Consider the following 59,427-nt stretch of genomic DNA (forward strand, 5'->3'; position numbering starts at 1 on the left):
TGAGAACAAATTATGTCTTGTTCAAAAAATAAAGTCCTCTGTGAGATATGGTGAACAAGAGCAAAGAAGCTGAAAGAAATGAGGCTTGTTTAGCCTGGAGAAGAGAAAGCAAATCGCTGACTTCCTAAAACTTAGGGGCTGGCTTTTCGGTGGCTCAGATGGTAAAGAATCTGCCTGCAGTGTGTGAGACCCAGGTTCAATCCCTGGGTGGGGAGTATCCCCTGGAGAAGGAAATGGCTATCCACTCCAGTATTCTTGCCTAAAGAATTCCATGGACAGAGGAGCCTGGAGAGCTACAGTCCATAGGATCACAAAGAGTTGGACACGACTGAGAGGCTAACATACATACTCCCAGTTTTTAGGTGACAGAAGCAAAGAGGAGGGAAGACAGGCTGAAATGGGGGCTTAGGGGGCAGTCCACCCATCAGCACGTGGCCAATGGAGAAACGTCATCTCCGGGTGAAGTAATGAACTGCCTGTCATTGAAGGCATTCAGCTCATGGCAGGGGACAAACCTACTGGGGAATATGGATGGGATTTATTCTTCAGATGAGAGCTTTTAAAGTTGTTTCTTCTCTGTGCTGTGTTGTGCTTAGTCGCTTAGTTGTGTCCCACTCTTTGTGACCCCGTGGACTACAGCCCGCCACGCTCCGCTGTCCGTGGAGATTCTCCAGGGAAGAATACTGGAGTGGGTAGCCTATCCCTTCTCCAGGGGATCTTCCCGGCCCAGGAAATGAACAGGGGTCTCCTGCATTGCAGGAGGATTCTTTACCAGCTGAGCCACCAGGGAAGCCCCGTTTTTTCTCTAGTCCCCTCTTTAAAAAGCACGAACTTTTCAAACTAGGATCGTGGGAATAGGGAGTCTACCCCAAACGAGGGGATATTAATTGACCTGTTACCTCATAAACTCCCCCAGTCCGACAACACACCACACACTCGCGCGTGCGCGCGCGCGCACACACACACACACAAGACTAGAAATGTCTTAGTTGTGGTGTTTTCCCAGAGCAGACCTTTTTCTCCTGAGGTCTTGGCGCCACCTAGTGGCTCATTCGTCCACTACAACATACATTGAAGATAAAATGTAGCTGAACCCTCTTGATTCGGGCATCAATTCAATAAAAATATATTAAATACAAGATGTGGATGAGGGACTGTGCTAGAATCTGAGGTGCAACAGTTAGCGAAGAAGACGTGGGCTGTTCTTCATGAGGCTCACAGCCTAATGGCATAGTCAGCAAACGAGTAAACAGCAAAACGCATCGTTGTACATTATCACCAATGCACATCGGAATGTCATCGGAAAATAAATCCATTGCGTGATCGAAAACCACCCAGGCAGGAGGAGGCCTCCCTGAGAAACCTTCCGAGCTTGGCGGGATGGGGGGAGCGGGTTCGGGGTTCAGGGATCGTGGGGGAGAGGTGAGAACATCCCAAGGAGACAGAGCGCAGCGCATGCCTGGTGGCATCGCCACCCCGGCTCCTCAAGGATCCCACGGGTCAGTGTCTTCACTGCGAAGTGAGGAGGACGAAGCGGGGTGCGAAGAGGCTGGGGAGAGGACCTAGGAGCGGTCTCCGTGTATAAACCCTTCCCTCCGCGTAAGCACACAGGTGCTTAGGGTGGGTTCTTCCAGAACAGTACCTGGTTGAATTTTAATTCTTAAAAAATTCCCTGGTGGTCCAGTTTGATCGCGGTTTGATCCCTGGTCGGGGACTTAAGATTTATGCTCCGAGTCAGCTAAGCCCCCTTGCCTCAACAAGAGAAGTCTGTGCACCTCATCGGAGACCCAGCACAGCCCCAAAAAATAAAAGAAAGGAAACGCCACCATGTGAACTTGGCCATTTGTTCCAGTGCAGCAGGACAGCTTCCAGGGCCATCAGGGACAGGTGCACACGCCGCTCAAGACAGCCTACGGCCATCTGCTCCAACCCCGCGTGACAAGCTGAGCAGCTTCTGAGTCCTGGGATAACTGCACTGAACCGCATATTAAAGTCTAGGGCACGGGTCTCAACCCTGGCTGCAAGTCACCTGGGGCTTCTGAGAATCCCAAAGTCAGACCGCACCCCCAACTCAGGAAGTTGGCAGGCCTGCAGGTGGGTGCAGGCACCAGGGTTTCAAAAGCCTCTGGGTGATTTCAATGCTCAGCCAAGGCTGAGGATAGCTGATCTGATCTCCCCAAGAAAAAAAGAAAAATGACTTCCAATTAATGATAGTGGAAGTCACTCAATTGTGTTCGACTCTTTGCAACTCAGCCTGCCAGGATCCTCTGTCCATAGATTTCTCCAGGCCTGAATACTGGAGTGGGTAGCTATTCCCTTCTCCAGGGTATCATCCCGACCCAGGGATCAAACCCAGGTCTCCTGCATTGCAGGTGGATTCCTTACCAGCTGAGCCACCAGGAAAGCCCAAGAATACTGGAGTAGGTAGCCTATCCCTTCTCCAGGAGATCTTCCCAACCCAGGATTTGAACTGGGGTTTCCTGTACTGCAGGCAGATTCTTTACCAGCAGAGCTCCCAGGCAAGCCCCCCAAGCAGTGAAGGTTATATTGATACAAGCAAGCAGGCTGTTTTCTTCCTTGAAAGGAAGCCTCATCCCCAGGCAGAAGCCCCCTCTCTGGGCCCCTAGCCCTCGCCAGTCCGCTCAGCTTCAGCTCCCACCTGGCTGTTTCACAGGCAGACAGACCTGTGAGCTGGGCCAGTTATAGGCAGGAGAGTTGTAAGGCTTGGTTAACTGAGCAAAGGCTGGTGTGTGCGAGGCGCAGAAAGCTGAACTCCGGGGCGGTGGGAGTTTGCTGCGAAGTAAGAGCTTTGGAGAAGGCAATGGCACCCCACTCCAGTACTCTTGCCTGGGAAACTCCATGGACGGAGGAGGCTGGTAGGCTGCAGTCCATGGGGTCTCGAAGAGTTGGACACGACTAAGCGACTTCCCTTTCACTTTTCACTTTCATGCGTTGGAGAAGGAAATGGCAACCCACTCCAGTGTTCTTGCCTGGAGAATCCCAGGGATGGGGGAATCTGGTGGGCTTCCATCTATGGGGTCGCACAGAGTTGGACACGACTGATGCAACTTAGCAGCAGCAGCAAGAGTTTTATTTGCACGGCAGCCAAGCAAGGGGGTGGAAGTCAAGCCTCAGACCCACTCCCACGCGGGCTCTGCCGTTAGGGCTATTTTCAAAGGGGAAGAACAAAGAGGCTAGGATTAGTCATTTCTTTCGATGTTTCTCAACTGCAGCCTCAGGGCTCAGGATGTTTCTGGTTTACATTCTCTAACCAGGTGGCCCATGGCTAGGGGGCCTGTGAGCTCATCTTGACCGGGGGAGACACAGCTGGAGAGTTTGTATGTTAATGACGTTATCCATTATGTTATCAACGCAGCAATTGTAGTCATAACAACCTCAGTCATCTGACCGGTTGCTTAGTGTTCAGGACTGAGGTCAGAAGGGTCAAGAAAGGGATTGAGGGGACTTCTTTGGTGGTCCAGTGTTTAAGAATCCACCTTCCAATGCAGGGGACAAGGGTCCCTGGTCTGAGAAGATCCCACATTCCCATGCACTGAATGAAAGACCCAGTGTAGCCAAAAAAAGAAAGAAAGAGAGATTGAAGTCAGAAGAGACAAGCAAGGGAACAAAGTCTAGGGAAAGGAGATTAACCACATGCTTGGTAAGGGAAGTGGGTTTTAGGTTGCCCTGTTGCCACAGCCCGGTTATCCAGCCCACAGACCCGTTGGTTCCTCAAGGAGCAGGGGCTCCAGACTCCTGAAGCCAAAGGCTCAACCCAAGTCACATATCAAAATGGCCTGGGAGCTCGTAATGAAGGAGGAAACAGACAGAACAGGCTCCATCTTGAAAGCAGGACTCCATCTTGGGCCGGACTGTGGACTTTGAGCTATGTATCCAGTATTTATGGAAACGAAATACCAACTGGAAAATCAGACCCCTCCCACCCCTTCCCATGGAAGAGCCCCAGGGCTCGAACCTAGACTCTCCATCACCTAAAAGAATACACTGATTATCTGTGTAACCAAATAGAATCATAAATTCTACTATGCTTATTGGGTTATGACCACAGGCCTATTGATAATTGTCCACTGTTAACTACCTAGGCTTAAGGCATACGAATCACGGGTTTAAGGCATATGAATCACGAGTTAACTTTTATTGTATCTTTCTTTTCCTTTGTTCAGACTAGTTTCAGAGAAGTTGGGGAGGAGGGTTTGAACATGTATACTTAGGGTATATAAGGTCTTCACAAAAACTGGTCAGGGTCCTTGGCTAAGAGGAGACTCTGCCTTGGGCCCGCTGATGTAATAAACGGCACTCCACTATCTAACCCTGAATATTCATTGGAAGGACTGATGCTGAAGCTGAAGCTCCAATACTTTGGCCAACTGATGTGAAGAACCCATTCATTGGAAAAGACCCTGATGCTGGGAAAGACTGAGGGCAGGAGGAGAAGGCGGCTATGAGAAGGAGGATGAGATGGTTGGAGGGCATCACCGACTCAATGGACATGAGTTTGAGCAAACTCCGAGAGATGGTGAAGGACAGGGAAGCCTGGAGTGCTGCAGTCCATGGGGTCTCAAAGAGTCGAACACAACAAAGTAAGGAATTGGCAACATACACTTAAGAGACACACACACTGCGTAGGTTTTTATACATTATATGTTGCTGACGATACTTTCCTTAAAGGAAAACTATGGACACACATCTCAAAGCTTAGAAGTGAACTTGCATGCTCCGTCACTCAGTCATGTCTAACTCTTTGTGACCCCATGAACTGCAGCACTCCAGGCTCTTTTGCCCATAGGATTTTTCAGGCAAGAATACTGGAGTGGGTTGCCATGCCCTCCTCCCAGGGATCTTTCCAACCCAAGGATCAAAGAGAGTCTCTTAGGCCTCCTGTATTGGGAGGCAGACTCTTTACCAGTGCTGTCACCTGGAAAGCCTGTACAGCATGTCCTTCCCTAAACTTATGTAGCCATGAAACATCTCCAGGGACTAGTGCTCCCAGGAGTATATTTTGGGAAACGCTAGTCTGTCCTCTCAGCGCATAGTTCTTTGCCACCAGCAAGCAGAGCAATTAATTGTCCCTTGTGATGAGGGTAGGGCAGCAGCGCCCACAAGACGTGCTGTATAGAGTGAGGCTCAGTGACACAGCTCGCTCAGAATCGTCATCAAGCGAGTGAAGCCACAGGACTGGCTTAGAGCCTAGAAAACAAATGAGGACTAGCTCAATAAATATGAATAACTGAGCATCGGGTGACATTTTAAAGTACTCTGCTCACAGCCACCACTAAGTTTTACTGTCTCTTTCAGTCTCATTTGGATGGGGCACAAATACATTCAGAGGCAAGGTGAGAGGGGAAAAAAACAGATGTTTCATCATCGGCTACAGTATCTACTCCTTAGAGAATCACAATGTACCTATCATATGGAAGGTTCTAGAATTCCTTTTAAAAGAGGTGCTGAACTGTATTTAACCCAGAGTTTCCAAAATCACTCAGTCCTTGGACTCTTTTCCTTGGGTCATATATTTCATAGAGCATGTTTTGAGAAATGCTCCACTATGGCTGTGAAACACTCTTTGCAAAAACAAAGAGCACAGAAACATTAAGTAACTTCTGGAAACGTGTGCTGGTCAACAACACAGAAGATGAACAGCCACGAAACCACAGACCCCACTCTAATTCCATCTCAACACTTTTGCCGTAAACCAAATCACCGAAGCAGCAATACATTTCCCACGATGTCCCTCTTTACGGTGTGAAGCGGCGGGTCTGCTGATTACAGCACGGAAGTGAACGTGGCCCACAGGGGACCCACCGGTCAAGTACAGAGGCCAGACGTTTCTAGTCTTTCCCTCTTTGAAAGTGAAAGTCGCTCAGTTGTGTCCAACTCTTGTGACTTCACGGACTGTAGCCCGCCAGGCTCCTCTGTCCGTGGGATTCTCCAGACAAGAATACTGGAGTGGGTTGCCGTGCCCTCCTCCAGGGGATCTTCCCAACCCAGGGATTGAACTCAGGTCTCCCACATTGCAGATGGATTCTTTACCATGTGAGCTACCCAGCAAGCCCTCTTTTCCTCTTTGGTAAAAATCAAATCATTAAACAACAGTCATCGTCGCTTATCACATGACTACAAGATTTTTCAAATAGACTTGAGAGCCCTTCAGTTCAGTTCAGTTCAGTCGCTCAGTCGTGTCCACCTCTTTGCGACCCCATGAATCGCAGCACGCCGGGCCTCCCTGTCCATCACCAACTCCCAGAGATCACTCACACTCATGTCCATCGAGTCAGTGATGCCATCCAGCCATCTCATCCTCTGTCGTCCCCTTCTCCTCCTGCCCTCAGTCCCTCCCAGCATCAGAGTCTTTTCCAATGAGTCAACTCTTCACATGAGGTGGCCAAAGTACTGGAGTTTCAGCCTCAGCATCAATCTTTCCAAAAAACACCCAAGACTGATCTCCTTTAGAATGGACTGGTTAGATCTCCTTGCAGTCCAAGGGACTCTCAAGAGTCTTCTCCAGCACCACAGTCCAAAAGCATCAATTCTTCGGTGCTCAGCTTTCTTCACAGTCCAGCTCTCACATCCATATATGATCACTGGAAAAACCATAGCCTTGATTAGATGGACCTTTGTTGGCAAAGTAATGTCTCTACTTTTGAATAGGCTATCTAGGTTGGTCATAACTTTCCTTCCAAGGAGTAAGCATCTTTTAATTTCACGGTTGCAATCACCATCTGCAGTGATTTTGGAGCCCCCCAAAATTAAGTCTGACACTGTTTCCACTGTTTCCCCATCTATTTCCCATGAAGTGGTGGGACCAGATGCCATGATCTGTTTTCTGAATGTTGAGCTTTAAGCCAACTTTTTCACTCTCCTCTTTCACTTTCATCAAGAGGCTTTTTAGTTCCTCTTCGCTTTCTGCCATAAGGGTGGTGTCATATTTCCTGATTAAAAAAAAAAAAAAGGATGCAAGAAGACAACCGGAGTTTCTAATTATTTTCAGCCAGAATTACACAGGCCAAGAAAGCAAAATACAAAAGCTTTCGGCTCTATATGCCAAATAATTTTAAAGTAGCACAGCGAGGACAGGGAAAGATGGAAATCAACGAGATTACTGGAATGATGTAAACATTTCATCTATTTGCATAAATACGTAAGTTTCTTTATTCTCGTTTCCAAGGAATTTTGCATGATGTCTTGAAACAGAAGGTGGGGCAGGGGGAGGGGAACAACTCTCTGGTTGGTTTAAGACTTGGCAAACACAGTTCTTCTCTGTGCCATGATGCGAACCCACGTTCACACCTCAATTGTGATTCTTGCAAACCGATACTGCAGGGAGGCAGGCGGCCTCAGCAACACAAGGCCCCTGTCCAGCCCAGGCTGCCTGGACAGCATGTCCAGCAAGCCCGTCAGGCTAACAAATCCCAGGGCTTCCCCACAGCCAACGGCCATGGAAAAATCTCCCTGTGTGACAAAGCCAAGGAGAACTCTGGAGCAGTGAGAAGTCACAACAGGGAGGGGGCCTGACCACAAGCCCGGGGTCAGGGGCTGGGGCCCAGCTGCAGGGCTGCCCTCTGCCAGGCCCTCGGACATGGCATGCCCTCGGTTCAGCCTCTTCTCTAGCTTCTTCTTCTCCTTCTGTTCCCGGATCTGGCTCTTGAATGGGTCACTGTGCTTGGGCTCCTGGGGCCCATGGTACAGCCGATCACGGCCGAGCTGCAGGCAATCCTCCTCGGCTGGGACACAGATCAGGGTGTGTGGGCCAGGGCTGCCCTTCCCCAGCAGGGCCAGCCTTACCCACACCAGGGCCCTGGGGAAGCCGTCCAGCATGGCCAGGCAGGCCTCTCTGGTTAGTCCTTGCTGCCCTCTGCCGGCTCGCTGGGTCGCCTGACGGCCCCCAGGCCTGGGCCTGCACCAGGCTGACAGCTGCCTCAGTAATCTTCTACTCCTGCGTGAAGGGGGAGACAAGCCTTATGAAGATATTTTGTTCATGGAGAAAATAAGCAATCAGGAGACTGGGCATTGCTAGAGTTCATTTGCTTTTTTTTTGTTTAATACTCAATGTGGGAAAATGATCAAAGCTTCAATTAAAAAAAAATTACAACTACACATTTTTACATTTTTTTAACGATCCATTTCAGGTGTCTCCTATTTGAGACTGAAAGACTAAAGGTTTAAAGCTGAAGGCCGATAAAAATAAGATGATGGGGTAGAATCTACCGCTATATTCACAGTGGGAGGGTTAAAAAGTAACTGATAATTTTGATGGAAAAAGAAAGCCTAAGGGAGGGACATTTGTATGAAAAGTCAGAAGGAAAGATACGAAATTACAAGGTATTATACAGAAAAATAAGTATGAAGCAAAGGGGTGGCACGCTTTTAAAATCAGAGCATAGAACAAAGGGTAATTAATAAGCAGAATCCAACAGGCCACAGCAATACCGTGAGCACACATTCCACACAGTCCCCTCGGTGGTACAACAGTATCACAACAAATGAATGGATCACCTCGTCGGCCACAAACGCAGGTTACTCAAAACCAATGAGAAGAAATCTAAGTCAGCGATTTAAAGAAAGCTTGCAGAGGTTCTTGATTCCTTAAGACTATAACCGTGAGGGTACTGCTTTGTGAGCAAAGACTAAACAAAGTAGGTCATAAATGGCCTTGGTTTAGGTCTATTGAAGCGGTATTTTAAATCATTTCAGCTACATCATGCCCCAAATCAAGTGTGTATGACTTTAGGCTTTTCCCCGGGCCCTTAAGGATCCGCTGACTTTCCCTGCTAGAAGATCTGCAAATTCACTTGGCCTTTGTGTAAAGGCACCATGATAACTTCTACATCCTGTGGCCAGGGTCAGTATCACAAAACAGACAATCCAAAAAAGGCATCAGGACGTCTTGTGCACTTACCTCAGAACGCAAAGGGGGCTGCTGGCGGCACTCTGGCTGGCCGCCTCCTCGGTCCCCACCCCGGCTGGACCATCTGTGTCCATGACTCCCTCGGGTTCACTGGAGTCACACAGGGGTGCGCCCTGGTCATCAGACAGCTGAGCAGTCCTCCCAGCCTCGGGAACATGAGGCACCCCATCTCTGCTCGAGCCACTCTCCCCACCACTTGGAGAGGAAGCTGCAGGCGATTCCTCTGGAGCCTGGACTCTTGACTCCCAGTCTCGAATTAACTGCTCCCAGGGACAGTAAAAAGGTGCCAGGGTGCCAAGCTTAACGTAGTTGGGCCGTTTTGCAGGAGGACGTCTAATGGGAATCAGAGAGGAAAACCAATTTTGAACAATTTAGGATGGACAATCAAAAGAACCATGGCCACTGAACTCCATCTCTATTTAAAAAACAAACCTGCAGGGACTTCCCTGGTAGTCCAGGGGTTAAGAAGCCACCTGCTGATGCAGGGCACACAGGTTCAGTCCCTGGTCCCGGAAGATTACCGAGGAGCACGCCGAGAGCCCATGCTCCAAAACAAGAGAAGCCACCACGATGAGAAGCCTGCACACCACAGCAAGCAGTAGCCCCCGCTCGCCACAACTGGAGAAAGCCCGGTGCACCCAAACTAAACTAATTAATCAATAAGACCCCAAAATAAATAACAAACATACAAAAAAGTTTTCAAAGAAATGTAATTTTTTTTTTTAATGATAATAACCAATTCTCCTGGCTGAGCTTTTTTTTTATTGTTTGGTTTTTACTATACTAGATAATGCACCCACAAAGTCACCCCATGGGCACCCCTCCACAAGGACTGCAGGTAAGGTGTGCTCCTGCAGCTGGGCAGTGACGCCCCTGCACCCTCAACAAGGTTTGAAGTTTCCAAGGTGCAAGATGGGGGATGGTGAAGTTTCTCTCACCCTTGACCTCTGGTGACCCCACTATCCTCCACAGAGTCACTGTCATCGTTGGTTTCTCACATATCCTTCTACAGACATTCTTTGAACATCCAAGCCGATAATGCACATATTTCTTTCTGTTTTTACCCATCTTGCACAAATAGTGGCACACAGATCCTGCGTTCTTTGCTTAACCTTATTCATTTAACAAAATATCTAGATCACCTATCTAAGCACATCTAGACACCCTCACTCTTTTGCACGAGTCTCATGGCCTCAGTTATCTAGACAGACAGGGCATCATCTCCTGCAGGGCATTTCGATTATTTTCAAGCTTTTGCTTCCACAAACGCTGCTGCCATGAACAACCTTGAATGTGCTGCACAAGGACAAGTGTGTTCACAGGATCGAGTCCCGGGAGTGGAAGTGCTAAGGCAGCGAGTATTATTAGCACTTGCAATCCAAACTGCCCTCCATACGAGTGACACCAGCTGACCTTTCCAGCAACAGGTAAGTGAGGGCGAACCTTCAGAAAGCCACAGACGAGTGGGAACCAGGGCCTGCTCTGGTATGTAACGACCCCAAGAGGTAGGGAGCGGCCTGGCTATGGGCCCTTCTGGGCGAGGGGACTCTGTGAGAGCCTGCGTCTTCAGACTGACGGTCTCCTCGGGGACAGGCCCAGATCATCCTTCCTGACTTGGCTTCTTACTATGTGCTGCATTCTAAGATCCCAAAGGCAAATGACCCTGTACCGGGGATTCAGTGTGAGCCTATATCCTGGAGATGGAACCAAACGTGCTCTGGCCTCTGAGAGGGGCACCTGGTCAAAAACTCTCCCAGGGTACTGGCCTCACCCAAACACCTTTAAAAAGAGAGATGGACAATTTACAAAAAAGAGATAAGAAATGGTGAAAACACAAAAGGGAAGACAGAAGGCGAGCTGCAATTTCACTCATACCTGATGCTGATGGAACGCACGTTCACATCTTTGAAAGTTGGCAACTTGGAGGTTCACACGCAGGGCTAACCGCATGTTTACTCCCGCTTCATCACTGCCCACCACCATCCTCACATCTCTCTCCTGATAAACCTAGATCCCACAGTTCAGCGCCTGCCTACTAAGTTGCTTCGGTCGTGTCTGACTCTTCGCAATCCCATGGACTGCAGCCCACCAGGCTCCTCTGTCCAAGGGATTCTCTAGGTAAGAACACTGGAGTGGGTTGCTGTGCCCTTCTCCATAGTTCAGACTCATTCCCTTTACACATACCCTCAACTCCTTTACCCCAGCAAAGCCCATCCTGGGCTTTGCATCCTGGTTACATGCAACCCTCCCCCTTCCCCAGTCCAGGACCAGACTGGCAGAACATGGCTGGGGAACAGCACGCAACAGTCCTGAGGGGCCTCACTATCAACACAAAACTCAAGTGGGCTCTTACATTTCTTACAAATCCCCTAGGTTTCTCCTGGTGATTCCATCTTCCACTCTCCAAGAACACCGTTTACATCAATTCCTCGCTCCTTAAATCTCTGACAGCCTCTCTCCCCCTTATTCCTAGACGATATTTCCTTGTCTATTTTTCACTGAGAAGACAGGCACAGTTAGAAGATTACTACCCAACCTCTCCGCAGAGTCTAGCCTACCTAAATCTGTAGCATTTCAGAGTCAGCCTTCCAGCCTATTAAAATGAGAGCGCTGAGCCTGATCCTACGGAACGCCACCCCTTCCCCTGGTGCCCCGATGCCAGCCCTCTTCCCTGCTTGAGGGCTTTGCTCTTCTTGCAAGTTAGCCTCCCTCACCTCTCCTGGATCCCCCCACCAGCCTGGAAACATGCACTTCCAAAGACAGCAAGCTCCACAAGGGCAGCACTGACTTCGCCTGCCCTGACCGCTGCTGTAGCCACAGGGCCTAGACAGGCTTTCGACACATGGCAGGTTCTAAATTAACACGTGTTAAATGAATAAATCGAACAAATATGTAGAGACGCATAGGGAAAGTTGTTCATGGAAGCAAAAAAGCAGAAAGAACATCAAGGGCCACTGATAAATCACAGAATAGCCACACGGCACCAGCCAAACCTGGCCCACTGCCAGGGGCCAGGTATGACCCACGAGCTAGGAATGGATTTACACTCTTAATGGCTGAGAAAAACACAAGAGATTAATATCCTACGGCACATGAAAATGATAGGAAATCCACAGAGTGAGAGGCTGGAACACAGCCAGGCCCACTCGTTCACACATTCTCTGTGGCGGCTTTTGCACCATGCTGGCAGAGCTGAGCAGTTCCCATGGAGACCACAAGGCCCAGAAAGCCAGAAATAGCTATCATCTGGCCCCTTACAGAATAAGTTTGCCAACACTTGGTGTACAGTCGTATTTATTGATGTGGGAAATTTTTCCATAATATACAGTTAAATGAAAAAAAAGAAGGTTTCAAAATAGTATATGTCATATAATGCTTAAAAAAAAAATTCCAACTTCCCTGGTGGTCCAGTGGCTAAGACTCCACACTCCCAATGCAGGGGGCCCGGGTTCAATCCCTGGTCAGGGAACTAGATCTCACACACTGCAGTTAAAGTTCCTGCACGCTGCCACTAAGATCAGAGATCCTGCCTGCCGCAACTAAGACCTAATGCAGCCAAATAAACAAGTAATTTAAAAATTAATTAAAATTTTAAAAATTTATACAGAGAAATATCTGAAGGATGAGACATAAGCATTTCTGCCCATGACTATTTAACAAGCACAGAGAAGCCCCTGCATACTATGGGAGGCGTAGGACGGCTGCCCTCAAACGGCCTGTGAGCCAGAATCCAGGAAACTCTCGCCACTCACTCGCCCACTGATTCGTCCATCATTCAAACCACAGCTCAACTGTTCATCATTCAAACCTGGGAAGTCAGACAGGGCCCATCTCTGTGGCTACAGCCATGCATAGGAGGCAACTGTGGAGCTCAGAGTCAAGGAAACACAACATTCAATTATTCACCCATTCCTCAGTCAACAAACACAAGCATTTGGGCCCACTGTGCACTGGCTAAACACAGCAGATGCCACAACAAACTAGAGGGCTTCTCTGCTTCCAGCAGCCTACTGTCTTTCAGCAGGAAATACATGTGCCCAAGGTTTCCTTTCCAGAGCATAAAGGAAATAGAGCCTCTCACTGGCCACTCTTCCAATGGAAAAAGAAAAGAAAACAGTCTACATGGATAGATAGCAAAATGTAAAAACAGTGCATATCTCTCTGGATAAAAAGAATACACTGGTAAAAGGAACACACTAGTTTATGAAGTATTTTTATGTGTTTCCATACTTTCTTTAAAACTTCACAAATATATACTCCATTTATAGCCATTACGAAAAAAAAAACACAATGTCCATTTTGAGAAGCAGGGCTCAGTAGTGGGAATCTGTTAACAAGCGCCTGGAGTTCATTCAGGTCCACAGTTCAGGAGTACACTATCGTCACTGAATCAAATAACCAAGAGAAGGGTTTGTAACCTGCATGGACTATAAAATCCAGCAATAGGGCCATCTCCTAACTAAATAATGTCTTCTTAAATTATGTCTCAGGAATGTTGACAAGTCTAGGAACTCCACATTATACAGTCAGGAGTCCCTGAAGCCAGGAAAAACATTGCTGGGCAATGTGTCTTCCCTTTAAGACAGAAAACTAGAGAAGCCAGTTTCTTACCTCTTGTACTTCTCAAGAAGATGTTTAGCTTGCTCTTCAGCAAAGAGAACCCCAGCAGGGCAGTCTGGGAAATCGCCTGGGACATTAGGCGACCTTTTATACTGAGAATGCACTAAGGTTTCTTTTAACCCTCCGACTCTTGCACCTCGATAGATCTAGAAGAAATGCCAGAAAGATTCTGCCATTATACCAACTTACAGGGAAACTGCTGAATTCTTTGCATGGGGAAAGTGGGAAACCTAATACTCATCAAAATAAGAGAATGGATAAATACACTGAGGAATTACTCTATAATGAGTTACCATACAATAGTAAAAATGAATGACTTAGAGCTTCATCAATCATCATGGAAAAAAAAAATCTCAATGTTGAGTGAACAGAGCAAGTAAAAACATGTCAAATTTAGCTATTTTTTTAAATTTATTTTTTTATTAAAGGATAATTGCTTTATAGAATTTTGTTGTTTTCTGTCAAACCTCAACCTGAATCAGCCATAGGTATACATATATCCCCTCCCTTTTGAACCTGCCTCCCATCTCCCTCCCCATCTCACCCCTCTAGGTTGATACAGAGACCCTGTTTGAGTTTCTTAGCCATACAGCAAATTCCCATTGGCTATTTATTTTACATATGGTAATGTAAGTTTCCATGTTACAAATTTAGCTACTTTAGTTTGGGATACATACACACACAATTAATAAAACCATAAAAACATGCATGATAGCCACAAACACCAATAGGGCCAGTGATTCCTTTGGAAGGAGAGAAGGAAATGAAATTGGAGAGGGATATAGAGTGCTTCCAATGACACTTTTATGTATTCTTTCTTAAGCTGGATGGTACCCAAGTGTCACTTTCTGTATACTTGAAACGGCTCATAAATTTAAAGTTATCTTTAAAAATAACCCCACTCCTAAATGATTAAATATCTTTTGCACTATGCATAAGGACTAAAATTAATTGCATGAATCTAACAGTCCTACATGTCCTTTATGTTCTCAAAGTAATTACTTAAAGTAACCAGGAAGACTCAAACACACGTTAGATTTTTAAGAAAATTTTTCGCTGCAGTTAATGGGAACGCATGTACACCCGTGGTGGATTCATGTCAATGTATGGCAAAACCAATATAGTATTGTAAAGTAAAATAAAGTAAAAATAAAAATTAAAAAATAAAATAAAGAAGAATATACGGACCCACACAAAAAACAACTGCATTATACACATCTATAAAAACTAAATACTTTGTTTTTCAACTATAACAAATTTCAAGTGAAAAACACAAAAAACCTCATTTGTTGCCACTACTATTCAAAAATCAGGCCACTTTTAAAACCTCAGAAGTTCACCAAATGTCAGCGCAACTCTTACTAATGAACTTGGCTCCAGGGACTTTATGAAATTATCTCGTATCCAAGATTATAGCTCAAAGGGCAGAAAACTAGCACTCAATTTCTAGGCCCTGTATTAAGTCAGGAACATTTTCAGCATTTGGCACTCCCTAAGAATGTACCTTGAATGATGTAACTGTTACTCAGTATCAAAAGAGTCACTTACAAATGGAATCCAGAAGGCCATGCCCCAGCCCTTCGGGAGCAGGACATCCCAGCCGCTTCCCCAGCCTCGCTGGTCATCACCCGTCACTTTTCCTGGTTGTTGAATCAAAAGTATAGGAACCTTGGATTCACAGGGACCTAAAAAAAGTTGTGATCCAGGCACCAGCAATTCACTCCTCTTCCGGTTTAACTCCTGAAGTGGAAGAAAATAATTCAAGACAAACAACTCTAGTCTTCTGGGAGATCCTACTGGGTCTCCCTATTAGCAGCTTTAGAAAGTTAAACATACTCTTTTAGGAAGAAAACATTCTCAATAAATAAATGTGAGCCATTTTAAGTACAGAGTACTCCTCCCAGGATGGTTTTCCTCCATAGAAGTACCTTGGTAGAAAATGCCACATTGTCTTAAATTTGGTGTAGAATACACTAGGTGATTCAACGTTCTGAAACAATATACATTCATTCTGCTCGTTTCTTATATCGGGATTAATCTTATATGTTAACACTCTTACATTTACTTTGGTTAAGATTGGTGGTCATGGAGTAAAGGAGGTATGAATAATTAACAGCTCCTCAAGAGAAGCAAGTCGGATAATACTCCAGCTCTTTTGAGAAAATTTCTCATCAGGTCTTAAAACAGAAGGTGCTACAAATTATCTGTCAGGTGGACTGGAGGGAGTGGGTAACAACATCCTTTCAGATTTTTCTTGCCAGCTGTCAAAGGAGATGAGGAGGAAGGAGAGGCCTGCCGCTCGACTGAGAAGACTACACCAGGGACCACCTCCACCAGCTACAGTTTCACTCATGAACGCCCTTCGTGCATGACCAAGTCTCGGGTCTCCGTTAGTGATTCCAAAGTATCTATGTCTATAGCCCCAGTGTTTCCTCCTGAGACAGATACCTGTCTCCTGGACATCTGCTCCTGGGACAGCCCAAGGCCTCTCAAACCCAGTTTACCTGGGACCGAGCTCATCGTCCCCACTGTTTCACTCTCTTCCTGAAGGACACACAGCTCTCACAGTTCATTCACTCATCCTTTCAAATATTTACTGTCCATTCATTCACTCGTCCTTTCAAATATTTACTGTTCATTCATTCACTCGTTCATTCAAGTATTCCCTGAGCACTTGTGACACACCAGGCACTTTGCTAGCACTTGGGAAGACAGGAGCGATAAGTCAGACCTGGCTCTGGCTCTCTTTCAGCTGAGCTCTTAAATCCAAGCTAGACTGCTGGAAGCTAACCCACAAGGCTTCTCCTTTCTCGCATCCCATCTCACTGAGTCTTGTCAGTTTTACTTCCCAGGTGTATGTTCCAAACCCCAGCCCCTCCACCCCAGCGGCACTGCCACACTTCAGGCCCTCACCGTGCCATCTGGACTATTTTAAGGATCTCTTTCAAGGCCATCCAACCACGCGTCCTCTCTCCAGCTCCTTGGGCCGCCTTTTCCCCATCCCTAGTCTCCACAACACTGCCAGAGTGAAATCTAATCATGTCACGGCCGAGTTTAAAATCGTCAAGTGGCCCCTACGTCTTCAGTCCAAATCCAAAGATGCCTCAAGGTCTTTTACCCTCGATCCCCATCTTAATCTCTTCAGTTCCATCTCCTGCCTCACCCTTAACTCCAAGATGCTGATCTGCTTGGAGATTCCTGAACAGGTCACCCTGGTTTTGGCCTGGGCCCTTGCCCTTCCTCTCAACTCGGACAATCCTTTCTCCACTGTAGCCTTGGCTCCTGGCCCCTGGCCCTAAGAAGTCTGGTTAATTCCGACCATCCACCTAAGAGTTAGCTCAAATACCAGCTCCTCCATCTGGGAAGCTTTCCCCAGTTTCCCCAGTCCAGGCTCAGTACCCATTCTTTGGGCTTCCTTCATACTCTGTACTTCTTCAACCATATCCTAGGCATTTGCCCCATCACTGAACACAATTCCTGGTGCTGGCAGGAGCTCAATCATGGTGAGATTACAGACAGAGAACATATAAGGGGGAAAAAATAATGAATAAAAAACATATTTAAACCACAGGATTATCATTTTCAAGAAAAAGTCTTTGTATGAATCTTTTCTAAAGATTATTCTTCTCTAAAACAGAGAAAAGAATTATTGTTTATATCACTAAGTAAAGGGATCAAAAGTCTAAAAATAAAAGGAAGTCTATGGGCATCTATAGAATATGAAATAACTTTCATGGTCTCTAGAGTGATGAATTTCAGCCTGTTTTCATGACTTTACCATTAGTTACCTGATCCGAGATTTTATTCTCTGTGACACTCTTACAGATATCTTGGTTCCAGAGAAAGCTATGTGAACACTCCACGGGCACACCCTCCAGAAGCAGCTGTCTAACTTTCTCATTATCTAAGAGGGAAAAGAAATAGCCTTAAACCACATTCTTTAATTTAGGTCAGTAAGGGTCAAATTCTAAACGATGCTAGGGGACCTTCTGTTAGAGGAAAATATTCTACAGGCATTTACTTCTCTAGAGGAATTTATTTACTTGAAAGTGTTATTCTTACAGTTGGTTTCATAATCTGTGAAACAGCGCAGACTCCTAAACTTACTTGACATTTATTTTTAGTGTATAAGATGCAAATATTACATTAAATTGCCTCGAAATAACTGCCTGATTCCACGGGGAAGATAATCAAATTCTAGGCATCACTGCAGAGGCAAAGAACCACTTCTTGATCATATGCCCTGATTGCACAAGTTACATTTTAACTACAGGCTTCAGGCCTCTTTATACCATCCCTGACACAAAAGTCCTGAGCAAACAGATACCATCTTTTTTTTCTGTCCTTTTATTTCAAGTCTCTAATGACCCTATTTTTATTGAACTGAGTGAATTCCCTTTCTGTAAAATGTATTGCTCTTATTCCTTTCAAATGAATATATTTTCTGTGAACTATGTTGTTTCGCCCCTTTAAATGAGCCACACCGGCCAAAAAGTACTCCAGTGGGGAAGAGGGGGAATCATTTCAGTTATAAACATGTATATTGATAGAAGAGATATCCTATATGAAATTATTTAAACACCAGGGGGAAAAACATCTTTCAGATTTTATTCTGTTGGACTGAAGAATTAGAAGGAAAAAAAAGAAAAAAAAACCAGACAATTCATGAGTTTAGGCTAAGGTCCTAAAATGCCAACACAAAAGATCACTCAATAGAACATACCCACATGGGTCTGATGGCTGAAAGAATAAAAAAAAAATGTTGGAAGTGACTCTGCAGCTGTGATGCGGTGAGACTGTGAGATTGGTGGTCAAGATGGTTCGGAAGACCCTGAACTCACTTACTCACGTGGGCACAGCACAATTACAACTGTTTACAGAGCAACTACGTACGAGAACATCTTGAAGACTAGCAGAAAAGACTTCCTACGGCTAAAGAAAATAAGGAACTGGAGAGGAGAGGTAGAAACCTGGTATAGTCAAGCCACACACTCCCCAGGGTAGGCGGATGGGGTAGGCGACCCACAAAATACAGGAGGAGAATCACAGTTGCAGAGTTTTCCCAAAAGAGCCAAGGGCCCGAGCTCCACATCAGGTTCCCTAGCCGGGGGGAGCTGTATGGAGAGGACGAGCTCATAGAACAACCGGCTTTGAAGGCCAGCTGGGCTTGACTACAGGACAGCTGCGGGACTTCAGGAAACACAGACCCCACTCTGAAAGGGTGCACACAAAATCTACATGCTCCAAGAACCAGAACCAAGGAAGTAGTCTGAAAAGAGCCTTTACTTGCTGATTTTAAAGTTTTCCAGAAAGGCAGGAGGCAACTGGGAGTCCTCCTGCGGACACCGACCTTGCAAGGATGTGGAGAGAAGGGAATCCTCATACACTGTTGGCAGGAATGTCAACTGGTGCAGCCATATGTAAAACGGAAGGGAGCTTCCTCAAAAAAACCCAAAATCAAACTACCACACAATCCAGCAATTCTGTTTTGGGGTACGTTTTCAAAGAAAATAAAAACACTGAATTGAAACGATATGTGCACCCCTATGCTCGCTGCATCATTGTTTACAATAGCCAAGGTATGGAAGCAACCTGAGGGGACCAGTGAACAGTTGAACAGTTAAAGAAGATGCGGTGACCAGGTGAACAGTTAAAGAAGATGCGGTGTATATACAATGGAATTCTACTCAGCCATAAAAAAGAATGAAATTTTGCTATTTCCAACAACATGAATGGACTTGGAGGATACTGTGCTAAGTGAAACAAGCCAGACAGAGAAAGTCAAATACCAGATGTTATCACCAGTATGCGGAATCTGAAAAACTAAGACAGAAGCAGAGTCACAGATACAGATACAGAGAACAAACTGGTGGTTGCCAGAGAGGAGAGCTGTGGAGGGATGAATGAAATAGTTGAGAGAGATTAAAAGACACGAACTTCCAGTTATAAAATAAATAAGTCATGGGGATGCAATGTACAGGACAGAGGATATGGCCAATGATACTGAAATAAATCTGTATGATGACAGATGGTAACTGGACTTATCTTGGTTATCACTTTGTAATGTTTTTTCAAGATAGACTTTAATTTTCTCTGAACTGATTTATATTAAGATCATACCACTCTAATGGCAGAAAGTGAAGAGGAACTAAAGAGCCTCTTGATGAGAGTGAAATAAGAGAGTGAAAAAGCTGGCTTGAAACTCAACATTCAACAAACTAAAGATCATGGCATCCAGTCCCATCACTTCATGGCAAATAGAAGGGGGAAAAAGTGAAAATAGTGACAGATTTTATTTTCTTGGGCTCCAGAATCACTGCGGATGGTGACTGCAGCCATGAAGTTAAAAGATGCTTGTTCCTTGGAAAAAAGCTATGACAAACCTAGACAGCATGTTCAAAAACAGAGACATCACTTTGCTGACAAAGGTTTGTATAGTCAAAGCTATGGTTTTTCCTGTAGCCATATACGGATGTGAGAGTTGAAGCATAAAAAAGGCTGAGCACCAAAGAACTGATGCTTTTGAACTGTGGTGCTGGAGAAGACTTCTGAGAGTTCCCTAAAAAGCAAGGAGATCAAACTAGTCAATCCTAAAGGAAATCAACACTGAATATTCCTTGGAAGGACTTATGCAGAAGCTGAACCTCCAATACTTTGGCTACCTGATGCAAAGAGCCAACTCATTGGAAAAGACCCTGATGCTGGGAAAGACTGAGGGCAGGAGGAGAAGGGGGCGACAGAGGATGAGATAGTTGGAGGGCATCACTGACTCAATGGACATGAGTTTGAGCAAACTCTGAGAGATGGTGAAGGACAGGGAAGCCTGGAGTGCTGCAGTCCATGGGGTCTCAAAGAGTCGAACACAGCTTAGCAAATGAACAATGAAAGCCTTCGAAAGAATTTAATACATAACTGCCTTTTCCCAAAACTGGTATAGACACTACGGAGAAGAGTATGAAGATTCCTTACAAAAAATAGAGCTACAGTACGATCCGGCAATCCCATTCCTGAGCATATATCCAAAGAAAATCACAATTCAAACAGATACATGCACCCCAATGTTACCGCAGCACTATTTACAATACCTAAGACATGGAAGCAACCTAAATGTCCATCAACAGAGGAATGGATAAAGAAGATTTGGTACATATATAAAGGGAATATTACTCAGCCATCAAAAGGAACAAAATAACGCCATTTACGACAACATGGATCGACCTAGGTACAGTCATACTAAGTGAAGTAAGACAGAGAAAGACAAATATTATATGATATAGCTTATGTGTGGAATCTCAAAAAAAAAAAAGGCCACAAAAGAACTTATCTACAAAACAGAAGTAGTTACAAATGTAGAAAATAAATTTATGGTTATGGGGTTGGGGGGAAAGAGGAGGGGAATAAATTGGGAGACTGGGATCGTCACAAACACACTACTGTATATAAAATAGATAACTAATATGGACCTACTGTATAGCAAAGGGTACTCTATGCAATACTCTGTAATGGCCTATATGGGAAAAGAATCTTAAAAACAATGGATATACGTATATGTATGCGGCGTGTTGCAGTCCATGGGGTCGTAAAAAGTTGGACACGATTGAGTGACTTAACTGAACTGAATGTATATGAATAACAAATTCACTTTGCCGTACACCTAAAACTAATATAACATTGTAAATCTATACCCCAATAGGAATTTTAAAAAATTATTCCAGAAAAGGATTTAAGGCAGCAAGACAAACTAAGTAGACAAACTAACTGCGGTTCTGAGATCATTCTGACAGTCAACAATTATCAGTGTAGTAGATGCTGTAACTTTTACGGTTGTACCCAACCATACTGCTATAAACAAGAAAATAAAGAGCCAACAATTCACTGATTAAAGTGTTAGACTCTCTAATTAACTAACTTACCTATATATCTTAAACTCCTCTTTTAGCTAATCCACCTTTCATGTTAAGGTTCTGGCAGAGTATTGTACTGCCCCCTTAATAAGCTATCTACCTACTTGTGAAGGTTAAAAAGAAAACAAATCTCAAGTTGTTACTACACACACCAGTATCTTTTCTCCAAAAACTGATAGACTGATTTTAACTATTCTTCCAATTAATTGGGCTTAAATGACAGTAAACACAGTAAGGCATTATCACAATTGTGCAGATCAGACTGAGATTTTAGCCAGCCCCCACCCACCCCCAACCACGTCCCCTGGAAGAAACTCCCGCAGGCCACGCTACTGAGTCTAAGCCGAGACCTCTTACCCTTCAGCACCTGGGATGGCCTTGCCAGGATTCGAACCTGGGTCATCTGTATGGTCAGACAGAGGCTCCCAAAGAGCACAAGGCCAGCTGCGGGTGCGGGTCCCTTCCTCACAATTAAAATCCTGAAAAGCCAGGCATTTTCAGAGAAGCCCGTTTGCAGAGGCAGGTTTTTACTAGATATTGAAAATAGAGAACTCAGCGGGAAAAATGAACATGAGGATCAGGCTACACGTTTACAGCTAAAGATACTTCCTGACATACCACTTCCTTTTATCATGATAACCTTGAAAAGGTAGGCAGGTAAAAAGATGGCCTGAAATTTTCTACAGATAAAGCTACTGCAGAAGTTGTCACTGACGGAATTCTTCTACTGGGACTGACTAGTCAGAACAGTTGTTACGGAAAACGAGGGTTGTCTCAGGAACTTTACCTTGGCATTTTTCTGGATTGGGCAAAACTTTGGACCTTTTTTGAGGCAGATTTATTCGTGGGTCACCAACCGTCAGTCCCAGAATAGTACCTGCTGGAATTTCTGCTGGTGATGTTATTCCTTCAGTAACAAAACAAGACGCAAACAGGCAATTATTCACAAATACATACATATTTTGCTTTCATTTTCAAATGTTTCTAATGATATTTTCATCTTGGGCTGATTTTGTAAAGACAGACATTCCCTTTTATCTTCCCAATGATACTTTCAGAGAATAAATTAACATTCATAAAGAGTGAAGTTTCTTACCAAAAACATTAAGTTAACATAACAGGTCATTTTACAACATGAACATGTATGTTCCTAGCAATAACTACAGGAGCTTTACACACATGCAATCACGGGCAGGTAAGTAAGATTTCAGTTTAGTAGTTGGTATATGCTTTTACCTATAGTAACAGAATACCAGTTATTTATTTAAAATACTAACATCTCATTTGTGCTTCTTGTTGTATTTTAACAGTTTCAAAGTAAAAAGCACCACTATATTGAGGTAGCTCAGCTGCAAGATGCTCTTTTAACCCAGTTCCCACTCCTTCCTTCTTTCCCAGTACAACCCAGTGTTCCCCTGTATGCATGCTGAGTGCTAAGTTACTTCAGTTGTATCTGATTCTTTGTGACCCTATGGACTGTAGCCTGCCAGGCTCCTCTGTCCAGGGGATTCTCCAGGGAAGAATACTGCAATGGGTTGCCATGCCCTCCTCCGGGGAATCTTCCAGATCCAGGGATCGAACCCGCATCTCTCACATCTCCTGCACTGGCACTAGCGCCACCTGGGAAGCCCCATTCCCCAGTATACCTCCCAACAATTCAAAAATGGCTTCTTGTCTGCGATGAAGGGAAACACTATCAGGATTCTTGCAGGTTTCAATCCACCAACGGTGAGGTGTCTTCTCTGTGTCCTCTCCCTCCTAGAAAACAACAACTCCTGTTCACCAGACAAACAGTGGATCAGGCTTAATAATTTTGGTTAAAATGTTTGTGCTAGTGGCTAGAGGATGCTTTCATCCTAGTTTCTTAGAACGAGTGCTTTTGGAGAGGAACCAGGGAAATTGTCACATCAGACTAACGACTCTTCTAATCAAAGACAAGGCGGCAGGACTATACTTCTCTCAAGATTTCATACACTAAGAAGACTATCTGCGGTTTTCTGAGAGACTACCTAACTTACCACACGCCTGTAGTCTCTGGAGCACGGCGCCAACACGAGAGACCTTGCTCCTTGCTCCTCTCCCAACACTACCAACCTCATCGCCAGACTAAGCAATAAAACTCTCCCCGCTGAAGAAAAACCGACACAAAACCCCTTTTGGAGAAATCTTCAGCAAAGGAAGACATTACTACTATAGTATTTTTAGAAATTTCAAAAAATACTGTATTTTACTTGCCTTTTTTTCTGAACAGAACTAGGAACTGAGGTTTCAAACAGCACTTCGAGTACCATATGCATGCCCAGGAAGAGAACTTTACAGCTGCGGTTCAGTGCTGAAGGGGGATGTTCCCCTACAGAGTGTAACCTATAATATTAATACATTGACCCCTTCACCTCACAGAAACTCAGGTAGCACGTGGTTCAAAGTACAGACCCTGGAACCAAACTTTGCAGGTTCGAATCCTCCCTCTGCAAGTTACTAGCTAGTGTGGAATGCCTAGTCAGCGACAGGCACTGCCCTAAGCCTGGGGCAAAAAGAGGACTGCCCCAAGCATGCCAGCATGAAGCTCAGAGTCTTGAGACACGGACATCACAAAGACATGCGAACAAATCTAGACATAAAAACTGAGGAACAGCACAAGACGGAATGAAAACGACAGCAAGGGTTTAACTGAACTTGGAGATCAGGAAAGAATTCTAGAGGAAGATGATATAGATGTTGAGACCTTTAGACTCAGCCAAGAAGAGGGGTAGAGACAGAAAATTCAGACAGTCTCAAAGGGGCGTGAGATCTGACATATTCTAGAACCTGGAACCACTGGAAGAAGCCAGTGTGGCTGAAGCACAGCACGTGAGAAGAGATAAGGCCAGACGGGCATGGAGGCACAAGATTACCAGCCAAACTAAGGGTCTGGATTTTTTTTCTCACATACAGTGAGAAGCTATCCAAAAACTTTTAATCAGGAAGTAGCACGATGAGTATAAATTATTTAAATGGGACTACCCTGGTGGTCTAGTGGTTAAGAGTCTGCTTGCCAATGCCGGGAACATGGGTTTGATCTCTGGTCTGGGAAGATCCCACATGCCTTGGGGCAACTAAGCCTGTGCACAACTACTGAAGCCTGCGTGCTTGAGAACGTGTGCTCTGCAACGAGAGAAGTCACTGCAGTGACAAGTCTTTGCACCATAACTAGAGAGTAGTCCCTGCTCATTGCAACTAGAGAAAAAGCCTGCATAGTAACGAAGACCCAGTGCAGCAAAAAATTAAAAATTAATTAATTTAAAAAAAAAAAAAGAAAATTACACTTCACTTTCCTTTGGAAAAAAAAAAAAATTTTGCTAAAATATCACTTTGCCTCCTGTGTGGAGAAAGGAGCAAAAAATGGGAACAATGAAAGAAAATTGAGAAGCTGCTTCAGGACCCAGGCCAGAGACGACAGTGGTTGAGACTAGTGTGGAAACAGTGAAGAGAGAGAGGTCGCCTTTGGTTTTTAAACTTTATCTGTCTTCCAACAGCTCAAACTCTTATGGGCTCTACCACCATATCAGACATGTCCAATCTGCAAGAGGAATGGACATTGAGAGGCACTGATACAGGAAAACAGACCAAATCTGAACCCAAAGTGTTCACATCTGAGTCTGATTCCTCACCTACTCTCTACTCTCCAGACCTGTGCAATCAATATGGTGGTCACATAACACAGAGAGCTGTGAATTTACCTGTTCATCACTGAAATAAGTGAAAGTACCAATTCACTGCCTCGGCCACACGAGCCACTCAGTAGCTACCTAGGGCTGGTGGCTCCCAAACTGGACAGCACAAAGAAACAGCATCCTTGCAGAAAGTTCTACTGAACAGAGGTGTATTTGACATATTGCTCTCAACCTGCTAGAGACCATCCTGAACACGAGCCCCAGAGAATATGCATCACACAAAGACAAACAAAAAAACCTGGCATATACTTTCAGGGATTTCAGGGGCAGCTCCCTGTTACCTACTTACCATATAGCAGAAGTTAAGACCCTTTACAAAATTCAGAAGTTGCAGGAGTAGTCTGTATTTAAATAAGAATCAGTTTACTTGCTACATTCACTTAGATTTGCTATTCTAGGAGAAGTGAAAGATAAAGTCTTTGATAATAAGCATAACTAGGCAAACAAACACGTATAAGCTATGGCCACAAATGCTGCCATATTATATGTTGCTGCTGCTTTGTGTCCGACTCTGTGTGACCCCATAGACGGCAGCCCTCTAAGGCTCCTCTGTCCCTGGGATTCTCCAGGCAAGAATACTGGAGTGGGTTGCCATTGCCTTCTCCGAAATTATATGTTAGGTCTCGCAAATTTGCTAAGGAGGGCCTGACCAGAATACAGCAATGCAATCAGGTTTACTCTTACGGTGTGGATGGAAGCAGCTTTGAGTGCCTCAGTTAAGATGGAGTGAGAGAGAGGACCGATCAGCCGGAATCTGTTCATCTCCATAGACAAATCACTGAAAGAAAGAGAAGGGCTTTATACTGCATATAATGTCTGTCTCACTGACAAAAACAAAGCACGCCTTCACTGAAAATGTTCAGTAGGTTCAGAGTAGGTTCAGCCCATACCGGATCACGATGCCTGTGGCTGGAGAGAGCCAAGAATATGGTTGAAGTGGATCTCTAGTTCCATCACCGATGACTTTTTTAACTGGTTGAGCACTTTCCCCATCATCTTTCCGTTTCCTTTTCTTGCCAACTTTTTCTTCAGGCAGGTCAACCTGGCTTTTCTCTTGAGACGGTGTCAGAAGGGGATCTGGGGTCCGGACAGTTGCCTTGGTAGGTTCCATACACTGGCACACTGCTTTTATCTCCTCTAAGATATCCTAAGGACACATTCAAACATTTCAAGCTCTGAATTTAAATACAAGTTTAAGTTGGCTTAGTTTATTTTTTCTACCTGTAAAAATTTATATTCTTATGTCACACAAATGAAGCTAAATTTAAAATCGTCAAAAAGCTTTTTTGATTCCTCTGAAAAGCTTTTTTGATTCCTCTGAGTAGTGCTTAACACATAGAACAAAAAAAAAGAACTCCTAAATGTACAAGATTCATGAAAACAACATGACTACTCTGACCAAATTTTTTTTTAAACTAGTCTAAAGATGAATTTGGAGAAAATTTACAATCTACTGTATAAAAGCTATGAGAGTGTTAACAGAGGGAAGCTAAGCTAAACGCATTATTAAAAAATTGTCAGAATCACTCAAAACAGATTCTCATCATCAAACTGGCTCCAACAAGCACATGAATACCAATGACCCAGTTAAGGATAATGGAAGCACGAGTCCAAGGCACCATCTCAAGCCATTTGTGTAAGACTGGTTTCATCTCTACTCCTACTCTGGCCTTACCAAAAGACAGGTCAAGATTTGCTTCACTTATTAATACTAACAGAACTATCCTCCCTATATTCCAATACCAAGCAATCAGTCAAACTTTCACACTATTTAAATTTCTGTAGCACTCATTTCTAACAGTAATCAAGAATACACTGACTGAGTGATGAGAAATAATGTCAAGGATTATACCTGTTTAAGAGCTGGATGAAGCCAGATCCACAACTGCCTGCTCTCAGAAGTGTCACCAGGGGTCCCCTGGGGCTTCCACATAAATGTCACAGGGCCCAGCATTTCTAGGGGATACTTATTTGCCCGGTAAAGCATGACACTCCCTTGGCACTTTCCAGACAAACAGTGGACCGCAGCAAAAGTCAATCCTGACATAAACAAAAACAAAATTCCAAGATCATTTACTGTCTATCTTCATAACAGATGAGGTTTTAGTTTTGGTCATTGCTTAGATCAAACCCTGGCACATGATAAGTTTTCAATAAAAATTTGTTGAGAAAATGATTTAATGAATTTTGAGTTTCTTCCTATCTAGATTTACTGCATCAGAATAATGATTCCCTCACTTTATACTTAGTATGTTAGAAATGATTTAAAAGCTACCCCAAGCTTTCCTTACATGAATATACTCGTTAGGAATAAGAACTATCTCCATAAAGCCTGTTTAAATGCCAAAATGCTTACAGTAGCCACTTGTTCATGAAATGAATAAATATACAGACTTAAACAGGACTCAGCTTCGAAGCAAGTTTACCTGTGTCTAGGCTACACATTGAAGAAAGTGCTTTGAGTATTTCTTCCTCTTTGCCCTCCAACTCCAAACAACAGTAGTAGGATAAATCCTGTAAAAAGAGGGAGATACAATTAAATACTTGAATTTCTATTTAAAATGTACGTGGTAGTATCTTACTTTTCAGAAAGGAGGTATGTGTTTTATCCTATATTCACAAATAATTCCAAGTGGTATGTAAAAACTACTGCCTTTAAGGATATCCCTCCCCAAAATCTACCTAAAGTGAAAAATCAAAGTAGAATAAGCAAGATTGTAATAAATTCAGCAAAATTATGTTAAGGACACTCACTTTGGTTAGCTAACTTAGGACCTTAGGATTACTCAACACTCAGCCTAAAGACACATGAGGCAATTTATCCCACATTTCTCCCCTGCTCAGTCTCTCTCTTTTGCTTGTTTAATATTGTTTATTTGGCTGCTCTGGATCCTAGCTGTTGACATGAAGGATCTAGTTTCCTGACCAGGCATCAAACCCAGGCCCCCTGCCTTGGGAGCATGGAGCTTTAGCCACTGGAGCACCAGGGAAGCCCCATCCCCTGCTCAGTATGAACCACGGTATCCAACTCTGACTAAGCAATGTACAAGGAAAAGTGTGAGTAATGAGAATAAAGCCTTAGCAATTTAAACAGGATGAAGAGAGCTCGGACTGAGCTAATAAAATCAATTATGTTAAACACATAATAATGGTTAATAGTTACTGAAAAGTTATTGAGTGCCAGCGCGGGGTTAACTCCTTACTGGACTGTCATTTAATCTTCCCAACACCTGATGATCAGATGCCAGCATTAACTTATTGGCCGGGTGAGGACATTGAGACAGAGACTGCTATTTGAACAAGTCATATCATCAGAAAGTGGAGAAGCTGGTATGAGTCAGGCTCACTGACCCCCAGGCTAACCCCTCTGCCACAGGTCCTGTAAGCAAATCCAGTACACATGGAAACTAAAATGCAAAGTACAGAAAAGGCTGCAACAAACTCATGTTCATCTGTGCTGATAGAAATCTTCCAGCAACAGTGATCCACTCCTAGCTGTCAGCGGCAGAGTGTGTACAACTGGCTAACAGCAGAGAATGATGGTTAAGAGCATGGAACTCTGGAGCCAGACTACCTGGGCTCAAATCCCAGCTTCACCACTCATTAGTTGTACAGCTGTGGGTAAACTGCCCAACTTCTCTGTACTTCAGCTTCCTCATTTGTAAAATGGAAATAATAATAAACACTTACCCCATACTGTTGCTGTAAGGATTAAGTGAGTAAACATATGTAAAGTACTAAAACAGACATTAAGTATTCAAAAATATTTATTACTAGCTATTATTTTTATTACTTAGGGCTGATGTAAAGAAAGTATGGGATAACCTCAGCAAAAATTCTGCCCCAAATGAGGAGTAACTATGTCTGCCTTACAATCTGAGTGATGGTAGTGGAGAAAGCATGGGCCAGGGGAGTCGGCTTCCAAGAGCTAGGTAGATCGCCAGCAACCTGTGTGGCCCTAGGCAAGTCACTTGATCACTCCAAATCCCAGTTCCGCAATGTAAAATGAAGAATTTGGCTCTAATCCATGATTTCTGCTACTGAGTCTTCAAATCAAAGGCTCTTAAGAGGTCCCTGTGTTTTACTTATACCCATTAGGATGGCAATTATCAAAAAAAACCAAAAAACCAGCAAACACCAGGTATGGTGAGGATGTGCAGAACCTGCTGATGGGCATGTAAAATGGTACAGCCTCTGCGGAAAACAGTATGATGGTTCCTCAAAAAATTAAACCAGGAACTACCGCATGATCCAGCAGTTCCACTCCGGGGCATGTACCCAAAGGAACTGAGAGCAAAGAGCTGCAGGGATGTTTGTACACCACGTCCACAGCAGCATCACTCACGACAGCCAAGAAGTGGAGACCACCCAAGAGTGGCTCAGCATTGATGGATGAATGGATGGATGATGAATGGATAAACACAACGCGGTATAAAATACAACGGAATATCATTCCGCCTTAAAAACAGGGAAATTCTGACACATGATACAACATGGATGAACCTTGAAGACATCATGCTAAGGGAAATAAGCCAGTCTCAAAAATACAAGTATCATATGATTCTACTTATGTGAGGCACTTATAGTGGTCAAATTATAAATTATAAAGATAAAAAGTAGAATGGTAGCTGACAGAGACCAGGGTGAGACAGGAATGGGGACTTCAGTGTTTAATGGATACGGGATTTCAGCGTGAGGAGACGAACAAGTTCTGGAGATGGATGGTAATGACAGTCACACAACAATGTGAATCTACTTAAGACCTAAGTAATAAGTACCACGGAAGTGCAGACTTAAAATGGCAAATCTGACGTTAGGTCTTTTACCACAGATTTTTTTCAGGTTCTTGTATTGATTATTCTGCTATATTGCTCTCAAGAGGTATCAGAGGATGCTAATACGAACAGCTTTCTAAAGTTGGTCAAGGCCATCCTGCCATTGAGAGGCCCTCTGCAAAGAACAGATTGCTAAGTGAAGTCGCTCAGTCCTGTCCGACTCTTTGCGACCCCATGGACTGGGGTCTTTTGCGACTACCAGGATCCTCAGTCCACGGGATTTTCCAGGCAAGAATACTGGAGTGGGTTGCCATTTCCTTCTCTAGGGGATCTTCCTGACCCAGGGATCGAACCTGGGTCTCCCGCATTGTAGGCAGACGCTTTTCCATCTGAGCTACCAGGGAAGCCCACAGATTGGTAAACATGTACCGAAAAAGAGAGGAAGCGATTTCAGGCGGAGCCGGGGGGGACTGGGGCAGGCTGCTGGGGTGGAGGAGCTAGGACAGCCGACAAAGGCTATTGTGCAGCTCTAAGACCAGCTCCAAACTCAACTGTCCTCTCAAAGACTTTAAAACACACTTCCCAGCAGAGACGGCTCTCAAACATCTATGGTGGCGAATGGTTGCTAAATGAATCAGTGCTGAATCAGCCTGGAGCACGACCAACAAGACCCCGCGGGCTCTGGTTTCTACTTATTTCTCCAGAACTACTCTCACCCTAACGTTAGCCCTGCTCTCACTCTCTTCGTCTTTGTCACAGTGCGTTTATTTCGATCCTTCCCTATCTGGCTGCCTGCTGCCTTCCCCACTCTGGCAATTTCTTAGCCCTTAGAGCTTGGCTCAGACATCACTTGCGTGGCGAAGCACTCCTCTTCCTTTTATGAATATTCATAGCATTGCACAGTTTTCCTTTACAACAAAACTGAATGTTAGGCTAATTATCTGACTGTCAGTCTCCCCCCAAAACTCGAGGCTGCTTCAACTTCAGCATCTAGCAAAACGGTTCTCGCCCAGTAATTATTTTTAAAATACATCATCTTAGACAGGGCTTTGGCCTACCACGAACTCTTTCAAAAGGGTGGGGAAGAGTCTAAACAGAAACAGAGGGGCGCGCACTGAGCGGCCGCTGGCTTCCAAGCCTACCTGGAGGAGGCAGCGGCTCGTCATGGCCCGGTAGCAGGCTCTGTGGCTCTTGACTGTCGGCCTCTCACCCAGGCAGTAGCCCCACCTCTTGACCATGTGAAACCGCTTCGCGTGCCAGATGTGAGTTTCCAGCCATTTGTTCTTCTTTTGTCTCCGGTTAAACTCCAGTATGCGGTTTATGTGACATCGTCGAGCTTTATGGCACTTATTTTTTGAGTGTTCTTTTTTCTGATGAACTGCTTTCTCTGCCTATAGTTTCAAGAAGACAGGCAGATCCCTGTTTGTGACCATCTCAAAACAAAGTTAAGTGTTAGGAATTCAAAGAGCTAGTTTTAGGTGAAGTGAAATACTTTAGGACTCCATTAGTTTGTCCAATTTTTTAATTTGGTGATTTTTTCCAACGAAAGTAGAGGAGGTCACAGAAAGAATGAAGATTTTAGGAAAAGGCAAACCTAGGAAGGAAGCTCAGTTCTATCACTCATGAACTGGGCAAACTCTGGGGCCTGGGAAGATTAGAATATTTACAAAATGTTCAACATAGTAAGTCAAACTGATGTGTGGCTAACAATATCAGACAGGAAGAAAGAAGAAATCAAATGCTAGCTCTTCGTTGTTCTCTTTCTAGTTTTTTTAACCTCTAAGATCATAATTAAACCCAAAACTAAGGACCAAAAATATTAAAGTGGGGAAAACCTACACAGTTCATATCACTTAAGTACTGAAAGACAAATGCTAAATGCTTTCATGAGGAAACAGACTTCTCATGAAATCTGGAAAGTACAAAATTCCTGTTTAGTTTTCACTCTTCCTCTCTTCCATAGCTAAGCTAAAGTGCTGTGGGAAAAACTCTCCTCCATTAGTGTGTGGGCCCCTTAAGAAGATTTTACCTTAATGGACTCTAACCCCACCATCAGCGTCATGCCAATACCTAGAAGGCACTTGATAAAGAAATTCTGAATCAATTAATGAAGACATAAGGTGCTTGGACAATCATAGAATGACCAAACCAAGAATTTTGGTAAAGCCAAAAACAACAGGACTTGAACAAAAATTAGATCCAAGTTCAAGTTTTCAATTTTAAAAAAGACAAAAGGCAATCTTTCAACCTTCCAGCTCTAGACTGGTCACATTCCAAAGCGCAGAGCTAAATTACTTATCTGGTAAGAAGGTCAAAATTTATTTTAAATCTGACTGGGGAACACCAACTGTTTAACATCATAAAGAGAGAGAGGTTTCAAATGCTATATTTAAAAGTAGCTATAGTATCCAGCAGCCTGCTAATTTGGGGGGTATGGGGTGAAAGGGGGAAAGATAATGATAAACCAAAAATATGCAAAATGAGTATGTTGTTTCTTAGTTTTCATTTTAATAAATTCTGTTAGACTAATACTTCTCCATTTCTTTAAAGAACCACTAACCTAAATATTTACATTAAGGGACTCTCATACCTCTTTCTGGGCAATCTCCCGTAACCGCAGAGGAAGGCGTTTGACATTGTGGCTCATGGCTCTTCGTCGCATGTGCCGTGGCAGAGTCTGGAAAACCAGCGAATTAGAAGACTTCTGGGTCACTGCTTTCAACATGGCACTGATTTCAGCAGCTCGGGCTTGAGCAAAAGTAGAAGCTGTCGAAGGAAATAGCAATGCATTTAAAAACTCATCTTGAATCAATATAAGTAGTGAATGAATATGAGTTTGATTCATGAATATGAATCAATATGAGTTTTCCTGGTAGATTTCAGAAAGATGTTTAAATACACGAGCTTACAATTCATCCACTACCCTAACCCCCTAACAGATTAACACCAATAGTAGTTATTTCTGTATTTCATGATTGGGAAACTGTCCTTCAACTTACATTTTTCAAGTTTTCTGCAAGGATTCAGTTCTACTTTCCTAATCAGAAAAAAAAGTTTAAAAAATAAGCTTGAAAGGTTTTCTTTTTAAAACAGAGGGCTATATGCAATATAATCACAACCATTCTTAAGTATAATAATCCCACCAGAAAACAAAGAAAAAACAAAATCTTAGTTTTGATTCCAAGGGTTTTCTTCCTTAACAGTTTCTGCTTTTTTACAAATATATAACCATAATTATTTTTAGTTTTCTTTATTAAAAAATAGACTTTTTTTCCTAAAGAATAAACAAAGCGCTGGAGACACTTAAGTGAATTCCTCCAGGAAGGCAATGAAGACCATAAGAATACAGGGTTATGAGGTAGTGGGGGCGAGGGGGAACGAGGGGGCATCAGGGAACAAGGGGGCATCAGGGAACGAGGCAACAAAGGGCCTGGAGACAGGATCTTACAGGCCTTGGCTGCCCTCAGACTGCGCTAAATTTGGTTTTATCTTTGGAGATGCGTGCTGAAAAGTATGGATGGCATTTTATATTTTTTAACAAGGAGGGAGTGGTGCCAACAACAACTTTAAGACAAAAAAGACAAATCAGGACCTCTAAGAAGATGGCGAGAGAGGCGGGAGGAGAGCACACAGGCCCAGGCAGTGAGTCCAGGCTGCAGGTGAGACACGCCTGAAGTGAAAGTCTCTCAGTCGTGTCCAACTCTGAGACCCCACGGACTACACAGTCCATGGAATTCTCCAGGCCAGAATACTGGAGTAGGTACCCTGTCACTCCTCCAGGGGAATCTTCCCAACCCACGTCTCCAGTACTGCGGGCGGATTCTTTACCAGCTGAGCCACCAGGGAAGCCCAAGAAGACTGGAGTGGGTAGCCTATCCCTTCTCCAGCAGATCTTCCAGACCCAGGAATCAAACCGGGTCTCCTGCATTGCAGGCAGATCCCTTACCAACTGAGCTACCAGAGGGCACTAGAAATCTGGCTGCAGGAGAAACAGAGCTCACCGTCCAATCGTGCTTGTCTTCCCTACAAACACCTACCGGTTATATACTTGGGAATCTCCTGAGAAGTGCCCTCGGGACCTGCTTTCCATCCTCCCTTTTTCCTAAAGGTTACCCTGGAGGAAGGCTGCTCCTTTGCATCAGACTCGGGCAGCGGACGGTGAGTCGTTCTGGTCTGCCGCTGTCGGGAAGTTCCAGGATGAGACTCTAGTGTGTTTTCAAAAAGAAAACAAGAAGAAACAGGTCACTTTTATCAGAGATAAGGATGAGAGTGTTGGGTGACAACACTGATGGGGATTTCAGTCCTGTAACCCCCCTGTAAGGTGGCGATTCCTGTCCTCCTCTGCAGAACTGACTTGCCCAAGGTCACACAGCTAGGAGGCGGCATGCTAGCTAACCATGTCCCTGTGACACACAGAAGAACCTTGGATATAACAGATACAAGGGAAATTTTCTCTATAGAAATAGTGCAATGTGAATTTTACACCCAAGTTCCCTTAAATACTACAGTTCACTTGATTGTGCATATTTGGTCTTTCATCTCAATGCTCTGGTACACTCCAATAGATAGCCGCTATGCTAAGAAAGAAATAAAGGCAATTTCTATACATATGCCTGGGCATTCAAACCATTCTGACCTCAAGATATCATCAAATCCCTCTCTGTAAACACAGGGAAAGATCAGTGGAGAATTTCACTGCATTCCTGCTTACTTCCATTGTGGTGACAATTATTAAGCCCCTATAATCATGAAACATGTTGCAAAGTCTGTCGTTGTGAGATATAAATGAGATATGTGTTAAGGCTTCTCACCCGGCCTGTTGGGCATCTGTGTTGCATCTCAATCTGTTTTCTATTTCCTGTTGCTGACTAATAAACAGCTATCCCCTTCACATCATTTTAATTTCACATCTTCAATTTAAGATTTCTAAAATCAGTACAAAAGTTAAATGCAGACATGATAAAGGCACTGTATTTCTTTTAAGAAACATACCAGTGTCATTTACTAAACGGTTAAGGTACAGATAAAATATACCCGCTCTAAAATATGTACAGCCAGTTTTCATTATTCCCAGTCGCTATGTTCTAGAAAGTCACAGCCAACAGTGAACAAGTGAACACTGAGCCCTTGCTCTGAGAGAAAACATGTACATGTCCACACGTGTATGTGTGTTGCATATATCTCAGAGATTACGGTCTTAAATCGTAAGAACAACTCGGCCTTTCTTTTCTTTTCCAAAGTGAAAATGAAGCTCAGAAGTGTTAAGTGACCTGCCTGGGGCCGCTGCACAATTGGCATTCGAACCCCTGTGCCAGCAGGAGTTTCTTACACTACATGGCCCTGCCCCATCAGAATCCTTCCTCTGGTAAGAAGGTCAAACAGGACAGCACTGGGAACTCCACTGGAAATACCTGCATCAGGTGAATCAAAAATTTTCCCACTCTTGGCATGACCACCAAAGTGCCATGAGGATTAAGCTTGGGGTTACAAATTTAGCACCTAGGAGAATTTGCAAATACAAAGCTTGCAAATAATGAGGGTCAACTGCATCTACTTTTAATCTAGCTCCTCTATTATTTAGATAAGGATTACCAAAAGGAGCTGACAAAAGCAATCTGATCCATAGGGAAGTGTGTGTAGCGAGTACCATGTGTATCTTACCTTTTTGAGACTGGAAAGGTTTTCCACCTCCATTATGGTGCTTTACACCACTGTCAGCCACAAAGCCAGAGGATAAAGTCACATTGGTGGGCTGGTTTCTCATTTTCTTTGCATGTTTTCTTTCTTTTGCATTAGACATTTCTGGAAAGAAAAGTAATAAATTTTGAAATAAATTTCAAAAATAAAAATAAATTTAATGAATAAATGTTCATGTGACTTAGAATTTGAATCTTCAACATAATACATCTCTATTTATTATAGGTGGGTTAATGATACCAAAATGTTATCACAGGGGACTTCCCTGGTGATCCAGTAGTTAAGACTTGGCCTTCCAGTGGAGGAGGCGCAGGTTCGATCCTGGTTGGGGAGCTAAGATGTCACATGGCCAAAAGACCAAAACATAAAAACAGAAGCAACACTGTAACACATTCAATAAAGACTTTAAAAATGGTCCACATTTTAAAAAAACAAACAAACTTTAAAAAAAAGTTACTATGATACTGATCTACAGCAGGGATTTATAACCAGAGGGACTAGTATTAACACCAAAAATTCTTAATTCAACGGAAAAAAATAACTGTGTTGTACTGTCAAATAACCGAATCACGTACCAGGGTTGACACTGCATAAAGTTTGCTGGCAGGATGAAAAATGAAGATAAGATCCTTATGCCCTTGTAAAAAAATTTTAATTAGCTAAAACAGTTTATCAAAATTAAGTGAAACAAGAGCCACGTGAATCAATGAAAACCGAAATACACTATTCCAATATGATACCCTCACCAAAAACTGAACACAAATTACTAACAGTTTCATTTCTACTACTGAGATGAGGCCAGCTGTACCTTTAATTTAGAACTGCAAACAATTTCAATTTAAAGTAAGAAGACAAAGGGACAAAAACTTAGTGGAGCTTGACTCCACAGTGGTTCTCAGCTCTCAAACTCAATGCCTCCTTTCTTTTACTGAAGAGCTTGAAACACCTGTCTTCTATTTTTAAATGAAATTCATTAATTACATAACCTACTAGACACATAACTTTTATCAAAACAAGTCCTACAATATGTCCCCTCATTGTGATGTAGGGGCGAACTAAAAGTAATTAGTGAAGTGAAAGTCGCTCAGTCGTGTCTGACTCGTTGCAACCCCATGGACCATACAGTTCATGGAATTCTCCAGGCCAGAATACTGGAGTGGGTAGCCTTTCCCTTCTCTAGGGGATCTTCCCAACCCAGGGATCGAACCCAGGTCTCCGCATTGCAGGCAGATTCTTTACCAGCTGAGCCACAAGGGACGCCCAAAAGTAATTAAAATAATATTTATTTCCTATATTTAAGTATTTCACATAACTAGATGACATTATGAAATAGAGGTATGTTTAACTAAGGGGGATAATCACAGATACAGGCGCCAACAGAGGCATGGGCACGATCTGTAGAGCTGGAGGGGGGTCCTAGAAGCCCCCACAGAGCAGTCATTAACTCTTTCCTTGCTGACTGTAGGGAAGGAAGGGTCCTGCAGGAAGGAGACACTTGGAGGCTGGGAAGCTCAGTGCAACCACAACCAAGCTGTTCTCCAAGCATTTAAATGTTTTAATACTAGCCTTTACTCATATCTATACATAGAATCACATGCCCGCAACAGCTACGAAGGCAAAGAGATACAGGTGTATACTAGTACCTGTTCGACAGGGCAGTAATGCCACTGATGACATGGTTCCCTAAATTTGTAAACACTCTTTGGTAAAGTACAAATCTTATTTTTAAAGTTCAAAAATAAAAAAAATAAAAAATAAAGTTCACTCTTGCCTTTTTATTGTATTCCTAGAAAATTCAGTGCATATTAAATCCATGTAGCCACTACTTTACACAAAGCAGAGCCAGGTATCATACACTGCAGGATGGCTAACATCCCTGACCCCTGTCTAGTAAATGGCAGCAGTGTTACCCCAATCACTATGCTTACCACCTGGACAAACTTTCAAAATTCACATCAGGATTTGCACCACACCCGATGAGTGCCACTGGATTAAATTCACTTATCTTCTTTCCAATTCAATACTTCATACAAAATCAAGAGTAATCTATGTGGCAGAGTGTTTAAGAGCCTTTACTTCAGAGTGAGAAAGACCTGGATTCAAATATCTTCCTTAACACTTTTTAGTCATATAATCTTAGGAAAATTATTTTCCCTCTTTGAGCTTTGGTCTCCCTTTCTATAAATGGGAATAATCTACAAATGGTTGTAAGGTAATGTACCCATCACAATGCATGGGGCTCTGCATAAACTAAGGGCTCAGTTAATGGTAACTCTTACTCTTAAATAAAAAATGAAGTAACAGAAATGTATCTCATTTTACTTTCTCACTCCATTCTGTTTTCACTTATATGAAAAACAACTTGATCTACACTCCAAAATATTTTCCCAACTTAAAAGTACGTAGTAAGTAAACGGAGCTCTGCAGAACTCGTTGACTAGTGAAGGTCTTGATTCAGATCAGACTGTATTAAGAACCATTCAAAATTATCCTACCAAACAGTTTAGTTCACATGCTTGAATCAGAACTTACTCAGTGAAACACACCACTACCTCGGAGCCCTGGGCTGGCACACCAAATTTAGGAACCAGAAATCCTATCTCTGAGCTTAGGTTCGACAGTAGAAAATGAGCAGACTGAACTAGCAAGGATTCTCAAACAGTTCTGATGCCAGAAGAGAATGAATATAGAATACATCCTTATGAAGCCTGAGGATTTAGTTTAAAATAGCTTCCAGCAGGAATTTTAACTCTTACCTTTAACATTCATGTGAATTTTACATCTATTCCTAAGAGTCACAGTTTTTGTTTTCATAGCCATTTTAGTCAAAACTTCAATGAGCACTAAGTATGTGCCAGGCTTTATAAAAGTGTTTTCTCTCAAATATTCACATAAACTGGACATGTCATATTTTCCCATCCAGCATATTATCCCCTGGCTGATCAGATACAACCCTTGGTAGAGTAGAATCTGGTTTGAAAACCACGGAATTAAACAGATGATCTCTGACTTATTTTAACCTAAAAAACTGGTGACTCAGACTTAATAAAATCTGCCTAATGAATACAGGCAGGCTGTTTCACAAAAAATATTAATACTTCCAGTTTACTTCAGTTCAGTTGCTCAGTCATGTTCAACTCTTTGCGACCCCATGGACTGTAGCACCCCATGCTTCCCTGTCCATCACCAATTCCCAGAGCTTGCTCAAACTCATGTCCATCAAGTTGGTGATGCCATCCAACCATCTCATCCTCTGTCGACCCGTTCTCCTCCTGACTTCAATCCCCAGCATCAGGGTCTTTTCCAGTGTGTCAGTTCTTCGCATCAGGTGGCCAAAGTATTAGAGTTTCGGCTTCAACATCAGTCCTTCCAATGAATATTCAGAACTGATTTCTTTTAGGATTGACTGGTTTGATCTCCTTGTAGTCCAAGGGACTCTAAAGAGTCTTCTCCAATACCACTCAAGTTTAATTATCTGTAATGCTTCAAGAAAGTGCCTATTTAAAAATCATACAGTGAAGTGTTCTGTAAATTAAAAACACCTAATTATCCAGTTTAATCAAATTTAATTAATTTGGGGGTACCTATATGTGCTTAATAGCTTTGGGTTGTTTATATACCAAAGTAGCACATGGGTGTGGCCTCTTTGCTTAAAGAATTACTCATCTTCAGCACTAATATTTATTGAGAACTTTGTCAGGCCCTATTCCCCATGCCTTACTCACCTATTCTTACAATCCTGTGAGGGAAGTACTAGCACTACCCTCATTTCATAAATGAAAAAACCAAAGCACAGAGAGGTGAAACTAAGCTTGTGATTGTGCGGGGATTCAAACCAGGCAGTTTGGCTCTATTCACCATTCTTAAAAACAATTAAGAGAATAAGATCACATATAGTAAAACATGACAGGGCTTCTCTGGTCACTCAATGGTAAAGAATCCTCCTGCCAATGCAAGAGACCTGGGTTTGATCCCTGATCCAGGAAGATCCCACATGCCGAGGAGCAGCTAAGCCCCTGCACCACAACGCCTGGGCCTGTGCTGAGAGCCCGGGAGCTGCAGCTAGTGAGACTGTGCGCCCTAGAGCCTGTGCTCTGCAACAAGAGAAGCGACTGCAGTGGGATGCCTGTGCACCGCAACTCAAGTAGCCGCCACTTGCTGCAACGAGAGAAAAGCCCCAGCAGCAACTAACACACAACACAGGGGTCTAAAATGAACCCCCCAAAAAAATATATATATATTTTTTAAGACTAAATTTTGCAGTACAGCACAATAAAAAACAGGATAAGGGAAAGAAAAAAGTGTGAATCTACAGGAAAAGTCAATGAGAACATAAGATTTCATTAGACAGAACTTAGGGAAGAAAAGTATTCAAGAATCTGCTTCGTGACTTCAGGAATGAGGACTCTGGATAGCTAGAGTGGAAAGAGACAGCAAAGAGGACAAAACTGAGTAGGCAAGGCTTGGAGGCAAAAACTCTAAACCAATGTAAAAGCTCTGAAGGTTCTCGAGTCAGAGTTGGAAAGCCAAAACCCCACAGCATGTAGAGGTGTATGAGGTGGAAAAAAGACGATTCTCTTGTTTCAGAAGCAGGGGAGGACAGGGATTTTTGCCAGTCTTTTTCACTGCCACATCTCCAGGACCTAGCAGAGTGTCTTGCACAAAGCAGGGGCTCAATATATATATCTGTTGAATATACATGTACACGCATAAAATAAGAAGTGAAACATGCCTATAATGCATATTTTAACGTAAAAAATATTTAGCCAAGTACCACTGCTTCTGATACTGCATGACTGAATATCTGCCAAGGGAACAGCTCTGGGGCCATTTGCTGCACCGAGATCAATAATCTCCTACTTGAAATCAGATGCCAGTCACTAGGCTTCTGCAGAGACATCTTGTAAATCTCGAGGGGCTCTCCAGAGGAGGAAGCATGAGGGGGCAGGGAGGAGGTGAACAGTGCCAAGTCTTCTCAAGGTTCTCCAAATGACCCATCTTATTCCTTTAGAGAGTGCAAGCCCAGTCCTAGGAGAACCTCTGCCTGGTGGGGCAATGCAGAGAAATGACAAAGTGGGCTCAAGATCACAAGGGCTGAAGTGTAAACAGATAAAGCAGGGGGTCCCCAGAAAAACAACCAGGCAAGGCTTTCTTAGCATTAGAGAAGCCATTTCTTGCCTAAGCCATTTTGTGATCTAAGCCTGGCCACAAGGCTTGTCCCTGAACAGCATGGCTCAGTAATAATGATCTTAATGGACCTAAAAAAAACGATCTTAAGATCCCCTGCAGCAGGAAATGGCAGCCCATGAAGGATTTTTGCCTAGGAAATGCCATGGACAAAGGAGCCTGGTAGGCTACAGTCCATGGGGTCTCAAAGAGAGTCAGACACTGACTGAGCAACTGAAAGGCACCTAAAAAAACAACTATTATCAGGCAGGAGAAGTACCAATAATAAAAATCAGTTGTAAACTCCCATTTCTATTTCCATGACCAAGATTAGCCTGAAGCATTTTCTCCAGCTGTTTTGCAGAATTTGAACCCCCTCGGGCACTCAATCATCAGATCAACTGGGATGATGCTGCTGATCCCCTCCCCTCACCCCGTGGCTTCCACTAAAACTAGAACTCTGTTGACCTTTGCCACAAGTTTATGCTGAATTGCCTTCCGCTGGAGCCCCTTCATGAATATGCATGTATCCCTAGCTTAAAACCTGGAGAAGGAAATGGCAACCCACTCCAGTATTCTTGCCTGGAAAATCCCCACGGACGGAGGAGCCTGGCAGGCTACAGTCCAAGGGGTCGCAAAAGAGTCGGACACGACTCAAGCGACTTAACTTACTTTAGCTTAAAAGGTCCCGGATTTTCTGCTGGGGAGACACTGCTTTGGGAAAGATCCCCGGTATTCTACTCACTTTAAGCAAGTAATAAATCCCTCCTTCTGATCTTTGGTTTCATTGGGTGTTTTTGTTTCGTTTTTTTTTTTTTTCTTTTCTTTTTTTGGCTTGACACCCACCAAGACGTGACCCCAGTTCTCTGGTAAAAGTAGGAGGTGCCAAGCGGAAAGGGCCCCAGCGCTGGCAGCAAGGGAAGAAGAAGAGTAGGTTATAGTTGGGTGTGAGGACAATCCAAGAGGAGCCCGGCCAATATTGGGCCCTCGCAGGGGGCGGCCACACACTCTCTCCCACATTCGCGATCCCTGAGAGAGGCCAGCCCCTCACGACCTACCTGCCAGACGCCCGGTGGGAAGAAACCAGGACTCCCCACCCGAGTCCAGATGACAAGGTTCTGCCACAGTCACCGACGCGCCGGGAGCGGAAAGCGAACTGGAGCGCGCATGCGCCAGTGTGACCGCGGCCTCCACGTGGCCCGGAGTCGCACGGAGACTACAACTCCCAGAGGAGGCCGGGAGTCGCACGGAGACTACAACTCCCAGAATGCTGAGCGAACCCCCGGCGATGCTTTAAAGCAGAGATGCTGGCCTCGGCTGCTCAGGGGAAGCGCGAGCGAGAACCGTGTGGTGCGTAGTTGTTTCCGAAGGGCAGCAAAGGAAAAGGGTTAGCCATGTCGTCTTTGGTCAGAAGGATAATCAGCACCGCGAAAGCCCCCGCGGCCATTGGTCCCTACAGGTACAGGAGGGCTGTGGGAGCCGAGAAGGACTCGAGGCGTCTGGGGTCGCGACCCCGGTGCGGGCACTCGGGGCGTGGGGGGTGGGAGTTTGGGGCTTGGGCTGCTGCTGCTACTGCTAAGTCGCTTCAGTCGTGTCCGACTCTGTGCGTCCCCATAGATGGCAGCCGCTAGTCCGGGTCAGAGCTGCTGCGGGCCTCGGGGTTCACTGGGCAATCTACCTGGGGTTCACTGTGCCCACTGGGACTGAACCATAGCAGGCAACGCACCGAGAGACTCGGTACCAATTGTGTTATAAAATTACCACTTGTATTTAAAGTTATAAAGGAGAAAAGACATGAGGGGAGACGTCATGAAATAAAAGAGGAAAGTTAGGAGCATGTTGAACGAAATACGGAAGCAGGACATTAGAAATGAGAGTATCTTACTTTCTGAATAACTGTGAAATGGCGTAAAACAGATTTTACTTCTGAATTTAAAGTGGTTAAGGTTTCTTTATAAAAATTTTTTTAAACATTTAATGCCATTGAAATGTGTACTTTAAAATGGTTAAAATGGTAGATTTTAAGTTTGGAAACAATGGTGGGACATTTTGTCTAAGAGAGAATTAATTGCCTTTAAATACATGAACCGTGAACTTCCAGATGTTCAAGCTGGTTTTAGAAAAGGCAGAGGAACCAGAGATCAGGTTGCCAACATCTGCTGGATCATGGAAAAAGCAAGAGAGTTCCAGAAAAACATCTATTTCTGCTTTATTGACTGTGCCAAAGCCTTTGATTCTATGGATCACAATAAACTGTGGAAAATTCTGAAAGAGATGGGAATACCAGACCACCTGACCTGACCTGCCTCTTGAGAAACCTGTATGCAGGTCAGGAAGCAACAGTTAGAACTGGACATAGAACAACAGACTGGTTCCAAATAGGAAAAGGAGTACATCAAGGCTGTATATTGTCACCCTGCTTATTTAACTTATATGCAGAATACATCATGAGAAACGCTGGGCTGGAAGAAGCACAAGCTGAAATCAAGATTGCCCGGAGGAATATCAATAACCTCAGATATGCAGATGACACCACCCTTATGGCAGAAAGTGAAGAGGAACTAAAGAGCCTCTTGATGAAAGTGAAAGAGGAGAGTGAAAAAGTTGGCTTAAAGCTCAACATTCAGAAAACTAAGATCATGGCACCTTGTCCCATCACTTCATGGGAAATAGATGAGGAAACAGTGGAAACAGTGTCAGACTTTGTTTTTGGGGGCTCCAAAATCACTGCAGATGGTGATTGCAGCCATGAAATTAAAAGATGCTTACTCCTTGGAAGAAAAGTTCCACCCTAGATAGCATATTCAAAAGCAGAGACATTACTTTGTCAACAAAGGTCCATCTAGTCAAGGCTATGGTTTTTCCAGTGCTCACGTATGGATGTGAGAGTTGGACTATAAAGAAAGCTGAGCACTGAAGTGAACTGTGGTGTTGGGGAAGGCTCCTGAGTCCAGTTCCTTGGACTGCAAGGAGATCAGTCCTGGGTGTTCATTGGAAGGACTGATGTTGAAGCTGAAACTCTAATACTTTGGCCACCTCATGCAAAGAGTTGACTCATTGGAAAAGACCCTGATGCTGGAAGAGGTTGGGGGCAGGAAGAGAAGGGGACTACAGAGGATGCGATGACTGGATGGCATCACCAACTTGATGGACATGAGTTTGAGTGAATTCCGGGAGTTGGTGATGAACAGGGAGGCCTGGTGTGCTGCAGTTCGTGGGGTCGCAAAGAGTCAGACATGACTGAGCGACTGAACTGAACTGAAAGTTGATTTGTTTGGCTCTCTTTCAGGTCTCAGTGTAGCTTATGCTCTTCCCTGTGATCTTGTTACTAATTCTGATATTTAGTTTCCTCACTACAAAAATGATCAGTTCGGAAAGTAAGCCGTGTATCCTTCTGGACCCTTCAGCAATGATTAACCTTGTCTAGTTACTTATTTTCTTGAGTGCTTGGCAGTTCTTTCTTTTGTCAGTTATGGGATCTTAGTTCCCTGACCAGGAATTGAACCCAGCCGCTGGAGTGAAAGTGCCAAGTCCTAACTACTGGACCCAGAGAATTCCCTGTTTAGTGTTTAAGAAACTCCCAACTACTTTCCAAAGTGTGTGTACTATTTTGCATACCCACCAACAAAGTATGAAGATTCCATTTTCTCCACATCCTCATCCATACTTATTATCAGTCATGCCTTATTGTGTGTAATGGTATGGTAGAGTGGCTTTGGTTTGCATTACTCCTTCACTCTGTATGTCTTCTTTTATGAGGTGTCTGTTCAGATCATTTGCCCAATATTTTGCTGGGTTGTTTGTCTTTATATTATTGAATTATATGAGAGTTCTTTATATATTCTGAATACAAATATTTGCGTTTCACAAATATTTTCTCCCAGTTTGTGACTTAGGTTTCCATTTTCTTAAAGACTTTCAATAAGCAAAAGGTTTTAATTTCCATGAAGTCCAATTACAATTTTTTATTTTATATTTTGCACTTTTTGTATCTTAGCAAAGAAATCTCTTAGCATTGAGTTTTATATTTTACATATATTGGATTTTTGTTCTTTGCAGTCAGGCTGTGTTAGTCGACAGGACCATTTACATTTCAGGACAGCTAGGCATGGACCCTGCAAGTGGACAGCTTGTGCCAGGAGGGGTGACAGAAGAGGCTAAACAGGTGAGTCATTTTCCACATTTGAAGTTCCCTTTTCTACTTCTTTTTCATCATATTGAGGAATATTAAAAATCCATTTGGCTGATTTATTTTATAGAGATTATCAGATAGATGCTTTTTAAGTTATTGGTTGACTTATTGACGTAAAACAGTTTTACATCAATAGAAAGTTGGAAATGTGATGAATCATTTAACAACCTAAAAAAAAGATTTTACTTGCCAAGGTGACTTTAAACCTGAATTATTGGGTATTAATTAAATTTACTGTGGTAATCATTTCACAGTACATACATGTATTAAATCATCATGTTATTTACCTAAAATTAATGCAGTGTTATATCTCAAGTTATATTTCAGTGAAATGGGAAGGAAATTGAGAAAGCAATTGTGAATTGTGAAAACATCTTGCCAAGCAATTGTGAATTGTGAAAACATCTTGCCACTTCCACATGAGTTGGGAAATTTTTTGGGGCCAATGACTGCAAAAATAATCCACCACCACAGAAGTAAAAATCATTGTTTGTTAGAAAGAGAGAAATATCAAAGGTTACATGCAGTATGCAGTATGTTTTCTAAAAATATTAATAAGGATGGGGGTATAATTCTAATCCAATAAATAGAATTAAATTATCATTTAGTACATTCACTGAGTCATTTGTGATGTCCAAAGGTAGAAAATAACCTAAAATGTGCATCATGAGGAAGTAGCTAAAGAAATCCTGCGAGATTTGTACAGCTAAATTAATATGGAAATATCTTCCAGATAAATTGTTATATAATAAAACCAAGATACAGAACAGCTTGCACAATAAGCTACCGTGTGTATGTTTGTCTCTGTCTCTGCCTTTCTGTTTGTCTCTGTCTAAGGATATATACATTTATGCTGGTATAGGCATTGGCTATCTCTGGAAAGATATACAAGAAATTAGAAACAGTTTTCTAGTGGTTGCCTTTGATGAAGGAAACTCAGGAGGGAGAGTAAGAATGAAAGGCATCTTTTCACTGTATATGTTTTTTGTAGCTTTTGAATTTTTTGCCCTATCCATGTATAACCCATTTAGAAGATTAAATTTTTAAAAATCATCAACTACTATAATGTGACCAGTCAAAGTGGAAGAATGAATTGGAAAAACAATAAATTAAGGACAGAGTGAAAAACTAATGTTTTTCCAAAGGCTGAAGTGTCAAATACATACAAAATTTACTAATAATTGTTTTTTAAGACAAAGGAAACAACCTCTTTAAAAATATTGCTTCAAAGAAAACAGATTTTAATGCTTACTAGCTCATACTTTTCCTGAAAGTGATACAGAATTAGGAGCCCCAGTAGTTATTTCTGTTTTAGCTTAGTTGACATTGGCTGAGAATTTCACAATTCTAGCATTGAGGAAGAGACTTCAGTCTTTCTCCTCACAAAAAGAGACAGATTCTCACTATATTTCAGAAAGGTTCACTCCATCAAAGAAAGCCAAGAGGCAGTTTACTTGTATAGAGGTGGCTTAGGAAGAGTGAATTTCCTAGAAAAGGAAGATTTTTCTGCAACATAGGAAGTATTAGTAAAAGACGGTAAACTGAATTGAGTTAAATCTTCGATGTAACACTAGCGCCTAAGGGTTTTCTTGCCTTGGTTCACAGGCTCTGACAAACATAGGTGAAATTCTGAAAGCAGCAGGCTGTGACTTCACGAATGGTGAGCAACTTGAAATTATTTCACATTTCTGTTTGATATTTCTTTGGTAAAGAACACATGGCATCTAATAATATGTCCTGCCATATCTTTTGTTGTTTGAAGTTGGCTGAGTTTCAGTCCCATAGACACGATATCAATGAAAAATTAATCAGTAGTCGATCTAGAGCTATATACACAATATCAGTAAAAATAATCAGTGGTCAATCTAAGGAAAAAAATGGAACATTTTATTTGACCCAACCTGAGGCTGATACCTGGCAGACAGTCTTTCAGAAAGCTCTGAGGACTATTCTGAAGCGGTAAGGGGAGAGGCCAGCATATACATGACCTGGCACACATCTTGGCAGAAGGTTAGTGCTATTCGTGAGGAACAGATGGCTAAGTTAATGGTTTTAGTGCTAGGTATGGAAACATATGTAAAACTAGATTCATAATATTTTCTCCTGAAAATACCTATCTGGGGGCCGGTTCTGCCAATTTCCCTAGAGCACAAAGTGCCTTATCCTGATCTTCCTGAATTCCTTTCAGGATGTGTTGTAGGTCAGCGACCACAGTGGCTAATGACTTTATTCTTATAAAACTGAATGTTCTCTTTTGATCTTAATTTCAATCAAAGTTTGGGAGGTGTTTCATGACCAGTTTTTCCCACAGGGCTAAAAGTGCTCATTGCCAGGTCGGGCGAGGACTTTGTTGCTATGTCACTCAGTGTGCTGTTAGTGGACTAAAGCTCTGTTAATAGTAGCCAGAAGCCAGGAAACGATTCTGTCTTGTTGCTGCTTCCCATATCTAGAGTACAACTATTATAATCATCGATCTTGAAGACCTGCATTTTAGGTCAGTAATTTCAAGTCATCTAGTTATTTTTACTGGAGACTCGGTCACATTTGATAATGCAAGAAATAGAACAGGTGATGTAGCTTGCAAAATAGAACAGGTGATAGAGCTAGTGGCATGAATAAGCTCATAAGTAAGTTATGTTATGGTCTAGGGAGTTGCATGGCTAGCACCAGCGAAAGAAGAATTGAACTTTATGGTTGAACAGGTATTTCTGTTGTTGAAGAGGTCTGGCTAATGCTCTATGAAGACACCCAGTGCACACTAGAGGGGAGGCAGGAGAACTCAATGGGCAGAGAAAAGAAATTTTATGTTAACATTTTTCTTGTCTTGCCTTAAAATGTGAATTTTATTTCCTCACTACCATTTTTCTAAGTAATGTTTTAGATCAGACCAAATAACAAACCTAATGACAATGTATGTATCTCCTAGTGGTAAAAACAACGGTTTTGCTGGCTGACATAAATGACTTCAGTGCTGTCAATGATGTCTACAAACAATGTAAGTTATTTGGCTTTATTACTATTTTTCATTTTAAAGAGACGTGTATCTATTGGACTTCCCTGATGACCCAGCAGTAAAGAACCCACCTTACAGTGCAGGGGATGTGGGTTCAATCCCTGGTCCCAGAAGATTCCACATCCTGAAGGGCAGCTAAGGCCATGCACTGCAACTAAGACCCAACATAGCCAAATAAATAAACATTTTAAAAAGGTATATATTAATCTTAATATGTGTCCATTATAAATTAAGAAGGGCTTTTCTGGTGGCTCAGTGGTAAAGAATCCATGTACAAATGCAGGAGAGGTGGGTTTAATCTCTGGGTCGGTAAGATCCTCTGGAGAAGGAAATGGCAACCCACTCTAGTATTCTTGCCTGGGAAATCCCATGGACAGAGGAGCCTGGTGACCTACAGTCCATGGGGTCACAACTTAGCAACTAAACAACAACAATACATTAAGAATGTTGGGCGAGGTTAAAGAAATGGTCATAGATCCTGTCCTAATAGGTGATTAGAAACACGAAGTGTGTCCCCATGAAAAAGATCCAAGATATTTCTGTTGCATTCCCTAGAAAAACATACCGCAACCAGACAAATCCTTTTTCCTTAAGCTTAATTTTATTACATCCTTCTTAGGTTTTCTGTACTCTCTTAATCATTTTTCAACACATGACTGCATTTATTATTGCTGTGATGAGGTCTAGCTACGATCTGTCCTGCTCTCTCTGAACCATTAACTGGTTAGTTAAAATTTCTATGCCTTGGTTTCCTCATATCCTAAATGTGGATAACATCTTCTAAGGTTGGAATTTTTAATGAGTTAATACGGCATATAAGCATGCATGTTAGAACAGATTCTGCAGAGTGTATATTTTCATTTCTTTCCCAGAAAGCTAAGATATTTTTAAGAATATTAAATATTATGAGACTCATAGCAAAGTATTTTGTCAAACAAATGTGAATATGAGCTTCTTTTTTCCAATGTTGGCTTGTATCTAAGAACTGACATAGATCTGAATCACTTACCAGATTCTTAATCCTGCAGTGTTGAATTACAACATAGTATCTGCAAAAACTAAAATGAAATTGTTTTAAATTAGATTTCCAGAGTAGTTTCCCGGCGAGAGCTGCTTACCAGGTTGCTGCTTTGCCCAAAGTAAGTACACATTTGTCTTAAAAATTAAGAAAATTAAAAATGAAGGCCACAAGCTTCCCTGGTGACCTAGTAGTAAGAGTCCACTGGCCAGTGCAGGGGACATGCGTTCAGTCGCTGGTCTGGGAAGATCCTGCATGCCACAGGGCAGGTATACCCGTGTGCCAAAATGACTGAGCCCGCGTGCCTAGGTGCTGTGCTCCACAAGAGAAACCACCGCCGTGAGAAGCCCATGCACCGCAGCTAGAGAGCAGCCCATACTCGTCACTGCTAGAGAAAAGCCCTTGCAGCAGTGAAGACCCACTACAGCTAAAAACAATAAATCTTTAAAAAAAAAATCAAGGCCACACATGAATGTGAATACAACAGAATCATTTTACTTAAACTATGAGAAGTAAAACAGCCACTGTATTGTTTTACTGTTACTTAACGACTATAAATTGAGCCAGATCTGTGAGTTCTACAGTTAAAATTTTAATTTTCTATTGTATAATAAAATATCTAGGAAATCCCCTGGTGGTCCAGTGGTTGGGACTCTGCGCTTTCACTGCCAGGGGCCCAGGTTTGATCCTTGGTTGAGGAACTACAATCCAGCAAGCTGCATGGCGTGGCCAAAAACAACACTACGCTTCCCATTAGGAAAAATCATCTGAAAAACAGTGGCTCGTAGATTTCTTACCGTTCTTACTTTGGTTTTCTAATTGAACTAGAAGCACTTCCTGTGCCCCTTAGCAGCACGATATTTCTACCTAGAAAGAAGCCATTCTCATGGACTTCTACTGGAAATTTTGCACCACAGAAATTTAGCTTCTGTGAATAGTATTTTTGTTGTTTTGACTGTTACTTGGAATGATCAGTATCATCAAATTTATTAAGATACAGAATGAGATAGAAGGAGCTCTGAACTTGACGTAAGACATGGGTTTGAACCTCTGCCATTTGGCTTTGTGTTCTGGGATGGGTTAAACAACCTTTCTAAGCTTCAGTGTATCATCTGCACTGAGAGAACCCTGATAACAGAGCTGCGAGGGGAATCACATGAGCTAACATAAATGAACATTCTGGGCACGGTAGCCTAGCCTTTTCTTAGTGATTCTTGGTGAATGTGCCCCCTCCTTTCCTTCTTTGAAAAGTTTAATGTTAAAAATGCATATGTTTTCAGTAGACATTATGGTGCTCTCTTAATCTGTTATTTTCCCAACAGGTAGGCCGTGTTGAGATTGAAGCAATAGCTGTGCAAGGACCTCTGACGACAGCATCACTCTAAGTGGGCCAAGTGTTATTTAGTCTGGAAACTTAATAGTATTTTTAAACTAATGGCTTAATCCTTGTTGGAAAGTATAAGGTTGAAATATCTGAAAATATTATGGAAATACCATATAATAAGGGAAACGATATGAATTGAAGATTAATGATGAATCTAGTCACTAATATTACAGATTATACTTCTGTAACACTTGTATTGCTGGATGTGGGAAAACAGACATGCCTTACTGAGTTAACTCAGAAGAATAAAAGTTGAAGGAAATAACATGTAGGAAAGATGAGCTACTATGCCTGAAAAGTAAGAAAAAGCACACCTAATTCAACTAAACCCTATTAATTTAATGATGGGAAGTATTTTATTATGTCAGATATGTGATTTTTGCTTGAATAAAACTAAAGCATTTAAATTTGAATGGCAGAGATAAAGGAGAAGAAACTGGACCAAATTTTATATAGATAATATTTTTCTAGTGGAAATAAAATAGCATGCAGATTTTCCTTGGTGTGATTCCATTCACTGATTTTATTTTAACAGTTTAATGTATGCATTAAATTACATTACCTAAATAAAAGTGAGGAAACTATGACGTTTAAACTCCCAACTATTTTTTTTCTCAGTTTACTTCTGACTTTACATCTTTACACTGTTGTAAAGGCTCTGTGTAACCATTTCATGTTTGTTCTTTGAAGTCTTTTCACATAGAAACTACTACATGAATACCTCCTTGTTGTAGAATAAATTCCGACACAGAATTTTATAGATTTGAGAAGTTAAAAGTTCCCCTTTACTCACTGTCTATTGCACTTACCTCCCCAAAGCCCACCACTGCTGAGGATTCTGAGTGAGTAACCAGTAGATAGTTTTATATCCATTACATACTTGATCATCTAGTTTGGTTTTGACTTATTTATATAAATGGAGCTTTACTGTATATATTATTCTACAGATTGCTTTCTTCTTGTCTTGAAGGTTTTCCATATGGATACATATTGATCTACCTCATTTTTAAAGCTGTTGCAGACTCTTCTTTTGTGTAGATATACCATAGGTGATTTAACCGTTGCTCCAAACAATTCCATGTTAACAAAATTGTCATATAAGTGTGCTCTAACATTCTTACTTACACATGTAGCATTTTACATATACCTATTTGTTTCAAGTTGTTTTAGAAATGTCTTGCTAATTTGTAAAGTTTGGTCACCAAAAGATAATGTTAGAAGCACTTCTGAAGAGCAGTTTTAAGACCACAGACTTTTGAGTAATTCCAGCAGGCTTCAAGGCCCAGATCTACCACTTATTATCTCTATGACCTTCAGCTAATTATTTAACCGCTTTTAAGTCTCAGTTTCCTGAAAGATAATAATTGTATCTTTTCAAAGGAATGTCATAAGCACTATTCAACATTAAGAAAAAAAAAAACTTAAGATCATGACCTCTAGTCCCATCACTTAATGGCAAATAAAAGGGGGAAATGTGGAAACTATGACAGATTTTATTTTCTTGGGCTCCAGAATCACTGTGGACAGTGACTACAGCCAGGAAATTAAAAGACACTTGCTCCTTGGAAGGAAAGCCATAACAAATCTAGACAGCATATTGAAAAGTGGAGACATCACTTTGCTGACAAAGGTTTGTATGGTCAAGGATATGGTTTTTCCAGTAGTCATGTACAGATGTGTGAGTTGGACCATAAAGAACGCTGAGCCTGAAGAACTGATGCTTTCGAACTGTGGTGCTGGAGAAGACTAGGGATAAAACCAACCAATCCTAAAAGAAATAACCACTAATAGTCATTGGAAGGACTGATAATGAAGCTGAAACTCCAATACTTTGGCTACCTTATGCCAAGAGCCAACTCTGGGAAAGACCCTGATGCCAGGAAAGACAAGGCAGGAGGAGAAGGGGACGACAAAGGATGAGATTGTTAGATGACATCAGTGGCTCAACAGACATGAGTTTGTGCAAACTCTGGAAAATAGTGAGGGTCAGAGAAGCTTGGCATGCTGCAGTCCATGGGGTCGCAGAGTCGGACATGACTGAGCAACTGAACAACCACCACCAGTATTCTTGCCTAGGACAGAGGAGCTTGGTGGGCTACAGTCCGTGAGGTCCCAAGAGTCAGACACAAATTAGCAACAACTACAATGAGATCATCATATGATTTTTCTCACTTAGTTTGCTAATAATGGTAAAATATACCCATAGTAATGAGTTTTTTATAGTATAGAACCAACTCTCAATCCTAGATAAATTCCCCTTGGTCAACATACATATTTATAACATATTTCATACACTCAAATTCAAGATGAGGTATCTTGTTTAGGATCTTTGCAGTTACATTCATCCATGAAACTGGCTTTCTTCTTTTACATAAGAGTTCATTGTTGTAAATATCCTTGAACATGTGATGGAGTTTACCTATAAAACTGTTGGAGCTTGATATTTTCTTTGGGAAAAAATTTTAAACTACTGATTCAGTTTCTTTAATGGTAATGGGAACATTCAGATTTTGGTCATTTACCTTGTTATAGAATTAGCACACTTCATCTACATTTCACCTTTTAATCTCTTGCATCTGTATTCACTGCCTTCTTTTCATCTAATATAGTTTGTTTTTGCTATTTTTTTAATCAGCCTTGTCCAGAAGTTTATCCATTTTATTAATCTATTTAAAGAATCATTTTTTGTTTATTCTTTTATCTTTAGCATTAATTTCTGCTCTTGTATTTAATGTTTCCTCCAAGTTATGTTAAGACACTTCTTTCTGCTTTTAATATTAAGACTTTTATTTGTATGTGACAGAAACCCAACTGGTATAAAAAGGGAAAAAAGAGGAATTCATAGGATCATGTAACAGAAATCCAGAGTACAGCTGACTTTAGGTATGTGTGTTCCAAAAACCTCCCAGCTCCATCTGTCTCAAAGGGAAGATGCTGTGGACTCAGTGTAGAGACCACCAAGGTAACAACCCCAGGAGAAAGGCAGGCAGGAGAGTCTGAGAAGCTTCTGATTGGTCCAGCCCAAGGATAAGGACCCATTCCTAAATCAATCACTGTAGGCAGGAAATCAAATAAAACTGATCAATAAGGGTCCAAGGGGTATTCTTATAGATAAAGTCATGACTTCAGATTCTAACTCTGCAATGAGAAAACTGGAAATAAAATGCTGGTATCCAAGTTGATTGATTTGTCAGTGGCTGGGATTTTGAGTGTCTGTCCCACACTTTAAGGAAGATTATGATTGTGTTCAATGTGAAAAGGAACACATTGCATGTTAGCTTTTCAAACATACAAACACAGCAATCTCTTTGAAGTGTGTTATTAAATGATCACAAGATGTCTAAAGAGTCACCCATATTTCCCTGTGTTATACTCCTTACCTTTGATGAAGTGTGTGATTTAAAAAATATTTTTTTCAAGGACACAAGTCAAAAGTAATATGTTTCTATAACAAAAATTCACATAGAGAAGCTTTCCAACACTTTATTTTTAATAACATTCAATCAAAATTATAAATACTGAACCAGCAGTACAAAATAATTTTATAAAAATTTTGGCCATATTTTCCCTATAGCAAGTTATACTTAGTTCTGAGGAAATTACCATGATTATGTAAGAATAAAGAGCATTTATTAATAAATAGCATCAACAAGTATTCAGAACGTGAAATTTGTGCTAAGTCCTATAAGGCACTTTGCCTGCTCCAAAGGGCTTAACAATCTTTTTGCTAACATTTGGTCAACAGTTAGAATGCATTAAAAAATAACTTCAAATAAAAACTTTAGTTTCAGTGCTTCTTTCTAAGATGTCAATTAGTTCTCATAAATTGTAGTTAGCTAAGTGCTAATATGCTTGGGCATAATCGCTGTCTCTATAACACTAATCAATATTTACTAATACAGCAAAGTATTATTGGAACAATCTCTGTAACCTACTATCTTCAATAGATTCCAGTGAGGAAAATTCAGAAGTGCTATGCTCTGCAGTTCAGTAGACATAAAGTTCTATTAATAGTTGTGCTTTGGCTATCTTGCTATTGCAACACAAAGAAATAATCCCTCAGATACATCAACATGATTTTTGACTGAATTACGAGTCGGAGAAGGCAATGGCACCCCACTCCGGTACTCTTGCCTGGAAAATACCATGGACAGAGGAGCCTGGTAGGCTGCAGTCCATGGGGTCGCTAAGAGTCGGACATGACTGAGTAACTTCACTTTCACTTTTCACTTTCATGCATTGGAGAAGGAAATGGCAACCCACTCCAGTGTTCTTGCCTGGAGAATCCCAGGGATGGGGGAGCCTGGTGGGCTGCTGTCTCTGGGGTCGCACAGAGTCGGACACGACTGAAGCGACAGCAGCAGCAGCAACATGTAATATTTAGATTTTCTCTTTTTAGAGTTTATATTTTCTGAAGTTTCTAATATGAACATGTATCCATTTTTTTACTAAGAAAAAGATTTTAATGATAAAGGAATTCTTTCTTGCAATTATTAGTAAGCAGTCACTGTATCACAAGTACTTAGATAAAAGCAGTGTTTTTACCCCTCCAAAAAAAAAACTCTTTTAACAAAGCTCTGATATCCAGAAAACTTGAAGCAAATCCATAGTGATCCATTAAATAACTACGGTTGAAAATAAACTTTTAGTTAGTCCCCACACTGAACTGCCATGAGTTCACCTTTGAACCTTATGACTTCCTGGTGAGGTGCTGGGCTGAAACACCCTCCCAGCCCAAAGCCCCTATACAACAGGACAGCTGCAGTTGACAGCCTCTTTTGTCACTGAAGAATTTTACGTATTTGGAATCAGGATCACGTATATTGATTCAATATAATATGCATTATTTTTTCATAAATTTATATGATAGTATGAATTATTATATCTTGCTAGTTACTTCTATTTTGTTAAGAAAAATTTGAGAACTACATTTTGGGTTTCCCTGGTGGCTCAGTGGTAAAGAAACTGCCTGCAATGCAGATGTGGGTTTGACCCCCAGGTGAGGAAGATCCTCTGGAGAAGGAAGTGGCAACACATTCCCGTATTCTTTTTTTTATTCATTAAATTTTATTTATTTATTTTTGGCTGCAGTGGGTCTCATTGCTGTGCTCGACTTTCTCTAATTGCAGCAAGTCGGGGCTACTCTCTAGCTTCAGCGCTCGGCTTCTCACTGTGGTGGTTTCCCTTGTTGCAGAACACGGGCTTTACAGGGCAGGCTGTGTAGTTGTGGCGTACACAGGCTTAGTGGCTCTGCCGCACTGGAATCTTCCCAGACCAGGGGTGAACCAGTGTCCCCGGCATTGGCAGGCAGATTCCCAGCCACTGGACCACCAGGGAAGTCCCCCAACTCCAGCATCCTTGCCTGAAAAATCCCATGGACAGAGGAGCCTGGAGGGCTCCAGTCTACGGGGTCGCAAAAGAGTTGGACACAATTTAGCAGCTAAACAACAACAATCTGTATTTTACAAGTAAAAAAAAAAATTTAAAGATTAAGAGGCCAACCACCTGAGACAAGATTAAGGGAGTGCAAGCCCTGCACACACTGGAATCTTGTCACAGACCCTGGCTTTGAACATTGTTATAAAACCTCTCATCAAATCCTCCCGGGTGGAGGAAATGGAGGCAGGAGGCTATCTGTTTCCTCCTATGCCTGGCAAAGTAATAAAACTATTCTTTTTTACTTCACCCCCTCCTTGGGGAAAAAGAAAAAAATGAGATTTCAAACCACAATTATGGTCCCTAATTGGTTTCTCAGAACTCTTTTTCTGGAATCCGGTGAGGCAGGCAGCTCTCTGTCCTAGTAATGGATAGAATTGTGTGTTTATTCACATCAGTTGCACACTATTAAACTGAAAGGATAATTTAGAGGAACATAATACACACTGGCCTCACTTCGACCTTCAACAGTTATGTTTGCAGACTTCTTTCAGTAGGTGCAGAAATAATGATATGGTTGTTAGCTTGCAGTATCTCAGCTATTGCCCAATACATTTGCTAGGTGGTGTTTCTGAAGTAAAGCTGAAGGTCTCCAATTTTACTTCATGTGGGTTACTACTGCCAGGGAATCCCTTAACTTTTGCTGGAAGTAACAAGAACTGAAAAGAGAAATTCTGTATCTGTCAACAGCTCTCTGAGATTATACTGATTCTGTTCCTGCAATTAAAACCTTGAGATTACAGCCAGTCTCACTCCTTAACTTTATAAGCTCTGGGGACAAGAGGAGCTGACAAAGTTTTAGATGAAATGACACTTTGTGAGCAAAGGTTTTAAACTTTTCTGACACAGCCCTGCCTTGCTATTAGAGGATCACTCTCCTTTTACCCAAGAGGCACATGGGCTACATGAAATGGCTTTATGATGTTCACAATGTTGACATTTGTGAAACAATTCAGAATTGGGTCACCAAATTAGCTTTATAATAATGAGATGCTTGTAATGTTAGATGCTCTGACCATCTATTGTATTTGCCAAAAGAACACAGATTATTTGACCATGACCATCCAACACTCTTTGATTACTTCAATGTGGAAAAAAAAATTTTTTTTCCTTTAAAAGCCATTCTTAACTCAAGGCCAAGTGTGGAATAAAGCATCTGTTAAAAATGATGTGTGAAGAAAATGAAAAACAAAACAAAAAGAATGCTGTGCAGGAATTGCCTGGAAGTCCAGTGGTTAGGACTCCATGCTTCAACTGCCAAGGGCCCAGGTTCGATCCCTAGTCAGAGATACCACAAGCAATTCTGCGTGGCCAAAAAATTAAACAATAAATGATGTGGGTGTTTTGATTGCTCAAGGCTATTAGCTGTGCTAAGACTCTTAGTCCAAAGTTTGAACGGAAAAAGCAGTGAGGTCACAGGTTGGTCACACACTCCTATCCTGTGGGTCCCCCAGGAGATGATGCAGAGCACCTCTGACCAAGAGTCTGGAGTCTGGATTGGGGAATTCCTAGATTGGCAACTGGCATCCCCTGTCAGTAAAGGCCAACATTCTCTCCCTAATGGGGATCAGTTCAGTTCAGTTGCTCAGTCATGTCCAACTCTCCGACCTCATGGACTGTAGCACGCCAGGCTTTCTGGTCTAACACCAACTCCTGGAGCTTGCTCAACCTCATGTCCATCCAGTCAGTGATGCCATCCAACCATTTCATCCTCTGTCGTCCCCTCAATCTTTCCCAGCATCAGGGTCTTTTCCAATGAGTCAGTTCTTCGCATCAGGTCACCAAAGTATTGGAGCTTCCGCTTCAGCATCAGTCCTTCCAATGAATATTCAGGGTTGATTTCCTTCAGGATTGACTGGTTTGATCTCTTTGCAGTCCAAATGGGGATGCCAACTGGCAAATCATTTATTCAACATTTCCTTCCTGTTTACATATAGAAAATTCTGCAATCATCTAAACAGAACACAAACTAGACTACAAAGTGGCTATACAGCATCCTGGAATTAGAAAATTCAGTCCTGGGGACTTCCTGGTTAAGCTTCACCTTTCAATGCAAGGGGTGTGGGTTCAATCCCTGGTCAGGGAAGTAAGACCCTACACGCCTTTCAGCCAAAAAACCAAAACATAAAACAGAAGCAATGTTGTAACAAATTCAATAAAAACTTAAAAAACAGCAAGAAATCCAGCCCTGATGGTAGTTTTTCTATTAATTCATTTTAAATAGCTCAAGTCTTAACCCAGCTTCTGCATTTTGAATCTGGAAGCAAAATTAATAAACTTCTCTCAAAGTCTGGAAACTAAGAATCAGAGTGTACTTTGCTATGATACATCAGTTTTAGGCAAAAGAAAAAAAAACCTTTAGCATAGGAAGGGATGGTTTTGTGGTTTTATATGCACTTTTTCACAATATAAGGGCTAAATAATCATTTACATTATAAAATGTGGATGTGTACACATATACTTCTGTTTTAGCATATCCATATAGCCTGGCATATACATTACCTTCTTATGGAAGAATTAGAAGCAAGAAGTTTTATTATCTTTTCATAGAAGGACTAAAGGACATGGGGGGAACAATTTTTCATACCTTTTTGTATTATTTGACTTTTACTACAGGCAATTATTACTTTAGTTTTGTTTTAAAAAATTAGCAGATTATTTAGATGGAATATTTTAATTTTAGAATATTCAAATATAGAACATTTCAAATTTCTTTCTAGGTTTTGAATTTAAAATGTATTAATATTATCTAAAAGAATAAGAACAATTTCTAAAAATGTCTTAATAACCACATTAAAGTCCAAAAACAAAAGTATAGAAAGTATCAGAAATTTATACAAATTTCTAAATTTTTCTGAGAATAAATTATTTTAGTTATTATGGAAAAAAATGCGATTAATAAATAATTTGAAAACTTCTACTTTACAACTCTATAATAATGCTTTTGAGAAAGACTTCTTCAAAGAATGAGTTCTGAATAGATCTCTTTAACATATGCTAGAGATTAAAAACAAAATCCACACAATGAAGAACGGACCTTTATGCCTATTAAGTAATTGAATCCTACTATTTCAGTACTTGATACAAAGTACAATCACTTTCTAAAGTGATCATTCATATTTTACACTAAGCTCTGACATTTTCTACTTACTAAATGCCTATACAAAGATATCTTTAGGTCAGAAAAAACACCTTTGGATGACAAAATGTAGCCTAAGAGATGTTATATCAGTTCTGAGTCATATAACTTTCTGACCCAAATTATTGCTAGTTTTGGAACTACACCAAATATATAGTGTTACTAAGCTTGACCGGCTTTGGAATGAAAACATCAGAATCACACAAATCCATATTTTAAATATGTTTTTAATGTTAAGTATAAATGGGAACCCTTGGTACTTGTTATTCACTTATTGATTTAACAAATATTTATCAAGCACCTATCATTTTCATGAAAGCACTCTTCCATTAAAAGAGTAAAATGCATGAATTCAAAGACACATAAAATAGTCCTCAATAAAATCACAATCCAGCTTCTTTATCTTGCAGACAGGATGAGGTCATCTACTCAAGTAACTCCCCT

The 59,427-nt window shown here is 42.1% G+C and overlaps 2 protein-coding genes across 2 annotated transcripts; one reads left to right on the forward strand and one right to left on the reverse strand.

Moving 5' to 3' along the window:
- Positions 1-7,264: 7,264 nt before the first annotated feature.
- POP1 (POP1 homolog, ribonuclease P/MRP subunit) lies at positions 7,265-41,921 on the reverse strand. The gene is made up of 16 exons (XM_068983859.1): positions 41,860-41,921; positions 35,600-35,740; positions 33,976-34,143; positions 32,529-32,704; positions 31,081-31,329; positions 27,590-27,677; positions 27,016-27,203; positions 26,054-26,310; positions 25,848-25,941; positions 23,097-23,208; positions 22,238-22,357; positions 17,335-17,450; positions 15,095-15,286; positions 13,538-13,692; positions 8,918-9,259; positions 7,265-7,954 (listed from the first exon to the last, which is right to left on the reverse strand). Exons 2-16 carry the CDS (start codon positions 35,736-35,738, stop codon positions 7,303-7,305), a joined length of 3,048 nt encoding a protein of 1,015 aa, XP_068839960.1. The 5' UTR covers positions 35,739-35,740; positions 41,860-41,921; the 3' UTR covers positions 7,265-7,302.
- A 187-nt stretch (positions 41,922-42,108) lies between these two features.
- On the forward strand, positions 42,109-50,984 carry RIDA (reactive intermediate imine deaminase A homolog). The gene is made up of 6 exons (XM_068983925.1): positions 42,109-42,260; positions 44,861-44,966; positions 46,599-46,653; positions 47,920-47,988; positions 49,090-49,145; positions 50,347-50,984. Exons 1-6 carry the CDS (start codon positions 42,196-42,198, stop codon positions 50,407-50,409), a joined length of 414 nt encoding a protein of 137 aa, XP_068840026.1. The 5' UTR covers positions 42,109-42,195; the 3' UTR covers positions 50,410-50,984.
- Positions 50,985-59,427: the final 8,443 nt, after the last annotated feature.

Source organism: Capricornis sumatraensis, chromosome 11, assembly GCF_032405125.1.
Source record: "Capricornis sumatraensis isolate serow.1 chromosome 11, serow.2, whole genome shotgun sequence".
Lineage (NCBI taxonomy): Eukaryota > Metazoa > Chordata > Mammalia > Artiodactyla > Bovidae > Capricornis > Capricornis sumatraensis.

Excerpts from the sequence above, each read along its gene's own strand:
- POP1 (XM_068983859.1), bottom strand. The coding sequence starts at position 35,738 with ATGTCTAATGCAAAAGAAAGAAAACATGCAAAGAAAATGAGAAACCAG. Across the intron at positions 31,330-32,528 it reads GGGAGATTGCCCAGAAAGAG|GCAGAGAAAGCAGTTCATCA; the intron begins GTATGAGAGTCC and ends TTGAAACTATAG. Across the intron at positions 27,204-27,589 it reads AATGTGTAGCCTAGACACAG|GATTGACTTTTGCTGCGGTC; the intron begins GTAAACTTGCTT and ends TGTTTATGTCAG.
- RIDA (XM_068983925.1), top strand. The coding sequence starts at position 42,196 with ATGTCGTCTTTGGTCAGAAGGATAATCAGCACCGCGAAAGCCCCCGCG. Across the intron at positions 44,967-46,598 it reads TGACAGAAGAGGCTAAACAG|GCTCTGACAAACATAGGTGA; the intron begins GTGAGTCATTTT and ends CTTGGTTCACAG. Across the intron at positions 46,654-47,919 it reads AGGCTGTGACTTCACGAATG|TGGTAAAAACAACGGTTTTG; the intron begins GTGAGCAACTTG and ends TGTATCTCCTAG.